Source organism: Dioscorea cayenensis, chromosome 14 (assembly GCF_009730915.1).
Source record: "Dioscorea cayenensis subsp. rotundata cultivar TDr96_F1 chromosome 14, TDr96_F1_v2_PseudoChromosome.rev07_lg8_w22 25.fasta, whole genome shotgun sequence".
In the NCBI taxonomy this organism is placed as follows: Eukaryota; Viridiplantae; Streptophyta; class Magnoliopsida; order Dioscoreales; family Dioscoreaceae; genus Dioscorea; species Dioscorea cayenensis.
Genome location: NC_052484.1, coordinates 15,252,470 through 15,319,626, shown reverse-complemented (window position 1 = coordinate 15,319,626; position 67,157 = coordinate 15,252,470). Strand labels below are relative to the sequence as shown.

General features: G+C 31.2%; 4 protein-coding genes across 7 annotated transcripts; 3 read left to right on the top strand and 1 right to left on the bottom strand.

Annotated features, from left to right (window-relative positions):
• Positions 1–3,467: 3,467 nt before the first annotated feature.
• LOC120276503 (receptor homology region, transmembrane domain- and RING domain-containing protein 1) lies at positions 3,468–6,609 on the top strand. 2 transcript variants are annotated; one of them, XM_039283261.1, is made up of 4 exons: positions 3,468–3,678; positions 3,768–4,013; positions 5,321–5,716; positions 6,361–6,609. In XM_039283261.1, the coding sequence occupies exons 1-4, from the start codon at positions 3,492–3,494 to the stop codon at positions 6,447–6,449; spliced, it is 918 nt and encodes a 305-aa protein (XP_039139195.1). In that variant the 5' UTR covers positions 3,468–3,491; the 3' UTR covers positions 6,450–6,609. The 2 variants fall into 2 exon arrangements, with proteins under 2 accessions (XP_039139195.1, XP_039139194.1); XM_039283260.1 differs by having other exon boundaries at positions 3,759–4,013.
• Positions 6,610–12,507: 5,898 nt separating this feature from the next.
• Positions 12,508–28,578, top strand: LOC120275908 (26S proteasome non-ATPase regulatory subunit 4 homolog). 2 transcript variants are annotated; one of them, XM_039282640.1, is made up of 11 exons: positions 12,508–12,641; positions 12,724–12,837; positions 12,963–13,068; positions 24,072–24,186; positions 24,275–24,484; positions 24,582–24,894; positions 25,321–25,447; positions 27,341–27,444; positions 27,552–27,620; positions 27,842–27,908; positions 28,342–28,578. In XM_039282640.1, exons 1-10 carry the CDS (start codon positions 12,630–12,632, stop codon positions 27,890–27,892), a joined length of 1,221 nt encoding a protein of 406 aa, XP_039138574.1. In that variant the 5' UTR covers positions 12,508–12,629; the 3' UTR covers positions 27,893–27,908; positions 28,342–28,578. The 2 variants fall into 2 exon arrangements, with proteins under 2 accessions (XP_039138574.1, XP_039138573.1); XM_039282639.1 differs by having other exon boundaries at positions 12,630–12,641; positions 27,842–27,913.
• An 11,028-nt stretch (positions 28,579–39,606) lies between these two features.
• Positions 39,607–42,614, top strand: LOC120275942 (actin-depolymerizing factor 5-like). Of its 2 annotated transcripts, none has more exons than XM_039282675.1 (3): positions 39,607–39,741; positions 40,221–40,480; positions 42,179–42,614. In XM_039282675.1, the coding sequence occupies exons 1-3, from the start codon at positions 39,721–39,723 to the stop codon at positions 42,327–42,329; spliced, it is 432 nt and encodes a 143-aa protein (XP_039138609.1). In that variant the 5' UTR covers positions 39,607–39,720; the 3' UTR covers positions 42,330–42,614. The 2 variants fall into 2 exon arrangements, with proteins under 2 accessions (XP_039138609.1, XP_039138610.1); XM_039282676.1 differs by having other exon boundaries at positions 39,623–39,741; positions 40,240–40,480.
• Positions 42,615–44,356: 1,742 nt separating this feature from the next.
• LOC120275061 (signal peptidase complex catalytic subunit SEC11A-like) lies at positions 44,357–50,333 on the bottom strand. Its single transcript, XM_039281548.1, has 8 exons — positions 50,177–50,333; positions 49,443–49,555; positions 48,551–48,622; positions 47,189–47,224; positions 46,320–46,365; positions 45,970–46,057; positions 45,828–45,885; positions 44,357–44,589 (listed from the first exon to the last, which is right to left on the bottom strand). Exons 1-8 carry the CDS (start codon positions 50,253–50,255, stop codon positions 44,539–44,541), a joined length of 543 nt encoding a protein of 180 aa, XP_039137482.1. The 5' UTR covers positions 50,256–50,333; the 3' UTR covers positions 44,357–44,538.
• Positions 50,334–67,157: the final 16,824 nt, after the last annotated feature.

The following is a 67,157-nucleotide window of genomic DNA, read 5'->3' as shown; positions in this document are numbered from 1 at the left end:
AAAATAGAAAACCAATCAACAAACAAAATTTAAAATAATGAACTAAAAATAGAAAACCAATCAACAAACAAAATTTAAAATAATGTACAACAAAATTTAAAATAATCAACAAACAAAATTTAAAATAATGTACAACAAAATTTAAATAGAAAACCAATCAACAAACAAAATTTAAAATAAATAAATAAATAAATACAATTATAAATTAAGTTTAAAATTTAAATCAATGCCGAAATTTAAATAAAAAAACAAATCAACAAACAAAACCAAAAAATAAAAATAAAAATAAAAAATTCAAATATAACACATTCTTCCCACATACATGAAAGGGTAAGCTCACCATATACTGAAATGGTGATTGGATCTCCACTTCTGTGCAAACCAAGCACCATGAACTCCCGAAGTGACCAGTTTCGAACTTTCACTTCCTTTGTCCAAACATCAGAACTGATCATTGTTGTCACACTTCCCACTGCAACCAAACACACTGAACTGGGGACTTCACCTGAACTCTTTACTTCCACTGAAGTGCCACTTCTGGACTTCAGACACTTCGGTGGAACACTTCCGAACCAAACACGCCCTAAGTATCTATTACTAGTATTGCTTGTTGTGCACATACCCCAAATTATTGTTAAGTATCTATGGCTAATATTACCTGTTATGCACATACCCCAAATTATTGGCAACACTTGTCGCTATTTTAAAAAAAATTAAATAGACTTATCTATGGCTGGTATCCCCAACCAAATCCATGCATGTATTTCATAGTAATAAAATAAAATGAAGGCAAGTTTTAAAAGTTTAGAATATTTAAAAAAAAAAAAAAACCCCACTAATAAAAACTCAGCATATAATTAATATCTAGTACAAGCTATAGACATTAGTCATTTTTTAAAAAAAAATTACTTTTAAAGGGGGCTTTCAGTTCCTTTAGAAATTACCTAAGGCGATTAGATCTAGTAGCAGATTTAGGAATTTTGCACAGTTGGATCATACATGTAATACAAGTTTTAAATATAAATATATGTAAATAAATTTTTGAGTATATAATATTAAAATAATTAAATAAAATTCTTTTATAACTGTACTATCACATTCTGAAATATTTTGAAAGTAATATATAATTGCATCATCATAATTACTATCAAATATATCATTTTCAATATATGTTATCCAACAATAATTCAGACACTAATCACTCATTTTATTTCATAATCACTTTTTATCAATTTAGTTACAGAAAACCTTCACTCCACAACTATTGTGTCTACAGGTAAAGTTAATACAAACTGTAAAAAATAATTATACCAACATATAAATATAGCGTTTCTTATTCTCTACCACTCTTTGTGAAAACTCTCATATTCCATTCAAATTAGCAAACCTTTCATTCATATATATATATATATATATATACATCCACAATATAGTTTCCAAGTTATATTTGCGATATATAAGCTTAGCATGCTTTCATTCCTTGTCATAAATTATAACCACAAATATTCTTAGCTTGCTTTTAGGATTTCAATATTATTTGATGAAATAACTATAAGAGTTTACTTTGTAGAATGCTAAAAAATAGCCTTATTTATATATGTAGTTTGAGATCGACATTTGTGAGGATTAGATAATAAATCCTTAACTTCTTTTCAAGAGGTTCCCTGAAAAACTATATTTGGTTTTGTATCGTTTTAATAAAATACTGAAATTTACATGATAAATATATATAAAAAAATCAATTAGTTATTTAAATATAAATAAATATTTTAAATTCTATATTATATAGTTTTGTTTATTTTGATTCATCTTATCTTTATGTACCCTTTAACACATAATATTTGGAACAAGTTAATCTCCATTTTTTTTTATGCATCTCTCTCATGGCATGTGGCATCTAGAAAATGTTTAAAGTGAGGTTGAAATGTTTCAATATTTGAGTTATCATAAAGGTATATTTGTTTTAAACCATACATTGTTGTTTGACAATGTATGGCTTTCGAATCAAAGAAAACCAAGCTTGAGTATATATATATATATATATACACTACTGTGAAGCAAGGGTAGCCCCTAGGTGCAAGCTACTAATGCTTATGCCTAGGGCCTAGGAGTTTCTGAGGTCCGCAATTCATGTTTTTTATTAATAAATAAATAAATTTTTTATTTACTATTATTTTATCTAATTTTAAAATTTTAGTTGTTTTTTAAATATAAAACTTATATTTTGTAATTGATTTATGATTTATTGCTTTTATAGTTACCTATATTAATGTTATGTTTGGATTGAGGGGAGAAAAGGAAAGAGAGGGTTATGAAGGATCAAAGTTAGTCATCTTCTCATTTAGATAAAATTTTTTAATTTAATGAAGGAAGAGGAATAGTTAATTCATTTAACAACAAATGAATTTACCTTTTTACTCATATAAGTTTATTATTTAAAAACATAATATCTGTTGTGAAAGATTTATTATTTAAACATATAAGAGGAAAAAAAGGTAAATTTATTTGTTTTTAAATGACATATTAGTAAAGATAAACTGGGTTAAGTGTTTTGCATCTTTTTCTAAACGGGTAAAACCATATGATACTAAAGTGTTAACAATCAAACCACAAGTACGGAATTGAGAAAGAAACAAAAATATTACTCAATTAAAAGTCCAACTGATCACCTCATCTATCTTGTAAATACGTAGTTACAAATAATCTTGCCAAAGTAATAAAATTATACCTAAGACAATTCCAAATAAAAAAACTTCAATCATTTCATTTCTTTAAGGAAATAAAAATAGAAGCAATAACTAACTCTATTGTTTCTTTTCTTTTCTTTTACTTTTCCCTTCATTTTTCTCCCATTTCTTTCTTTTCTCTTATTTTCTCTTCCTTTTTCTCCCATTCCTTTCATTTACTTTTTATTATACTCTTGGATCCAAACATTATGAAGTCTTCACAATTTTTTGCCACCACAATTTATGTTTATATTTTAAAAAAAATCATATTTAAAATTTTTATTAATGATAATATTAAACAACATCCTCTCACACGAGATTTAATAAATACTGAATAAACAACACTATTATTACATTATTCACATAATACAATAACAATATAACTATGCAACTTTACATAGTACTACAATACTACATCACTTTTACAATATTTGCAAAGTACTATAATAGTATTGTTAGTCTACAAATTAAACTCTAGATCTATTCATTCACTATTCAAGTAACAATCCACTGTACTTGATAAATAAATAAACCTAGCTCTGCTTATTCACTATTTAAATAATGATTTTCAGATGTAGTTTTATTATAACAATTGTACACATTTACCAATTTATTTATTTTTACATAATTAAAAATTAACCTAATTTTTTTTTTTAAAAAAAAACCACACACACATATATATATATATGAGTATTATTTAAAAATGCAAATAAATAAATAAATAAATCAATAAATCAAGAAGGTTCCTTCTCTTGCTCTGTCCGGATGAAGAAGGCAGGTGGGCGTCAGAGGTCACACCAATGCCCCGCCATGAATCCCTTCTCCTCCTTCTCCATTAAAGCCCTCCCTCTCCTTCTCCTCCTCCTCCTCCTCCTCCACTCCTCCTCTGCCCTCGTCCACCTCCGCGCCTCCTCCTTCTCCTTCTCCTTCCTTGACGCACCTGCCCGCTTCGGTACCTCACAGTCCCTGCAGCATCATCTCTCTTGGTACTTGGTATTGCCCCAATTTTTCCCTTTTCTTACTCTTTCTCAGTTTTCTCAGCTGTTCCTGTGGGTGATCGTGGGGTCTGTGGCGCTCTCCACATCGCTGATCCCATTGATGCGTGCTTGCCGATTGGGGATTTTCAATTGAGCGCTTCGGCGGAGTCTCAGTCGCGCTCTCACTCGAGGTTTGTTCTTATTGAGAGGGGTGCTTGTAGCTTTGAGGAGAAGGTTAGGAACGCGCAGAACGGTGGTTTTGGTGCTGCCATTGTTTACGATAACCAGGAAAAGAGCGGCCTTTATTCTAGTGAGCCTTTTCTCCTTCTTCTTCTTCCTTCTTTTTCTTCTTTGGATGGTCTAGCTTGAGAAGTCCACATTAAGGTATTTGACTGGGAACTGAAATTCTAGTAGTATAAATATTAGTCTTTGATGGATTTTAGGGCATTTACTGGTAGAGTTTGAGTAGTGTTTTATAAACTGCTGCTTAAATGAAGTCCTGGGTCAGTATAAATCTCCATTACAGTCTTGACAAAGGCAAGCGTACTTGTTCATTAACTGAGGCTTCTATGAGGGCTATTCATCAGTCTTTGTTTAATTTTGTTGCCATTTGCTGACAGAGTTTCAATATTGTTTTATCGATTGCTGCTTAAGTGAAATCCTTAGCCAGGGTAAATCTTAACACAGTCTCTACAGAGCTAAGCCTACTCATTTATTAGCTGAGGCTTTGCGTATAATATTAGGTATTGGCTAGCTAACCTTTACTTGGTCATCTAGGATATATTGAATCAGGATTTTTTTTGGTTTCACATGAATCTTGCATAAAAGATGATACCTTGAAGAGGTTTTTCATGTAAAACTTCATTGGTTGTGAAATACTGGTATCAAGAAGGAGGATCTCCATTGGTACATCTTAATAAAGGCTCGGAAATAGTTAAAATATGACCTGATTGTGAAGCTGTTCCTAATGAGGTTAAACTCATTCTAATGAGTATGGAATTTTCTGTATGCTATAAGACTCTTCAAATTGTGCTATTTTGTGAACATTATAGAGGGACAATGCTTCATGTGAGAACTCTCTTGTTCCAAATCCCTTGCCTTTGAGCTATGCCAAAGAAAATGTTGGTCCCTCGAAATTGTTTTGGCAGCATTTACCATAATCTCTGCCACTTGATGGATGTCTCTGTCCAGATGTGGTTATTCGAATACCTTCCAACCTTGCAGTTGTTTCTTGACCACTACAAAACTAATTGAGGAAGCTTATACTGTGGGAGTCACAGGGATGGGCACAATCTGAAGTTTATAGCACTGATATTGGTTGTAAAAGTAGTGTTGGTATCTCCCATTGAATTATTTGTGTGCATTGAATTCATTAGGAAATTTCACTCAACTTGGTAATTCAATCTGTGAAAGCTAGATGACATGTAAAGTAAGAACAACTTAGTTCTCAAATTAATTTTTACTGAACTAGCAACGATGAATTGGTTGTGTTGAGTTCCATCCCTGTGCAAGCCTTCTGCAGTTCCTCACTTCCTCTACTTGGAGTCATTAATATTTTTTTCCAAATGTGGGTGCTATTTTTCTTGTCTCATCACGCTGCTCATTGCTTTGCTTCAGTGATTGGAGATCCGACAGGCATACATGTTCATGCAGTATTTGTTTCAAAGATGGCTGGTGAGACCCTAAAAAGGTTTGCTCAAGGCGAGGAAGGAGAATGTTGTATAGGTTCTTCTATGAATGAAACTGCAGGAACAGTGCTGGTGATCTCCTTTGTGTCGCTTGTAGTCATAGTATCAGTTCTTGCAGCATTCCTGTTTGCTCGTAACTGTATTCTTTTGCGGCAAGTTGCACAACGCCGTCCTTCTAGTATGAACAAAGAGGCTGTTGAGGTATTTCCTTGTTTAACATTCAGTACTTCCTTCTTGAATAGCAAATGCACTGCAGAGACCTGTGCTATTTGCCTTGAAGATTACAAGGATGGAGAGAGACTAAGAGTTCTTCCTTGCAATCATGGTAAGTTTGTTTATATTATGCTAGTCATTGTAAAAAAAAAATTATCATATATATATGATGCAGTATTATTTGTGATTTGTTGAGTGTGGACAACAAAGCACATGAACGAAAAATTTAGAAAAACAAAGAATGGAACTAGAGAATAAATTAGACAATAAATTGATCACTAAATGTAATAAAATGAAGCAATGGGTTTGCTTGCTGTAATTATGTTGTAATATTTTGCTATCTTGTCATTTGAAAAGCATAAAAACTGTTTCTCTTTGTAATTTTGTATCATTAATTTATAAAATATTGTTGCAAAACACTGCACTGTTCATAGTGTATGCTCACTGAGCATTTTTCATCCCCTTTAACTAAAACAATCAATGACTCTCTGCATAGGGTTCTATGAAACACAAAGTTGCGGCATTACATAGTCAAGTGATTAATTTCCTTTGCTGAAACATCATAGCAGGAACTGTCTTTTTGTTTCTTTCCATCATGTAATCTCTGTTTCTAGGATGCTGTAAACTTCTGGAATTGCTTAATTGTACAAACATCGGAGAACCTGGTTGTTGAACTACAGAACAAAATTCGGCAGACAAAACCAAAATTACTGCTTGCTCTTCATATTAACTGATCTCTATTATTATGTCTTCCAGAATTTCATTCAGCATGCGTAGACTCGTGGCTGACGAAATGGGGCACTTTCTGCCCGGTTTGCAAACATGATTTGAGCTCTGGCGAATAACTTCATGGCCAGGAAAATAAGGATGTGTATCGAGAAAATAAGAGTCTGTATTCTCCAGTGAATTAGTTATTCTTCCGAGCATTGTCGGGAAATGGTTACTCATTCTGTATTATTAGCTTTGAGCTTAGCTCCATGAAAATCATTTTTCCGATTTCGGTTCCTTTGCTAGTTTTATGGTCTCATTGCATTCTGCAAACAAGTACCAGGGAGAGATGTATCTACTAGTTTTTGGCCTTCAAGTGGTCATGTTTATTTCTTGTAACAAATGTGTTAACTCTATGTTCAATCAAAAATTTGAATGTTGGTTATGGTTCTTTTGTCCTCTCTGTTTTGGTTTTATTTTTGGTGTATTTTGTTGGATGTAAATTTTTATTAAAATGAAAAAGTATATATATGAAAAAAATGTAAAGTTTCTTTAAAAAAATTATCCTTCACTTTCTTTAATATGAAAAAACACTTTGAGCTCTAAAATTGGTTCCTGTTCAAAATTTCTTTTATACAAAAATGGTGCACTAAATTGGATTAAAATGATTATTTTACCCTTTTTTGTTTATGTAAAGTTTTTAAATAAATTATATCATTAGATATTATACATAAAATCAGAGACTACCTTCTGGGTTTTTATAAAAATTCCAATGATTTATTTGTTAAAATAGGTTATTTACCCAAGTTCATTGATGGATTTTTTATCCAAAACCCCAATTTTTTTTTTTTTGGAAAAATACCAAATTATCCTTCAGTGTCACAAATAAATAAATAAATAAATAAAGGGGTTTTTAGTATTTATATTAAAATTGATTTTTTTTAAATTTTTTTTAAATTTTTTTAATAAATATGAACAAGTAAAGTTTTATACGCATACAAAAAGCACAAATACAAACTCTATAACGCATGTGCTTTTATTCAGTATGAACTGAAATTCGAATCTATCTCCTTAGTGAAATATGAATATTTTACACAAAAGATCTAACGTCAATAGACCAAATGATTATTTGTTTTTTTTTTAAATTAAAAAAATCAATTTGCATTCACTGTTTTAAAAGTTTAGTTTAAAAGAGGGGTGGAATGTAATTTTTGAAAAATAAAGGTATGGTAAGTAATTTCGTTATATATGTATACTAGTGTTATACCCGTGCGATGCACGGGGGATAAATAGTAAAAATAATACTAATAATAAATTATAAAAATTAATTAAATATAATGAAATTAAGTATTAAGGCACTAAATAAAAAATATTCCAATATAGATTGATACTCAAAGTTTAAAAAACAATATATTTAATCCAAATTTTGAAAAACTTCTTTGAAGACCACATTTATAGTTGAATTGGTTGGCTCTCCATCTTTACCACATATTAATATTTTCAATTATTTCCAATTTGTAACTCTAGAGACCGCAACATAAAGTTGTCCATGACTAAAAACAGGTTTTTTTAAATACATCCCAACTTGTGAAAGAGATTGACCTTGGCTCTTGTTGATGGTCATAGCATATGAGACATTCAAAAGATATTACCTTCGTTGAAACTTAAAAGGTAATCTTGTGTCTGAAGGAGTTAAAGTCATTCGTGGAATAAAAATTTTATGCCCTGCATTATTTCCTGAAATAACCTTCGCTTCTAGAACATGATTTCCAAGGTTTGTAATAACCAGTCTAGTACCATTATAGGAATACCGACCTTCAATTCCAATTTATGATTAGGCATCCTGAGCATTTATGTTTAAAAATTCTGGTGTATCAAAACCTTCTAGTAAATCAAAGTTTTGTCAATTTCCGAAATTATCTATAATTATTTTCAATTATAAATAATTTTAAAATTATAAATTTGGTTTTAAAATTTTAGTATTATTTCAGAGATTTTGAAAATATTATATGAAATCTTTATAGTTTAACAATAATTTTATTTATTCATCCACAAATTTATATATTTAAATATATATTAATATATTGATAATTGTTAACCTAAATTATTTCTTTTCAAAATCAATTAACTAATATGATAATGATAAGATAATATAATATAAGATTTTCTTTTTTCCTTTGGTCTAACAATGAAACCCTTTAATCCAAAATTCATATATATAGATAAATATATGATATTTATTAGATGGTTTAAATATATATATATATATATATATATATAACCCATCACATGTGTATATATGTTTACTAACATTTTCCCTATTTTATATGTTTTGAAACATTTAATATTTTATTTTATTTCTCAAAATAAATTAACTTTATTTTATTACATACATATTTCCAAGTCCAATACAATTTTTTTGGTGATCAAATTACATGTTTTGGTAGGCTTATTCAAGAAAAATATACTTTTTTGAAATATTTTTCATTATCATATATATATGCTTATTAATATCTTTCCTATTTTTATATATTCCGATTTTTGATATTTAAATATCATATATATATATATATATGATTATTAATATTTTTCATATTTTTATATATTCTGATTTTTTTATATATGAGTGTATATATTATAATATGTTATTATAAGATATCTTGATGAAATAAGACAACTAATTAGATTATGTTACGTACCTTGTAGTATTTTTGGAGAATGCCCACAAATAGCTTATGCAATTGCTATTAGCAATGAATTATGATAATCCAATCACTTACTCCAAAAACCATAATGTCTTATCTTGTTTTATTTTTATTTACTATTAAAATTTTTTAGTTTGTGTTTGAATAGGATTAGGTAAATCAAAGTTTTGTCAATTTTTAGAACTATCAATAATTTTTTTTGAATTATAAATATTTTTTAATTATAATTTAATTTTAAAGTTTTAGTAAAATATTAAAAATATCTTGTGTATAGTAAATCAAAGTTTTGTCAATTTCCGAAATTATCTATAATTCAATTATAAATACTTTTGAAATTATAAATTTGGTTTTAAAATTTTAGTATGATTTCAGAGATTTTGAAAATATTATATGAAATTTTTATATTTTAAAAATAATTTTATTTATTCATCCACAAATTTATATATTTATATATTGATATATATTGAAAATTCTTAACATAATCTATTCTTTTTCAAAATCAATTAACTAATATAATAATGATAAGATAATATAAGATAAGATTTTTTTTCTTTTGGTTGAACAATGAACCCCTTTAATAAAAAAAATGCATATATATATATATATATATATAACTTATTAATTTTTTTTTGTCGGTTATCATATATATGCTTACAAATATTCCTTTTTTTTTTATATATTTTCAAACATTTAATATTTTATTTTGTTTCTCAAAATAAATTAACTTAATTTTATTCCCTTCTCAATACAATTTTTTATTTTATAATTAAAAATTGTTTATAGGAATTGATTTTCGTTTTTAAATAAAAAATTAAATATAAAAAATCTTTAATTACCCCACTAAATAAGAAAAGTAAATTATTAATATAATAAATTCATTATTTATTTACACATTTTATGCTTGATAAAATCATTGTTATGCATATAAATGGTACATGTTAATATTAATATTCATAATAAATGATATAAATAAACTATATTGCCTTCAATAAAATTAAATAATAATCATAAATTTAACAAAGTTAAAATGACATAAAACACAAATAAAATCATCCTATAAGGGACTACATTGCTAAAATCATTTATTACAAATTAGTTTTTTTTTTTGCTTCAATATTATTACTTTGTTGCTTGATATCTGAGTAATTAGAGCGCTATTTACTATAACTGAAGTGTCATCTTCAACAGTGAATGGATTAGATCTCTTTATAATGGTTTTATTTATTGTATTAGCTTCACTTTCAAATATACAGTCCTACAAATCTATCAAAATTTATTAAGTCATAAATTTAATAAAAAAATTATCATAAAAATAAAGGTGATATTATAAAAATTACCTTCAGTTCAACAACATCAACATAGTTAAGTTGAGAAAGAGCATCAGAGTCATGAAATATTATTTGTTCAAATAAAATCAATTATCAAAATATTAAATATGAAAAATTATTATTAAATAACCAAAACTAATTTGCTTCAAACAAACCTTATTTTTCAAATAAGGACTTGAAATATACTTTGATATTAACTCATTATTTTCAGCTAATCTCGTAACAGTATAGACTTTACAATGTTGCATGATATTCTGAGTTTTTATTTGAACCTTAAATAGTATTTTTCTTTTACCAAAGTGTCAATCTCAGCAGGATAAGATCCATACATAGAAATCTGCAGATAATTGAAAAATTATTATATAATAAAATGTTCATGCTTGTTAGGTTTAATGTTGTACAATTGAATTTAAATTATAACATTACCTTTGTCAAATCATGTCTCAAATCATTAGCTATTTTACCAAGTAATTGCAAGCACTCACGATCCCACAAAGGAAAAGAAGCATTACCAATCTCATTAATAACCCTTACTTGGACCTTAAACCTAATCAATTCAAACGATCACACAATTAATAAAAATAAACAAACTTTAATTACCCCACTAAATAAGAAAAGTAAATTATTAGTATAATAAATTCATAATCTATTTACACATTTTATGCTTAATGAAATCATTGATATGCATATAAATAGTGCATGGTAATATTAATATACATAACAAATGATATAAATAAACTATATTGCCTTCATTAAAATAAAATGATAATCATAAATTTAACAGAGTTAAAATGGCATAAAACACAAACAAAATCATCATATAGGGAACTCCATTGCTAAAATCATTTATTACAAATTAGTTTTATCTTATTTCAATTTTTTTCATCTTGTTGATCGCTCTATAACAATTTTGCCTCATTGTCAGATACAGTTATGCACATCAATCAAAGTTTATTAAGTCATAAATTTAATACAAAATTATCATAAAAAAAGTGATATCATAAAAAGTACCTTCAGATCAACAACATCACCATAGTCCTAAAATATTATATATTGGAATAAAATCAATTATAAAAATGTTAAATATGAAAAATTATTATTTAATAACCAAAACTAATTTGCTTTACAGAAATCTTATTTTTCAAATAAGGGGTTCCAATTCTTCAGCTTCTAGATAACCATTAATCTCATCCACAAAGTCACCCAATAAAGTATATGAAAGCTTGTTTTTTTCCTGTAAAAACAAAGAAAAAAAATACACATCAAAAGTTATATATAATAGTATAAGCAAATAAAAATATACTCTAACATATATAAAAACTTCTTGACATAATAAATATGATTATGAGACTATAATGATGCATATAAATTTTTTTTTAAACAAAAATATATAAGTAAAGCATACTCTAGATCTTGAAGCACAACATCCCTAAGTTTGCTTGTCTTTCCACAAGATTTTTGAATTTTAGGATTATCTTTTGCCAACGACTTCTCCTATTACATCTTCAACAAAGTTGCATCGTAAAGCATCAATTTTAAAGGCATAATAATTACATAAATAATTACATAAAAATTGTAAAATACTTACCAAATAATTTTTTTGTCGAGTTCGCGTGAAACCAAAATATCAGCGAATGACCAAAACTTAAAACATTGCCTTGAAAAATTTTCATCTATAGCATCTATAAATAATAGTTTTATATCAAGAAAAAAAAACCTATTCATCACAAGAACCATCTCAATGGTATTAATTTCTGATTTATCTTGGAAGCGAATCTCTCAAAGTCTAACAACCGAAACTTATAAATAATATTATAATTTGATAAACAAAAAACTTTAATAATATTATAATTTGATAAACAAAAAACTTTAATTTATCATGATATAAATTAACAAATTTCATATTTTAAAATTTAAAAATCTATTTTAAAAATATTAATTATATAAGAGAGATAGGTTCTATTATCATGAAAAAATAATATAGTTTTATTTTTAAATTAAATGGTAAGATAATTATAATTATTAAATTATTAAATATTATTGTAATATTTTATTTAGGTTTTGATGAGAGTTTGACATGTCATATTTTTGTTTTCTATATATTTCCACGTTTCGTCCATTTATGGGTCATTACGATGCTTTGTGTTTGAAACCAAACACCAGATATACTCTTCTGTGTCTCCAAGTTTCTCTTGTTTAAAGCCCAAGCAAACCCAGGGAAAAAAAATTTTCATCTTTTTCTCCGTCTCGGTCTCTCTCTCTCTCTCTCGCTCCGATCTTCGCCATGGTTCTCGAAGTCCGGTTCCGATCCCTCTCCTTTCTTGTTTTTCTTGATTTCTAGGGTTTCGATTGTTTGTTTGATGCTCTGATTCTTGCAGGCTACTATGATTTGCATCGATAATTCCGAATGGATGCGGAATGGGGACTACGCTCCCAATCGGTTCCAGGCCCAGGCCGACGCCGTCAATCTTATCTGTGGTGCTAAGACGCAGGTTCGTTTTCGATTGTTGTTCTTTGATTGCTGGAAAATTTTAGGTTTTGCGATGTTTTTGATTTTGTATGAAAAGCTTGGTGGATTTTAGGGTTTGCATTCACTTGGGGTTTGTTGTTTTTGCAGTCGAATCCGGAGAACACTGTGGGTGTGCTGACGATGGCTGGGAAAGGTGTTCGTGTTCTGGTTACTCCTACTAGTGATCTTGGCAAGATCCTAGCTTGTATGCATGGTAGGGTATTGCTTCTAGAAATCTTATTTTTATGTGTTTTCAAGAATTTTTTTTAGTTTCATTTTGTTTGTTCGTGTGGCATTTTCCTCTTTCAACCTAAGTGATATTTGATGAATTTTTTACAAGTTCAGTTTGTTCTCGAAAATGCATCTATAATATTGAATTGGAGATCAAAGTGTTGAATTTTATGCCTTTGTGTTCAGTTGTGTGGAAATTTGATTAGGTAAAAGGTAAACAAGGATTATGTGTGATGCACATGGTTTAGAATAATGCCCTTGAATTGCTGCTTGAGCGCCATGTATCTGCTTTGTGGAGTGAGGAGATAATTAGACTTGCAGCATCAATAATTTTTTAAGAAGCTTGGAACCAATATCTTCTCTCAAGCTTAATATAGGAATCCAATTTCCATCATGAGATCTAAATTTTGATGATACTGTTCACCAATTAGCCTTTAAGCGAAGTCATTATATGCTAACACATTAGTGCACAAACTTCTGATAAATTTTTTCTTGAAGCATGTTTTTTCATACTAGATTCGAATGCTAACACATTGGGATGGCATGAGTTTTTCTTTCTTTGATCTTTCAATCAGAAATGCAATAAGACTTTTGATCATGGTGCTTAAACCACATATTTGGGTTGATGTTGTTTTAAATTAAAGCTGCTTTGTGGGACAAGCTTCTTCATCTAACATTTTTTCTGTGGGGTGCACTGCTTAATTTGCCACTTCTTGGCGAATGGCATCCCTGTGTAGTCCTTCTGGTTCTTTAGTTTTCAGAAAATTAGTTTTGTCTGAGTGGTGATACGTATGATAAAGTCTCAGATTGATCCTTAGTGTTCCTTTTTCTTTTGAAATTAAATTTTCAATTGGTGGTAAGATTATCTATTTCTTGTGGGGGAATAAGCAGCCACTATGCAAACTGGGTTTGCTCAAGGGGCACTGAAGAGTATAGTTTGCATTTGACATGCAAATACTGGGAAATATGCAAACACTTTAGTCTACAAGGAATTCTGAGGACATGGAATTTGATTTTACATCAAAATCTCAAATTATTTTGTAGACGAGCAAAATAGTGGAGAAAAGTAAGTTGTATATTTCTCAATATATCAAGATATATATATGTGTACATGTATACAACAGTCCTAATAGGTAGGAATATCTAATAATATGGAAATAGCTACAAGTTAGCCAATGAATCAATCATCAATCAATTAATCCTTAATCTAGGTAAATATTAGAATAGAAAGACAACTATGATTGACAGCTAACACTCTCCTCAAGCTGGAGCATAGATGTCTATCATGCACAGCTTGTTACTCAATTTGAGGAAGTCTTCCTTCTTAAGTGCTTTAGTAAATATATCAGCAATTTGATCTCTTGAAGGTGTAAAAGGAGTGCAAATCTTCTTGTCATTAACTGCATTTCTCACAAAATGACAATCGATTTCGATGTGCTTAGCCCGTTCATGAAAAACAGGATTACTTGCAATATGAATTGCAGCTTGATTATCACAATACATAGGAATAGGATTTGAATAAATGATATTGAAATATTTAAGGAGAGCTTTTAACCAAATCAGCTCACATGTGGTGTGAGCCTTGGCACGATATTCTGCTTCAGCACTAGATCTGGATACAATTGTCTGCTTTTTACTTTTCCAAGTTACTAGATTCCCACCTACAAAGGTACAAAACCTGATGTAAATTTAGTTCACTCTTATCACCAGCATAGTTAGCATCAGAATAGCCAACTAATTTCACATGCTTGTTCTTTCTGAACCATAATCCTTTTCCTGGAGATTTCTTGATATATCTCAGAATGTTGCAGGCAACCTCCCAATGACCCTTCTTAAGTTTATCCATAAATTGACTAATCAAGCCTATGGCATGCATAATGTCTAGTCTAGTAACTATTAAGTAGATAAGCTTCCCAACTAATCTTCTGTATTGTAAATAGTCTGCAAAGTCATCATCCTCCTTCCATAAGTCTAGATTAGGTTCCATTGGAGTATCCAATGGTTTTGCACCTAGTAAACCTGCTTCTTGTAATAGATTAGTTGCATACTTTCGTTGAGACAGTAGTACATCTTCTTTACCACGGCCAACTTCAATACCAAGAAAGTATCTTAACTGACCAAGATCTTTGGTGACAAATTGTTGCTGCAGGTGCTTCTTGACTGCTTCAATGCCATTTACATCACTACCTGACAAGAGTATATCATCAACATAAACAATAAGTACTACAATCCCTGATGATCTGTGTTTCACAAATACCGAATGATCAGCTTGACTTCGCTTGAATCTTGCTGCAAAAACAACTTGATTGAATTTTTCAAACCAAGCTCTAGGGCTTTGCTTTAATCCATAAATAGCTTTGTTGAGCTTACATACTAAGTGAGTCTCCCCCTGAGCAACAAAGCCAGGTGGTTGCTCCATATAAACTTCTTCATTTAAGTCTCCATAAAGAAACACATTCTTGACATCTAGTTGATACAATGGCCAATCATGATGGGCTGCAATAGAGATGAGCACACGTATAGAATTCAATCAAGCAACAGGAGAAAGTTTCAAAGAAGCCGATGCCTGGTGTCTGTGTGTATCCTTTGGCAACCAATCGGGCTTTATATCGGTCAATAGCGCCATTAGGGTTGTATTTGACAGTAAAGACCCAACGACAGGCAACAGGTGAAATTCCTTCAAGTAAAGGTGCCAAGTCCCATGTGTGTTTGTTGAGAAGAGTGGACATTTCCTCATTCATGGCCTCTTTCCAATGAGGATCCTGAACTGCCTCTAGATAATTCTTAGGAATAGATATAGATGACACGGATATAGCTAAATGATGAAAAAAGGACCAATGTAAGTAAAGGAAACAACCGAAAGAATAGAATGCTGGGTACAAGAATGTTTACCTTTTCGGAGAGCAATTGGCAAATCATCAAGATCATCAGCAAAATGCAATGTAGGTGATGGCTGTGAGACAAGAGGAGTTCGCAAATTATTTCGTCTGGTGTAAACTTGTAAAGGTTTTGAAAGAGGAATGTTTACAGGGGATGGTGTTACTATGGTAGGAAGAGGAACTGATTCTGACTTTAGAGTTTTTAAAAAATGATTCGGACTCAAAAAACGTGACATTAGCTGAAACAAATTTTTTTTGTTGACATTGGATCAAAACACTTACAACCTTTTTGAGTTCGAGAATACCCTAAGAAAACACAACGGACAGCTCTAGGAGACAACTTATCCATACCAATTTCAAATAAATGAACGAAGCAAACACACCCAAAAATTCGAGAAGTCAAAGAAAATAATGGAGAATTTGGAAAAAGATATTTGAAAGGAATGTGATGGCATTCGATTAATGAGAAATCTTGTAGGGAGAACAGCATCACTCTAAAGATATTTGGGTACATTCATTTGAATCATAATAGTAAGGGCAACATCGAGAAAGTGTCTATTTTTACGTTTTACCATGCCATTTTGTTATGGAGTATGAGCACATGATGTTTGGTGAATAATGCCATTTGTAGAACAAAAATGAGAGAAGTCGGTTTTCATATATTTCAAAGCATTATCAGTTCGTAAAACACGAATACTAGTAGAAAATTGAGCCTTTATTTCATTATAAAATGTTTGAAATACATCAAAAACAATGGACCTGTCTTTTAACAAATAAATCCAAATCATACGAGAATAATCATCTACAAAAGTAATGAAACACTTATGATTAGACAAGGTAGGATAACGACAAGGACCCCATACATTGGAGTGAACTAGATCAAAAAGATGTAAACTACGACTCTCTTTAGAAGGAAAAGATGCTTTGTGATGTTTTCCTAACTAACATGCACCACAATTATTTAGAGAAACATACTCAATTAAAGGTACTAATTTTTTAAGTTTAGAAAAACTAGGATGACCTAAACGACAATGCCAATCATAAGGAGACACTTCACCAGCAACAGCAGAAACAAAAGAATTAAGTAGTGTAATTAAAAGTGCTAGGGGCCTGAAGGCGCTAAAGACATTTTATTGCCCGATGCAAGAGGCGCCATGAAAGGCGCACGCCTGAGCAAAGTAAAGTGTTAGTTAATAAATAACTAATATATATATATATATATAATTTTTGAAATAATTAAAGTCAAGCAAAGTAAAGCTTTAAGTCAAACAAAGCATAACATAAAGTCAAGAAAACATTTCTTAGATGCCTCAGTGTTGTGCCTAGGCCTCCAGGCGCAGCGCTAAACCTCCTTAGCGCCTCTAAGGGTCTAAGGCGATGTGCTTTAAGTCAGGCAAGGCTTTTTTTTGCGCCTTTTTTTTTTGAAGCCCAAGGCGCAAGAAAAATGCACGCTTGATTGAAAAACTGTTAGTTTTCTATTATTTAAAAAGATCCACAGTTTAGTAGGCATTGGTAATTGAAAAATCACTAAGTCTATGAAAAGAATAGAATCTAATAACTAAGCAATAAATATTTCACTATTTTATACAGATCCTCATAGATGGCTATGATTCTGAACAAGGAAAAGAAGATGAAAACATGAATTTAGGGTTTGACATTAATGATGATGATTATTAGCTTCTTATGATTTTACAAATAGAATTTTGACTTTAAGATAAGACAAGTTTGTTAATATTAGAGTTTAAGGCTTTAAGATTTCTATTTGTCTGTGACTCTATCATATATCATATATATATATATTCTTTGTGTGTGCGCCTTACTTCGATCAGGCGCTCGTTTTTTTTGCGCCTTGCACCTCGGGCGATAGAAGGGTCCTAGCGCCTCGGATGCGCCTTGCGCCCTTAACAACATTGAGATGCGTAGAACTAAAGCTTTTAGAGTGTAAATTCTATCTTCATGAGTCATTTAATTCTAAGCATCATCATCCTCATCATCTAAGCTAGCTTCAACTCTAGCACTAGATTTAGAGTTGTTGCCTCTTCAATTTTCTCCAATTAATAAGTTAATCCCTTAATTCACTCATTATTTTTTTTAGAATACTACTTAAATCATCTAGTTTTTCTCTCCTAAATTTATTAAGTGTGCCTTTTTTTTAAAATCACCTATTTTTTATATTGTATATTTATTTCCTTCCATATAAGTATGTGTGCCTTTTTTAAATTCACCTAGTTTTTCTCCCCTAAATTTATTTCTTCCTTATTAGTAATTGTGCCTTATTTAAAATTACCTAGTTTTTCTCCCTTAAATTTATTTTTTTCCTTAATAGTAAATGTGTCTTTTGTAAAGTCACCTAATTTTTCCCCTCTAAATTTATTTTCTTATTAGTAAATGTGCCTTTTTAAAATCCTAATTAACACTAATTGAAAGCATTAAATATAGAGCTAATAGGAAAAAATAGGACAAGCGCGCCTTTCTTATGCCTGGCGCTTGGCAAAAAGCTCTCGCCTCGGCTTGCCTCATTGAAGGCTCCTTGCCCAGTTGGTGTTGAGGCATTGGAGTCTTGCCTCGCCTTGCCTCGCCTGAGCGCCTAGGTGAGCACTTTTCTCGCTTTTAATAACATTGGAATTAAGATAGTAAACACCTCATGATTCAGAGCCGTGCCCAATCAATGTATTCATTTGTAGATCTTGAAAAATACAATGAGTAGGAAAGAAGGCTATAGAACAATTTAAAGCTTATGTGATTTGATTCACTGAAAGAAGATTGAATGATAATTTGGGAACATGTAAGACTTGGTTAAGTGTAAGAGAAGGGGTATGAACAGTACCAAAACCAGAGACAGTAGAAACAGACTCTTCAGCAACAGTAATAGGTGACAACGATTGACAAGGAGTAAAATTATGAAATTGGCGCTGGTCATCAATCATATATTTTGATGCACCTGAATCTATTAACCAAGAATTACTAGAGAGAGTTGCAAGTGCAGCGGTACCTGTCTGTGAAGTATGAGTGGCAACATAATTAGGTTGTGAGTGAATTAACCGTTCATACTCCACTTTAGAAATCTGAATAACATTCTCAAGTCGAACTGAAGAAGCTGATTCATTAGAAGTGAAAGTAACAGCAGCTGCCTTAGGAGTGTTGTGCCTTTTGGTACGTTTAGGAGCCCAATCAGGTTTACCATGTTTGTCCCAACATGCTTCTTCAGTATGATTTTTTTTTGCCACAAAAATCACATTGTCTATCACGTCCTTTACCCTTGCCATTATTGTACCCACATCCTTCTGCAACCATAGCAGAATGTTCAATAGTAACAACTAGAGATGACAGTTAAAGTGGCTGATTGCAAGCGAGAGAAAGCTGATTGAAGAGTAGGCATAGTGCAATCTCCAAGTAATTGACTTCTAAGGGTTTTATATTGATCATTCAGATTCATAAGAAATCTGCAAACAAAGAGATTTATCCATTGATGTTTTTGAGTTTCTAAATCTGTAGAGAGGGGCTGCAATTCACAGAATTCATTGATAATTCTTTTATAGGCAGCAAAAAATTCAGGAAGGGATTTTTCACCTTGTTTATTATCAACAAGTTGAATCAAGGAGAAAATACGAGAATTATTACCATCATTAGAGAACATCTCTTTGATAGAGTCCCACATCTCCTTAGCAGTTGATATCAATCCAACGGAGGCAGCAATCTCAGGTTCCAAGGAATTCAGCAGCCATGTTTTCACTGATTGATTTGACGCTAGGCTGCATATTTGGAATCCTTAGTGTCTGCCATTGTTTGAACTAGATGATGATCACGGCCTTGAGAACCAATTAAGGTACGAAACGCTTGAGACCAAAGGGCATAATTTCTGCCATTAAACTTTACGATAGTTCCAACAGAAGCACACAAATCAGAGTTGGCCCTACTATCTGTCATCTTGAATTACAAATGCAAGTACCATTACACAACCTCAAACAGAGGTACAACCTTAAACACGGAGGTACAAGAAATGAACGCTCACAAGAGGAAAAAAATCTAAGATCAGAATAAACCTGCTCTTATACCATGTAGATGAGTAAAATAGTGGAGAAAAGTAAGTTGTATATTTCTCAATATATCAATTACACTTTTAGATATATATATATATATATATACATACACACATGTATACAACAGTCCTAATAGGGATGTCTGGTAATATGGAAATAGCTATAAGTTAGCCAATGAATCAATCATCAATCAATCAATCCTTAATTTATGTAAATACTATAATAGAATGACAGCTATGATTGACAGCTAACATATTTTTTGAGGATATTATTCATTCATTAATATTTTTAAGGTCAGGTTGAAGCTTTAAAGTTTTCTATCACTAGTTGTTCCTACCCAGTTTGTGAGTTTATTACTAATGGTCCATATCATTAGGTTGATTCAATTTGAAATTTTGATGAATGATGACTGTATCCTTGAGTTGCTTCTGCTTGGTTTTTAAGCAATCTGTCTTGGGTGTTGACATCTCATTTAGATGCAAGGTCAAAACACTTTTGATTCTGAATTAAATTTTGATGGATGACCTCTTACTTGGTTTTAATCTTCTTGTTTTGTATCTTTCCAATTTTATTAGATGTCTCTGAAGGGACCTTCTTGTTTTGTAAATATCTTCCTAGTTTTCTCCTTTTCCATTTTCTCAAATTAACCTTGATTATATGGCTAAATACTAAAAAAAAAAAGTAGTAGAGAAAGTGAAGGCAAGCATGTCACATAGTATGGACTTGCTTATCTATAAGTCTTATAAGTACCTGCCCAATTTTTTTCTTGAAACAAGCCATAGTGGCTGTGGTGCATGGCTCCCTAGGCTGTAGCCTTGGAGCCTTGAAGGCATGTGACATTAAAAAGTTGCCCTAAGGTGCACCTGCCTCAGGGATCGAGGCGATTTGGGGCACGTCTTAGTAAGTGCAGTTTTTTTTTTCAAAAAAAGTTTTAGGAGTTGGATAAATATGATCAATTATATGATCATCGAATTAAATCTCATCTCTTAAAAACGAAGGCTTTTTATTTTGAGAAATGCTACTTAGGCCGAAGTCACATGCCTAATGACATGAATGTTAATGTGGCATCCACATCATTAATTATCTCTCTCCTAATCGGATCCCTAAAATAAAAGTCCTTAATTGAAAAAAAAACATAAATCTTTTCAAATCCTCTGTGTCTTGAATCAAATTACTTCATAATAAGATAAATTCAAAGCCTTAAAACTTGCAAAGATCACTCCACTCCTCGGTATTGAAGGAGCTCTTGAAGGCCTTTGCAATAAGATCTTTGCTCACAAGAGCCATGTACCACAAACAAGGATGAAGGTGAAGGCATGTCTACTGCTTACTAGAACCTTCATCGCCATCACTATCCGTGAAGTCCTAATTCCCAAATAAAAAAAAAAAATTCAAGTATTAGAAAGAATGAAAAAAAATGGAAACCTTTTCAGGCTTCCTCAGATACGAGAGAGAAGACTTCATCGGAATGTGAGGAGTTGGAGCTGGAGTTTCTCAAACTCGAAAGAGAAGACCTTGTCAGAATGTGGGAGGATTTTGAGGGAGTGGGAGAGGATTTCTTTTTTCTTTTTTTTCGATCATGGTCTTTTATTTTAAGAAATCTGATTGGGAGAGAGATTTAATGGCGTGGCATCCACGCCATTCGGTCTGTGAGTTCCTAGATACCATTTCTCTTTTAATTTTTTTTTTTCCTTTTTTAAGAGTTGGACAAATATGAGCTATTAGATGATCATCAAATTAAATCTCAAATAAAAATAAAAGGGCTTTTTATTTTTATTTTTATTTTTCAGTTTTTAAGAACTTGATAGTGATTAGGATTTCCTAGTGGTTTAGCATTTCTTAGGAGCAGTAGAGTAGTAACAGCATAATGGTTTTTTTTTGCTACATTGATAGTATTTTGTTCTATACATGTTTTATCCAATTGTGAACTTTAACTTTGATTTTTCTTATTTTATGAAATTTTAGTATGTATTATGAATTTTATAAACTTTTTTTGCGCCTTGCTTAGGAAAAGAGTGCGCTTGAGCCTTGCGCCTGGGCAATTTGACCCCTAGTGCCTTGATGTGTCTTTCACTTGTAATAATTATGAAACAAGCTTTTATTTTATTTTTTTCTTTTCCCTTGCACATTTTGTGCCTATAAAGTTTTTGTGCAGAAGAAAGCACTAAGTGACCTTGTACTTGACAATGGCATGATAAAAATACAATTTACTCATTTCCTTACCTCTTTTAACCTGCCTTTTTTTTTAAACATCTCCATAAAGCCAAATATTGAGGCCATTGACCTTGTTAAATCTTTTATTTCATGCCTATGATAAGCAAAATTATGGTAGGTTGAAAATCGAGTCTGTGTATGCAGATCTTAGAGAGAACAAGTTGGGAGGATCCATAATAAATTCATTGTCATTTATTTTCAGGAGTTGATGTTGTATAAATGGAGTAAATTGTAAGTTGGACTTGTGGAGTTATGGAAAGTCATAAGAATATCAAGGTTTTGAGTTAAGTAGAAGCTCAACTGAATATAAGGTGTTAGATTCAGAAGACATAGAAACACATTCGAAGCTTGTTTGCCTAAATATACAGTGATAAGATATGCTCAAAAGTGATTGTTTTATGTTGGATGGATGAAGTCAAGAACTGTAAGTGTAGTTTTCTCTGATCATATGTCTTATCTTATTGATGAGCGGTTACTTATAAATGAGTGTTACACAGATGAAATAGTTAAACTGGTACATTGAATTCGATAAGGGTGTTTAAGATGGTTTCACTGTGCATATTATGGGCCAACTGACTCACTAGTATTAAATGATGAAATGATCGAAGTTGGTGCAGGCTAGATGATAAAAGAAAAATATAGAAGGTATTAATGGAGATGATAAGAATTAAATATGAGTGTGAAGTATGTAAAAGAGAAGATAATGTTGAACATGAATGTATAGAGGACAACTGTTGTACTTGACTGTGAATATGGTATTTTCGTATAGATTTCTATTTCTCTCGTTCATTCCAGAACTAACCAATTTTGAGGTAGGGGTATTGCGTGAGTTGAGGTCTGCATATTTTAGTTTCTAAGGAAGATCACAGCCTTTCTTGATGATACTGATGACGTGAACTGTAACTATTATTTATAAAAGTTTTAATTTGCTTTTCCTTTTGGATGAGATATTCGATAGAATAATAATATGTTCAGTTTTAGCCATCAATGTTCAAAATTTGTTTTCTTGCTGTTTAACAATTGAGTTAATAAACTGTCATTAGGTTGTGCATATTTTATACTATGAGATAGACTATTATCAATTTTCTTTTTTCTTCTTCCTCTTATTCATTCATTCATTTATTATTTATTTTTGTCATTCTTAAAATTGGTGTTTAACAATCAAGTAGGTGGCTGTACACCTTTTTTTTTTGGTGCAATACTATGATTGTGGGTGATACTGGAGTTGAAAATTTACTTTTAGCTATTCTCAGCATAAACCTGGTCGCTTTTTCCCTCCCTTTCTTATTGCATTTACCTTTAATAGCATTCTCATGAACTCATTGCACTTTGAAGCTAATTAGTGGTTCCCCAAAAATTTGGTTTAGGTTGCACTGCTGCAAAATTGTAAGTGCTTCAACTATATTGGGAAGTATATTGGGGCGATTGGCAACTAATATTGTGGCCTGAATTTTTAATTTTTTCCTGTGTGTGGGTTGAATAATTGTTATTTAACAAAACATGAGACAGCGACAAGAACTGAGGCTATGCCCTTAGTACACAATATTTTAAAATATGAGATATCTAAACTAACACACACACAGACACATTTTTCTAGTTTATATATGTTTAAATATGGGCTTGTGCGCAATGCTGAGATGTAGGTTAATTTACATTATTACCATGATTCTGATAGTTGATAGTTGCTCAGCTTTAGTTGAGCTGATCTTAATACAGTTCTATTTGCAGTATTCAAAATCTATTTGTTTTAATCTATGTTGGATCTTTTCATATCACATTGATTCTTCCTAAATTGGTTCTACAAATTAACCATGTATATTGTGGCGTATTATGCTATTGTTTTCTGTATGCAGGGCTCGAAATAGGAGGTGAGATGAACTTGACTGCGGGGATCCAGGTTGCTCAGTTGGCTCTCAAACACCGTCAGAACAAAAAACAGCAACAAAGGATTATAGTTTTTGTTGGGAGGTATTACCTAAACAATTCTTTAGTTTATTTTAATGTGCATTTATTCTTGACTTTGGTTTTTTTTCTTATATTTTTTGTCATTTACTAGCCCAATAAAACATGATAAGAGTTTGTTGGAAGCAATTGGGAAGAAATTAAAAAAGAACAATGTCGCTCTAGATATTGTTGACTTTGGAGAATCTGATGATGACAAACCTGAAAAACTGGAGGCTCTTCTTGCTGCTGTAAACAATAATAACACAAGTCACATAGTGCACGTACCTCCTGGTCCTAATGCCCTTTCAGATGTACTCATAAGGTACACATTAGTAATTTCTAAATTTTGATATTGTTCACCCCTATATGTTGCTCAGAAATGTAATTTATGTTTAATTTAATTTACCTTAAATTGGCAGCACTCCCATATTTACTGGAGATGGGGAAGGCGGAAGTGGATTTGCTGCAGCAGCAGCTGCAGCCGCTGCAGGTGGCATGGGTGGATTTGATTTTGGTGTGGATCCAAACATAGATCCTGAGCTGGCTCTTGCTCTTCGAGTTTCAATGGAAGAGGAGCGGGCAAGGCAGGAAGCTGCTGCTAAAAAGGCTGCAGAAGATGCTGCAAACCAAGAAAAAGGAGTTGAACAGGCATCAAGTTCTCAGGATGCAACTATGGCTGAAACAACTAGCAGTTCAAGAGCTGCAGCTGATGATAAGCGGCAGGATTTGACGGTCTGTTTTTCTCTTTCACCTCAATTTTCTAATATTTTGGTTTGTTTTCCTATGTTGTATATGCTTTTTTATAGAATGATGTAATGATTCTTGGAGTATTTGTGTGACCAGTCCACATTCGTATCTTATATTGCTCTGTATTAAGAAGGTGGTTGGTGCCTGGGTGTTCAGGGTCTTTAACCTATGCATATTGCCAAGTGACTAGTGACTAGTGACTAGGCAGTACATTTGTTGCTTTTGGGATTGTAATCCTTTGAGATGGGTCATGTTACATGTTTCTTTTATAATCATCTCTATCTACCATAGCAGAAGTGATTTTTTATTGTTTAATATTATTAAAAAGGACCTAGGTATGCTGCCTTAGACTACCATCTGTGTCAGATGAATAGGAATTTGATTAACTCTTTTGCATATTGATGGGGACAGGATGATGACACTGCATTGCTGGAGCAAGCCCTTGCAATGTCAATGGATGACACTAGGTCTGGCGGTGCTGCTATGGCTGATACTGATATGTCAGATGCAACTACAGACGACCAGGAGCTGGCTTATGGTTAGTATTTTATAGATCTTATGGAATTATACTGTAATTTCTATCTATGATCCATGAGATGGGAGGGTGGTTATAGTAGTGTGTCTGCATATGATATACTGCTAAGGCCATATCCTACTATAGATGATGATTGAATTTTCTTCAATCTCATGGGAAACCCCAGATATGGTTACCAATTCATGGCTTTCACATAAAACAAAGTTATCATTATACGACAATAAGTGATAGAATCCATTTCTATTTGTTTTGAACTCTGAAAAATTGCAGTAGCTTTGTATAGTAGTGGCTCAGTTTTCATTTATATTATGTTATTGTAGTAAGCTTATTTTCTGTGCTTCCTTTTCATCATGCTAAATTTCTTGTACGTGTTTTTTGTTTAGAAAATTTATTGGAGGATAAATTATTTATAAATCATCTTGAGAATGCATGTTTTTGTGTTAAGGATTCCTGTGAAGCAGTAAGAATTGATTATTTACACTTTTTAGCAAACCTTTAAACATCATATCATCTAGTAGTTCATAATTATTATTTGAATTTGTAAATGAATGTTATATAGATAACGCCTTTAGGAAACATTAGTGAAGTCATCATTGGCCCTCAAATCACATCCCTATCTTCATACCCCATGTCTCAAAGCAGCCCACATTAGCTATCCTACAAAAATGACATGTCGGATCAAATTGAATAATATCAACCCCATGTCTCTAGAGTTGATGATATTGGCCATGTACCATGGCATATATTAAATTGAATTTAAATATTTTGTTCATGCTGATCTGGTTGGGGGAGATGGTACTTGTATCTGATGTGGAAAAAGTTAATTAAAAAATCATTGGCTGCCATGTAGCATCTCATATGGCATTATGAGAGACATGTAAATGTCATATCTAATTAATTGTGCTATCCATGTTAGCATAAACTAAATTATTTTAATCCAACTCAGCATATGTTTTGCTGTGTGAACAATGTTGTTAGTCTTGAGGATAGGTTTGATCATGTAGTTTTTGTTGGAGCGCCAATTTGAATTGTTTACGGGATCAAGAACCCAGAGCAGCATTGGGATCTGGTTTGAGATCCAATAATGCACTTCACAAAAGTAGTTATGTATATATATTTAACTTGCCATCCCCTGAAAAATAGTGAAACTGCTTGCTATCCCTCACTGTTATGAATACCTAATAACCCCCTCCAATTTTACTTTATTTTCCTGCCCCTGGGAGCAAGTTTTGATGTTTTAGCTTGGGTTATCATATATGGAAATAATTTTTTTACCCTTTTTATTATATAAACTCTCTCTTGATATTGCATGTCATTAGATATTTTCCCATGATTTCTTGAATTTTTCCATTAAACCTAATTATGGATTTATCTATTTATAATAAAAAAGCCCATAATTTCTCCATTAAAACGAATTATGATACACATTATGAATGAGATCTTGTATTAAAGGGGGTAAAAAGAGTCATTTATATCTGTTGTTGTAACCTAAGTTAATACCTTAAAGTTGCTCCAATGGACTGCAAGTAAAATAATATTTAAAGGAGGGGCTTATGAAGTACTTCTGAAAAGTGAGGGGGTGGCAAATAAAAAATAAGAAAAAACAAATACCCATTATATAATGGCATGGCACCTATACCATGTTCCTAATTTGCAACTCTAAGCACTGTCATGATCAGATGACCAGTAGGTATAGTTTGGTGAGTTCATTGTCAAGCCACAAAAATGACACGGTTATGTTATGTGTTTGTATATTTCTTGTTTCTTTCCATAAAGTAGGATTATTCTATATTGACAAGTTTTGTTCTAGTTGCTCACCTTTAATAGGTTGGATGGTGTTTATAATAAGTCTGTATGGTCTTACTGATTATGCTACTGGTTACTTCTCATGTGCAGCCCTTCAAATGTCTGTCCAGGACAACGTGAAAGGCTCACCAAGCCAATCTGAAATGAGCAAAGCGCTGGAAGACCAAACATTTGTCACATCTATCCTTAGTTCGGTAATAGCATTTACCTAAACTGTTAAAATGTGAAGTTTCAAAACTACTAAATTTTGTTCTTTTTATATGCCAACATATTTTATTTACTTTAAATATCTCTTACCCAGCTTCCTGGTGTTGACCCTAATGATCCCTCTGTGAAAGATTTGCTGGCATCTTTGCAAGGTCCATCCGAGGTATACTTTTGACTGATTTATTATTAATTTTGGTAGGGAATCGTGTCTTCAACCTTGCACGTACTAGTTGTTTTTTTCCCATATATATGTGAAGGGCTTGGTTTAACTTAGTAATCTTCTTATTTTGTCCTATCCAAAACTAGTAAGATGCTGCTTGTGATGTTCCACTTGCTCTAAGTATTTCGAAAAAATTATGATTTCTTTTTGTACTAATTTTTCAGTCCCAGCAAAAGCAAAATGAAGATAAGTCAGGAAATGAAGGTGGCAAGTGAATGTTCTGTTTACATGGTGAGGTTTGTCCCTCCACTTTATTTTGTAGCATTGGTTTTTATAATTTAGCCCACTTTGCGACGCCAATTAGAAACAAAGAAGAGAATTCGACAAATATTCTAAGAGTAGTGCCTCTTAAAAAATATTAAGCAGGCCATCTCACCAAAATGGGGGTTGCTTTGAGTATTCATTTATCCTTAAACTTTTTGTTCCCTCCTTTTTCTCCAAATTGTGAATTAAATTATACAATTATCATGTAATATCCATCTACCATCTACAGGAAGATGACTCTCTTGATATGTTTGAGAGAATCTCGTCCAATAGAATTTCGTCTGTGAAATTTGACCTCCCTCATGCTTGAATTAACTCATGTCATGTCTTCACCCTTTATTTTCTTTGACAATGTCAATGTTTAACACTTCCGCATTTTTATCTGTATCTTTCATTGCAGGCCTGCAAATTACGTTTCTTTCGCATTTAGATCTTTTGGTGGATGGCAAACCGGGGCCGGATTCTCTAGAAGAATATTTTTTTAAGAACTTTGATAAACAAAAACCTTGTTTGATTATCAACAGAAGCAAAGCATATTTCCTTCTCATCATCATTTGTTCTCTAAATAGAGTCATGTGATCACTGAAATATATGCTTTCCTTTGGCCACATGGTTTCATGAAACATATCAGGAATCAGGATCAGATGTTTGTGCTTGTATTTCAGGATCTCAAACCAGTGACTTTTATTGGATATTTTGAATTATTAAAAAAAAAAACTGATAAATTTAGGAAAAATTTGTACCAAGAAATGTTGTATTGTCCATGGCTACTTTCAGATGTGTTGCATGTGACAGACTATTTTATGATGACTGATTTATAATTTATGATTTTTTGTTAAGATTTGTTCTTTTATTCACTGAGGGAGTTGTTATATTTTTTAAGTCAGAATTTAGTAAAAGAATAGTTTTTATGATTGGATGTTTTTGGTTAACACAGTTGGGGAGCAATTGTATGTGTTCAGGTAAAATAATTAGTTGGTGTGATTATTTTTGTGAAATTTTTGTTATTTGGTTACTAATTGGTTACTAATGGACCTGAAATATAATTTTGAATTTTGATAATTGATTTTGATAACTGATAAAAATAAAAAGACCCATTCCAAGACCATTAAGAGAAACCAAATCAAGCAAGATACATGAAATATATAATATACTACAAGGAAAAATAGTGAATAAATTTTCAAGCCAAACAATTCATTTTTAATTCATATTGTAATTATTTTCATCATTCATAATATTGTCATTAAAAAAAAAATTTTACGTTTCATGATTTTTTTTAACAATTTCAAACTTAAGTATTAGTGGGCTAGCCCAACAGTAACTACTTATTGTTGTGATTGAAAGCTCTCGAGTTCGAACTATTTATAGTACAATTTATGTTTAGGGTCCCCTGTGACTGGTTCACTTCTGTATTCGCTTGTTTTTTTACTTTGTCAATAGTCGACTTTGTAAAAAAATAAATTTCTGACTTATACATTATGAATATAATATTACATTTTTTTCCCACAAGTAATCTTACCATAATCCCAATTCATGTCATAATTCAAGTCTAATACATTTAATAACAACCAATGAATAATTTTATTGTAATACCAATATATTATATTTAGGAAAACTTGATTATTATTATTAATCATTGACTCAAAGCTGGCCTATATATATTGGAATCCCTATAACAAAGACAATCTCAAATCATGTTGGTTATCAACCAAATCACCAATCCACTTCTTTGTATTCTGCAATTTACATAATTCTCACATGCTAGCACAACAACCCAAGTCATGGCCAACATACCGGCCCATAAATAGTAAGGTCAAAAGTGATTCTTCTCTGCACCATGTGTACAATGCACCAAACTAATGAAATATATATATCCACCACTACGGAACAAAAATAAATTTAAACCATTGATATATATATATATATATTGACAAATTTGGGTAAGTCAGTAACGTGTTGGGAACGGGAATCCGTGAGGAGCTGAGCTCTACAACATCTATACTTTCCACATACTCAAGCTAAGACTCAAACCTGTCTGTTTAGCGAAACATATATATTATACAAAGAATCCGATGACAATAGATCAAATAGTTGTTGGCTAAACCATTGATATATTATCTCAATAACATATAGCATATATCCAATAGTTTGATACTACAATGCATTAAGATTAAAATGTATAAGAATTTTTTTTTCATATTAGGGATTTCATCACTATTTATTTATTATTTATGTATTAAAATTTAAAATCGGATTTGAAACAGTTTTTATTTTGTTTGTGTTTTCAAAATTTAGAATCAAATTAAATTCTATTGCAAATCCAATTCTAAATTCTAAAACGGTCTACTAGGTAGACTGTTCTATTTATATAGATATGGTAGAGAGGCATATCTAATCTTTCATCACCCATTCTAGTTCTTTAGTGTGGAGTAAAGTAGTTTGGTAGCTCACAAGGATCATAACCTTGAGGTTACAGATTCAAATCCTGTCTCCACAATTGGATGGGAGGAAAAGAGGGGAAAGATAGAACTATGATACTATTGTAATAAACTATACCTAATTACGGACAAATTTGATTTCAAATTCATTTTAACCAAATCCATTTTTAAACTATACTAGCAATGGATTAAAAGCAAAAAGTGCTATTTTTTAAACTTGAATTTTATTCTAATATACTGTGCTTACACTATAATATATTGCCAGTAATTTATAATAATAATAAAAAAATAAAAATAAAATGACAAACAAGAGGATATTAAGGAGCGTAAATCTTAGTGGCATGACCTAATTTATTACAGGAAAAGACGAGGTTGAGAATTTAAAGTTGGAAAGCAACACAACAACCTAAGTGGTTGTTGGATGAACAGAAACCATGTCCTATCCTATCAACACTCATACTCAAATCTAACCACATGTAGACTTGTGGTTCCCTTCCAGCTATATATTAGAAGACAATGATGGATGAACAAAAGGATGGATGTGGATGTTTGAACATAGAGTGGAATTAATGATATGGTTGTATTCTAGGAAGAGATAAGTCTTCTTCTCCAAACTGCATGAAGGCAAGCATGCATGCATGGACTTTTGAGTTTGTTGATTGATGAGCACACATTCTTTTGGCAATTTAGTCTTTGTCACAACCTCTCCTCATATTTATTGTTGGGTGATGGCCATCATCTTTCTTTTGATTCTTTCTTATCAAGATAATAATCCTTCATGCTCTTGTCTTTTTGTCATTGACTGGTTTTTTTTTTTTGTGGCTTCTATATATATGTACATGTATTTTTATGAGGGGGAAAGCATAAGAGAACGCACCTATATGATTAATCTTGATTAATTTTATATTCATTTCTTTCTTAACTATCCTTTACTGAAGTGTTCCTATTAGGTAGAGATGTATATTGATCATTGTAATCTTTAATATAATTATACCAAATGATGTACTTTGTGTGTGCGCTTGTATATATATATATATATACTTGGCTACTGAATTCTTCGAGTTCCTCTAATTACCTTGATTACCTCCTGATTTTTCTTCAAGGTAAAGCAATTTGTCTTCAAAATTTTTTTTATTATTTTTTATTTTTAGAACAAGGTGGACAAGTTACTCACCTCAACCAATGTTATGAGAGGGAGTTGTTTCCTCTGTCAAAATTAGTGCAACTTACTGAATGTGATTTGAAAGCATTATGGCATTAAGATTTTCAAGGTTTAACCGAGACTTAGCTTAGGACCCCACTACATATTGTAGTTGGTTTGGTATTGCTACCGTACAAAAGATTTGAGTTTCTTTTTATTGAACATACATATCAATATGTGTGTATATTATAATATTTTTTTTCTTCCACTTCTAGTTACTATGTTAATAGGATTTGGACTTCTATTTGTTCTGGCAATGGTTTTTATGTATAGTGACAATTATATATCTCGCAATCAGGGATATTTGGGATTTTTTGCTTATGAGTTTTTCTAATGCTTCCATGTTTGGATTAGTTACTAGTTCCAATGTTATTCCTTTATAGCACCCAAAACTTCTTCGTAGTGGCTCTGTTACATGCCTCATTTCATAGTAAACCTCAAAGTGACTCTATTTCATTATATTCCATCTATATTCTTGAAATAACTCCAATGAAAAGAAAATTAAGGTGTAATGTGTAGAAATATTGACGTAATTTCATGGTCATTTAGTCTATCATATTATTCTCAGAGACTTCTAAAGTCTACTCTCGATCATTTCATTTAAAATTTGAAGTTTGATTTTTTTTCAGGGGTTGTTTGGTGCTTGCAATGAAAAACTTTCCTTGCAAAGTTTTTTTTTCCATGCAATCACTTTCCCTACAATGTAAGATTGCAATGTTTGTTCTTCCCAATAAAAGTTATAATTAAAATACATACAAAATTAATTTAACCATTTGGTATGAAGACACTTCCCTTCAAAGTTATTTTAATTTTCAAATTTCCCCTTTATCTAGGTTTTTAATATTGCATGTCTTTTGCTTCGTTTCTTATTTTGGTATTCACTTTCATTAGATGCTCTATCTTAATAATTTTTGACTTGTTATGCCGTAATGATGTTAGCATGACTTTTTCTCAAGAAAATAATGTTTAATAATCTAAGTAAATCAATGTGGACCTCAATTAAAATAAAACAACTTAAAGAGTAATATAGTTTCAAGTGCCTATAGTCTAAAAAAGGTTGCAATAACATTAAAGAACATTCACATTTTCAATAGTTCAATGTTAGGTAGAGAATTGTATTTCAAACTAAAAAGCCAAACAAAGTCTAGACAAGTATTTTTTCAAAGTCTAGATATGAAAAAAAAAGGATGAAAGCATGAAATGAAGGCAGAAATGAAAAAATGAAAAGTGAAAATCAGGAAGCGGACGGGACAAAGAAAAGAAGGCAAGAAGCATAAAAAAATTACCTCAAAGTATACAAGCTAGGGAAGAAAAGGGTAATGTGGAAATTTTGCATTGCCAAAACTTTCAGTCACCTTGCGATCTATTTTACACTTTCCCTTGCGAAGCACTTTCGCTTGTGAAAGAGAAAATGATTACAAAGGGAACACTCATTTTGCATAGATTTTGTAGACACCAAACATGTGAAAGTATTTCATGCCTTTTACTTCCCTTGCAAAGTAATTAAATTCACACATACCAAACGCCCTCTTAAGGGGATCTTCTATAATTTCACACACGAGGGGTTTTTCTTGGTTTTGCCCAATCCTTCACTATGATAGAACTTACCTATTACTTAGGAAAACAATTATGAAACAACTTTCGAAACGAGTGATACTATAAGAATAAGAGAAATCCACCGAGGAAGACCCATACCTTTGTTATGAAAGAAATGAGAATTCTTGATCTTTCTCTATGTCTCTCAATTCAAAGATCTAGGATTTAAATTGATATAGCTTCATTTTTTCAATAATCCATTATTGTAGCAATGAAACACTATTTTCCTCCAAGAAATAATATATCATCAATTATAAATATCTATGATTGGATAATCCGATCCACATTGTGATTGGAAATTGTTTGATTGTCTTTCTTTGAGAAGAAGCGAAATATAATCAACTTTAATTTGGTACAGTTATTCAAAATCTTAGTGGTCGTTCTTCGTTACATTATTTTCTAATCTTTTGTTTATTTGGTGTTTGTTTACCACGTCATACTTATATTGATTCGAGGCGTTATTTTGTTGTTTTATTTTAGTAGTGTCAAACATGGAGTTAATAGTGGAGAGATTTGCTAACGACCTTCGGGTCTATTGATACACGGGTCGCTGATAGAGCTCTCACCGAGTGGTGAGAGTTCGATTCTCGGCTGAGGGCACATTTCTGGGAGTTGTGAATAGTGGTTGTGTATGGATGGTTCTAGCGCCCACGTGAGCGCGGCCCCGTCCCCACTTGTTCCACCGAGGCTTGTGCATGTCCCTGGGTCTCTAGTGGGTTCGCTCCGCTCCTCTTCCCCAAAAAATAGTGGAGAGATTTGTGGGGAGTGGTTTAGTAGAACTAACTTTTTAAACTGAGGTTCAATAAGCTTATTATTGTACTCACTTCCATCTTTATAAGTTATGAAGAAATTGCTTTATTTTGCTCCAATTTTTCTCTCATTGTCCTTGGTTTTCCATATTTGTTTCTATATATATATTTTTTTGTTACACCTTCACCCTCTCACTTGACAAGGAAATAGTTAGATCCTTCTAATGTGAAAGTGGTTGTCTTCAAGTTTTGAAAATTTATAATAATAAAAAATAATAACATCGCCCTAAAGTGCAATCTATCATTTATATTCAATTCACTTAACAAGTTATAAATTACAAGCAAATTGAAGGACCAAATGGGTTTTCTCTCCATCATAACCTCTTGAATAAACATAATTGTGTTAAAAGCCTTTCTATCCATCTTTAATTTTCTTCCTCTTTCATTTTTTTTTAATTAAAGCTTTTTTTTTTTTTTGGTTCAACATAATTCTCAGTTTACATCCTAAACCTATGACATTTAAGAAAATATAACGTGTGATAATTTAAAAAAATAAATTGAACTTAAATTTTTGCAAATAAAAAGTATGATATCAATTTGTTATAAACAAATGATAAATATGATTTAGAACAAAAACTTTTGGTTACAACCCATGAAAGTGGTTTCTTCACTGAAGTGAATAAAAAAACCATTGAGATATAATCATGACATGAAACAAGCTGAAGAGCTTGTGTAGGATGTTGGCTTAAATTTTGGAAGAATACACTTGGCTATAATATACACCAATTAAGTACCAAATTATTAAAACTTATTTTTTTATTTTTTTATTTTTGGGGTTTTTATATTAAATTGAAAGCTTCTCTTAAGATTTTTCATAGAAGAGAAGAAGAGTTTTTTTGGGTGTATTTAGGACATAAGTTGATTGCTCTATATTTTTCTATTTCCATCTTGCTAGTAAAGAAATTTATAGTAAAAAAAAATCATAGTTTGTCTAACCACTATTAAATTCTGCATCTCACTATTATATAATTTTTTGTTGGCCGCTTGCTATTATCTTGCTATTGGTGAGGTTAATTAGCATACAACAACTGATACCAAAACTTATATTATTTGTTTGTGAGCAATCATCATGCCTGCTATTGTGAGCAATCATCATGACTATCCCCAATAGTTTAAGGTTATTGCAAGTCAAGATGCGTGTTATTTTGATGTAGCAAGGCCCGCAAGGGTTGTAAAAAGTACTATTTAGTAAAGCGTAGAATACCTGCAAAGATAACTAAAAAACAAAAGGAAGACATGAATTTGAAGGCTCTAATAGAAATACAGTTATGTTTGTTTGATGAGGTTAATTTGTGTGAGCTAGGCACTCAGTGAAAAAACCACTATAACTTTATAGCTCATGTTGGAGTTGTTGTGTATGAATAAATCTCTTACCAACATACCTTATATGAAGTATCACTTGTCTGTATTGTGCATGTTAGAAGATACATCCATAAAATCTCATCTTCATGAATATAATGCATAGTTATTGGATTTGAAATCAATTGATCTTAAAGTTGATAGATGATGCTTGATATTGTTAGGCCTTTTTATCATCATCCTGTAAGATTATGTACACTTAATTTTTGTAAGTATTATGTGTTTGGGAAGCAATGTAGAGTTAGCTTCAAGATATCATCTCAAGCTAATGAGGGTGTTTTTGATTATGCGCATACCGATATTTGAAGATGTGATTCAATGGCATCATGCAATGATTTATATTACTTTGTTTCTTTCATTATTGATTACTCTAGGAAAGTTTGGGGCTACTTCATGAAATGCAAATGGAAGGCTTTTGGGATTTTCAAATAGTAGAAAACAGAGGTTAAGAATCAAAAGTGCATAAAAGTAAAATATCTTTAAACTAATAGTGGGACATAATTTAAAAATCTGGAGGTTATGAAGTTTTTTGCAAGATTAATGAAGGCATTATCAAGCATTTTATGGTAAGGAAAATTCCTCAACAAAATCGAGTCATTAGAAAATCAACAAAACTTTATCAAATAAAGCCATATGTATATACTAGATGCAAAACTTCCCAAGAGTTTTTTTGGTTGATGAGGTAGTTAGCACTATATGCTTCATTATAAATCAATCTCCTTCCTCTACCATTGACTTCAAGATACTTGAAGAAGTTTGGTTAGGTAAACTTGATGTATTTTCTAAGTTAAGAATATTAATTTGGTTATCTACTTATATTCATGTGTAGAATGAGGAGAAATTGATCAAAACTAGATGCAAAAATAAGGAAGTGCATATTTTTCTTATTTACGCAAAGGATGCCAAAGGACACTGGTTATGGGATCTAATTGGCAAGAACATTAGCAGTAATAATTTTGTGTTTGACATAGCTTATATGCTAAAGAAAGATTAGTTAGAATTGCTTGCGGAAAACTAAGAAGGAATTGTAGAAATAGAACTGGGTAATTATAAATTGCAGTTGAAAGATGTTAGCAATCAACAACCCTTGATAGATCTAGAGCCACAACCAATAGAGCAATATAGTATAATTATAAGCACGGAAGTATACTAAGAAAGCTTTTGTGAGATACTGCTTTAAAGTAATAGTTTCCAATGCATTAGTAGAGGGCAGTGGTGGTCCATCTTGTTACCAATAAGCTATTTCCAATAGTGAAAGTCAAAATACAGTTAACATGTTGATCAAGGTAGTTTCTATTTACAAGTTCAAGCATTGCTTGGACTTGATGCAACTTATCTTACCCATAAAAGGATGCAATTGATACTAATGATAACTGAAGAGATGCCTTGATATGATTTGATGATATTTAAGCGAAAATATAGATTGTTGAATATTGGCTTCAATTTTGGAAGGTGCACTTGGTTATAATATACACTATATAAAGCCCCAAATTATTAAAGCTTCCTTTTTTATTTTTTGTGTTATGAGGTCTTTTTATGCAAAATTGAAGGTTTTTTTTCCCTGTCTATGGTTGGAAGAAATTAGGGTTTTTAGTGGGAAAGAAGAAAAGAGTTTTTAGGTGTACTTGGAAATTGGATTTGTGAAATTGTTCCATATTTTTGTATTTCCATCAAATTACTAGTGAAGAAATCTCTCAATAGTGCATATAAGTTATAGTTTGCCAACCCCCTATAAAATTCTATAGCTATTTATTGTTTTCTACATGCTGGTACTTATGTATATATGGGGGCCAGTCATCTAGGGGCGTCCCTAGATTTAAAATCTAGGTATGTCCCAACTGCAGCCGTTTAATTATAATCTAACTGCTGCGAGCCTTTCTGCTTGTTTCTATACATGGCATCTTCAACACCTGCAACTTGTCATGTTCCCTCCGTTCTCTATCCAACCTCCGAGCAAGAGCTTCTCATCGCGATCGCTATGGGCATCAACTCCAACCTCAGAATCAAGCTCATCAACATCAACATCAAAATCAATCCCTCTCAAAAAACAGTCAAAGTCGACGCCGGAGTTAGCCTTAAGGAGCTCATTGATCAGGTGAAGGCCGTCGAAATGAGTCTGGTTGAAGCGCCGTACTTGGAGGGGTGAGTATTGGAGGGCTTGTGAGCATAGGGTCTCAAGGCCTGGCAGTGCGGGGCAAGCTCCGGGGAAAGGCTTATTATGTGGAAACAAAAAAATGGTCAGAGAAAGGCTTGAAAAAGATCACAACCATTGGATAAGGATCCAATGGTTGTGATAGAAATGTCACTAGAGTTGATAACTAGGGACATCCCTAGAGTTAATATATATATATATATATATATTAATTTTAACATCCGAATTAGATGATTATGTTTGTTTTACCACTTAATTTTGTCCAATAACTATATGTGAGGCGTGTTTGACCACATCAGTTATCAAGGTTCAAAATGAATATTTTTATTTTAGGGCCCAAAAACAAATCATTCACAATTTAATAGCTTAATCTTGATAACATAAACAAACACCCAAAGATAATTTAAAAAAAAAAAACTAATAAAAGATTAGAATCAACCAATTGCCATGAGATCTTTAGTTCCCTAAACACACTACAAATTAGTGGCAAATCCATTGGAACTTGAATTGTTGGACTAAACTAATGTCCTTAACAAAAGGGTAAATCTACATTCACTCAACAGTGAATAAACATTTTCCTAGAAAACAAGGAATAAGAAACATATACTCTTGATCCAAAGTTCATTAAATCAATCAATCATGAAATATGAATAAATACTTATTTAGATATATTGTGCCACGTACCCCTGTAAATCACTTCTTTTCATGGTTGACATATGATAGTTGTTTAGAAAATCAAACTTCTTGGTGTTATATTGCATGTCTGTTTCTGGTAGTGAAGATTCATGTTCAAAGGATAGGGGACATGAGAACCTTTAACCTTTTATTTTACTCTTGTTTCTCTCCTCTCCACCCAAATGCCTACCTTTTCTTATAAGCAATTAACCAACCCATCAAAAGAGATGTCTATCTCACATGCTATTCTTTCTAGCATACTGCTCAAATTACTCCCATGAGGCAAGTGCGATGAACTTACCATCAAAAGGCTTTTTTCCCTTTTTTTGAAATACATTTGAAAAAAAAAGCAAATACTAAAAGCATGGGATGAAATGTTGTCCAAAATAAACCCCAACTGTAAAAGTGAATTTACAGCTTAATCTCTAAGTGAATTTATAGCTTAATCTCTAAGTTAATTGGGTGAGTGTGCACAAACTGAATGATCAAGTCATGGTAGCACGTATATTCTTAGTTGATGACTTGTTCACTTTATTAAATATATATAAAATATTAATTAAAAAAAAACATCTGACAGGTAATTTTAATTTGAAAAAAAATTGTAAAATATATATATAAATAAAATTTTGGGATATTGTTTTTCTTGTTTAATGGTCAAGACTCATGATTTGAACCGAAAACATGGTGTGGTAGAAAAAAAATATATTAATCAAGTAAATTTAAAAACATTGTGAAATCTTTCTTTCCTTTTGTATATCGATTTTATCCACTTCAATCAAATGTAAAATTATAATGTTTCATAAAAAATCATATAAATATATGTAGTTAAATTTTTTATTTAGATATTTCTCAAATTAATTGTCCAACCAAAAAATTCATAGCTTAGTGGCATTGGTCTCACTGTGAAAGATATTGGTATGAAATATTAAAAAAATCTCGAGTTCAAATTTTACCAAATGCAATGATGATAATAGGTCCTCAGTTATGAGGTAGACTTGCAACTTACATCCAATTTTATTGGGTGAGGTTGCACAGACTGAAAATTTAATTTTTAATCCATACTTGTTACTCTTATAGGATTTGTCACATTTGTCAAAATAGTAATAATAATAATGTTTTATTTTGGACCAGTTACTTATTTAGGATGAATTTCTATCATCATTGAGACAAGTTTTCGAATCACAAATTTTAAATTATATAAATTTAGAAACAGTGATTATGCGATGCATATAAACATTGACAACCTATAACTGTCAATAAAGAATTAACTAAGAAAATATTTATGACTTCCTAAATAACCTTTATTGACTTCCTTAACAGATTACTCTACATAATTAGATAATTAGCAATGTTTAATAATAAGCTTCCAAAATAAGCTAGCATACAAAGCATGTGGCTTCTCTATTAAAAACCCAAATTAATGTCCTCTCTCTCTCTCAAAAGCAAAAAAGCATAAGAACTTGGCCTATAAATAGCCATGCTTCTTCACTAGTCTCCCCATCCAAAATCCAAAGAGCGTCTCAAAGTACTGAAGGGAAGTTCACCAACCATGGCTATGGCTTTCAAGATGGTGAGTGTGTGTGTGTGTCTGTGAGTTCTACTTGTTCTTAAAGTAGATCTTGATATATATATATATATATATAAACACAAGTGTATATATATATATATATATATATACTTGGCTTACATTAACTATTGAAATACAACAAATGTTGTGTGTGCATATAGATCTACTAAGCTTACATTGTTGAAATACAAAAATGATGTTTGGTTTGTTTGTGTGTGTGTTTGTGAGTTCTACCTGCTCTTAAAGTAGATCTTGATAATAATAATATATAAACATATATATGTACACATAACAGTACACATAGATCAATTTGGCTTCCATTTTTGAAAGACAACAATAATATATGCATATATATATAGATCTACTTGGCTTACATTGTTGAAACACAAGAATGATGGCCACCATGCATGCATATATATTGTTAAAATTAATGGTTAATTTGATCTTAATACAAGTTAATTACTTTGTTTATAAATGAATAGGCAACCATTGGGTTTTCAGTGATGGAGGAGTGCAAGAGCTCATTCATGGACATGAAAAGGAGAAGGGTACACAGATACATTGTGTTCAAGATAGATGAGGATTCAAGGGCAGTCATGGTCGATAAGGTCGGCGGCCCCGGTGAAGGCTACGATGATCTCGCCGCCTCCCTCCCCGTCGACGATTGTCGTTATGCTGTATTTGATTTTGATTTTGTCACCGTCGACAATTGCCAGAAGAGCAAGATATTTTTCATCGCTTGGTATGTATGCATGTGTTCTAAGTATTAGTTCACTCTTTTGGTTTGGTTTTGAGATTAATAGCAAGCTTTCATGAATAACTTATTTAAAAGTATATTTTATTTCATATCTTTTTAACTTTTTTTTTTTTTTATAAAGTTGATAAATTATGTCAGTATTGTACACATAAGTTGATACTTCAACCCATTTATACTTTTATCCGGTAGTGAGCTCAAGTTTAATTTGAACAAATTTTTTTAAGTAAAAAACATCGTTGCCCTAACATAATAGATTCAAGATAAAATATTTTTAAAAAAATTAATTAAAAAACAGTAATTCTAAGTGAAAAATCATACTTTATCATAGTTGGGATGGTTTATCATAGTATATAATTGTATTTCAGTTTTATTGTTATTTTACTATTGTTTTTTATATGTTTGTAGTTATTTTTTATTAATATAATAAAGTTGTGATTTATTTATTTTTATTAAAAATTTAGATTTTAAAAATAAAATTTGTTTTTCAAAGTTTTTTCCCCACAAAAGCATAGGCCAAATTTGATCTTTGTCTTGCATATTATTAATTTGGTAGAACAAATTTCAAGACATATATATATATATAATTCGTCTTGCATATAAATGCATACATAATAAGTTAATTTGTTTTGCTCTTAGAACTTGTTTGGATCAGCTTTTGGAAAATCCAGAAGTGCTTTTTTATAAATTAAGCACTTCTGAATTCAAAAAAAGTTGTTTGTATTAGCTTTTCTGTAAAAACAGAAGCTGTAAAAAAAACTGAAAAACAGCTTTTTTCATAACCTAGTCATGAGCAGCTTTTGAAAAAAAGCTGTTTTTTAGCTTATTTTTACAGCTTTTGCTTTTACAGAAAAGCTAATACAAACACAAAATATAAAAAAGTTCTTAACTTACTCTAGAAAAGCACTTCTATTAAACTTAAAAAACGTACTTTTTTGATAAGCCAACCCAAACAAGGCTTTAATCTTGTAAAAAGTTTAAGCTTAAAAAAAAATAATAATAAATAAATAAAAAGAGGACCTTCCCCACAAAAGATGATAAGCTTTTGATGATGGCTTTTATAATTCTTGATACTATTACATGTACTATTATTCCAAAATTTCATTTGTCCTCTTGTTAAAAAGGCATATTGATGGTTGATGCATAGACCCTACTTCAAGTTTTCTAATGACCCTACATGTGATAACACTATTTAGGTTTCTATAATTTATTTTAATATCCTAATGATATAATTATGTTGTATATGTCATTAAAGAATTTTTTTATGCAAAAATTAAAAATTCATATGTTTGATTTGGTAGTAAAATCTTAATATTATCCTTTAATTTACTATAAAATACATAATACATTTTTATTAGTTATTATCATTAACAATTCATATATTTGGAAAATACAGCAATGAAACTAGTCAGATAATAAAAACTCATAATTATTTTAGTAAGTTACTATTAAATGTATCATATAGTTTTATTTATAAAAAATTGTAAATTTTGTATGGTTAATCTAGAAGTGTAAAAATCAACTTAATTCTCCACTGAAACATAATAGGTAGTATTTTATTTTTCTCCGCTCAAAAGTCGAGTGTCTAAATATATACTCGTTTGTCCATAATATTATTTTAAAAAATTATGATTTAGGAATAAAATAGAGTTGGCAATTGAACTTACATTTGCATAAATTATGTAGGTCACCAAGTGCATCAAGAATAAGATCAAAGATGTTATATGCAACATCAAAACAAGGATTGAGGAGAGTTCTTGATGGAGTACACTATGAAATGCAAGCTACAGACCCAACTGAGATGGGATTTGATCTCATTCTTGACAGAGCCAAATGACTTTACTTTTAATCTCTTCAACACTTGATCATCATCATCATCATCATCATCATCTTATCTTTTGCATCTTTTAGTTTTTATCTAAATCTGCTAATTATATTTATGATTGGCAGAAATAATAATGGATGAATTTTAACTGTTGTTGTTTAGATGGTTATAATTAGTTAACAAGTTTGGTTGGACTTGGCCATGTTTTGTGGCTTCATGTGCCAACAATGATCTGTTTTCTCTACTAATTGAGAAACTTATGTAACAAATGATTTGAATTAATGTACCATATCTTTCTTTTTATGTGCTTTAATTATCACAAAATAGAGTTTTTTTTTGCTAGGTTCTTAATTTATTTATGTTATGAAGAGATAAGAAAATTTATGATTGTTATGGAGAGAATTCATCACTTGATTGTTAGTATCCACAGATGCAGAATATTGAGATATATATATATATATATACATATATAAAACAAGTACCATGTATCATTAAGCTGTACCAAAGATTAAATGAGTGATTTGCATTCCTAACAAATAGGAAAATTATGATGAGACATAAGGAAAAAAAGACATCATTTATTACATAAGTTAGTATTTGGTTTCTTTCTGATGATGGAATGGAATCATTTGAACTTTTTTTTTAAAAATTGAATCTAGTTGTTCATGGCTAGATTGCTATTTTTTCATCCTAATTAAACTTGTGGTGGGTGTCTTGAATTTTGTGAGCTTATAGTCCCTGTTGTATAAAATATTTATCCCGGTGAGAAAAACCGTGCGAATTCCAACTCACACGGGTAAAAAGCACAAGTATTGTAAAGCTCAATTCCTTGTATGTGCCTTTGACACCTAATTAATTCATATTTATAAAAAAAATAAAAATAAATGTGAACTTATCTGATCAAATTGTATCATCTAAACTGGTTCAAAATTATTTCAAATCTCTCTTTTTGTTTTTTGTATATATATACTGTTATTTTTCCCATATGTTTAGGATTTTTGTGAAAATATTATTATTATTAATATTATATATATGTAAGTGAGTAAAGTTAATCCATGTGGGGTTACATACTGTTTAAAGTCTCCTACTATACTTCACCACTAATTACTTAATAAATTCACATAGCCTTTTCTGCATGCAGATGTTCCATATATATATCTTGTGTCCAATTCTTCTCCTTTCTTATTAAACTAGATGACAACATGAATTTTAGTGTCACAAGTTCAAATGCTTGCTCTCTACGCTGTTAACGAAGGCAGGCTCATGCACAATCCTCGTAGAGTAAATAAGAAGCAAAACCCGTGCACGGACATTGGGACAACCAGTAGACAACCAACATTCATCACTAGCAAAATGTTCTTGCGAAGACCTGAATACCAATAGACCACTCGGATGCTTGCTCTTTGGGTACAAAAACAGATTGAAGGTATTGTCAATGAAAAGATTGAATTCATCTTGGATTGATGAGAAGGTTGTTCCAATAATTGTGCCTCACTAATAATGTTTTACAGGAACCTCTCTGGTTTATGGGCAAAATTGAAGACTTTTTATATGACAGAATCCCTGGCCAACTATATTTTGAACCAGACCTACTCTATTTGATTATATATCAGTTGTGAACAAAATATCAAACCCTAATCATTCCTGCAACATCACAATATCGGTACATCTGAATCAAATCGGTTGCTCGAACAACCGTATTGTACACAAGTATGGCATTCAAATCGACAGCATAACAGAGTAAGAATATAACACCGGCGTTAAACATCGTAGTCGGAAATCACAATCATGGACATATGAACCGAAATAAATAAAATCATTCAACCAAAGGACCAAAACAAACAATTATAACTAATTTAGAGGCCAATAGTGGTTTCAAACCTAATAAATAGTAAGAACCAGGCTCTGCTTCACGCTTTATCCACGCTTCATGCCGGAGAAGTGTCCGTGCAAACTCACTGTATCAGCATGCAACCTTTACCAGTATAATCATCAGTGAATAACAAACTAAATACAATTACTAGAGAGAAGCAACGATAAACGAAAACAAGAAAATGAAAGGTGCAAAAACAGTTTAAAATTAACTCCATATTATCTATCCGACTACATTCTCGATCTGGTATGTTGGCAATTCAGGGGCCAAAATAGAACCTTACAACACGTAATTTAAAAGGAGAAGTACTCGAGTGGTTGGCCATGGGTAGTACTCCCAATTATATTCCTACTCCTTTGAGGTTATGACGAGTAATCCTAAAGCTCCGATGAGCAAGTACTGCAAGAAAGAAAACAAAACTATATTAGGGCAAATGCAAAGAATCAAATGGAATTTATCAATGTTGAAGAATGGTATTAAAAGATTGAAAGAAAAAAATGCTCTGAAAGATGACTTATTATTCACCCTTCTATTGTTTTGGTAACGGTTCTCAATGAATTGGAAAAATTAACAAGAAATTATGAACAGCAGGCTCGCATCAGAATTGATCAAGAAAAATCGAGGAGAAATAATTTCTAGTATAGAGAATTGAGTGCTCTTTATTTTCAAGAAACTAGTTCTTAACTGCGTATGACCCAAGAGAACATATTATGAGAAAGGAACAACATTATGAGATTGCAAAACAGTCCAAAAGAAATATCTTATTTGCCCTTCTGCTTTTTTGGCAAGGAGTTCTCAATTGATGGGAAAAATTAACAAGAGATTACATTCAGCAGGCTCACATTGAAATGAATTTATTTAAAAAAAAAACCAGAGCATATCAGAAAAAGTGTATCTAGGACAGAGAATTCAATACACTTTACTTCCAAGAAAACAATTACTGCATAAAGCCAAGGGAACATATTACAAGAAAGGAAAAGTGTTGAGAGATTGAAAAACAGTTCAAAAAATGTCTTGTTTTGGCAGCCATTCACAATGATTGGAAAGAAAAAATTTAACAAGAAATTATGTGTGACAGGCTCACATCAGATTGTATCAAGAAAAACAGAAGCAGAGGAATTTATCTAGTATATTATAGACTATATAGAATTGAGTGAACTAAGTCTTAACTGACTACCAGCAACTCCATTAATTAGGTACTAAACACAAGTTAAAGGACAAAAATAATGACAGTCAAATTGAAGATTTAATAAATCAAAATTTAATCCGGAAAGTAGGAATTTAACATTTTCAAGTTGTATTCAGGTTTTCTGTGTGGAACATATAAAATGAGAGAAAAAAAAGGTGTCGCAATAGCAAGTCAGAAATGAAGGTATTTTCATGCTTTCAACTTGAGAAAGGCAGTATCATCAAAAGCTTATGAATGGCTCTTAGCATAGGAAGAAAATGACTCATGAAATTAGTTATGAAACAAATTACTTGATTCCAAAAAATTTACCAGATACATGAGAGGAAACTAATTGGAACTACTGAATTGTATGAAGTTTATAAATTTTTCAAAAACCCCAGAAGTTCGATCTCATATTCTTGTTCAAATGCATGATAGATGTCCAATCATTTTAGGAGGAGACGTTTACCTTAATAATTGGCTTCTCAGTCATAATGATGGTAACCCAGCCAACATACGGTAGAAACCTATCAAAAATTGCAGTCTAAATGATGTAGCTATGTGAAGAATTCAGATATCAGAGAAATTTCAAACATCGAAATAAAGTTTACCCCACAGCCCGACCCATAATATGGTGCTGCTGAAGCCAGAGCTGACCACGGGCGTACAGAAGTCTGTCATCACCAAAGTTGTTGTCCCCTGACAGAAGCAATCAAGCAGTCAATAATCAAATTGCTTAAAATCTTGTTAAAGTATGAAAATAAAAAAAGGTAAACAATTTATATATTAAAAAAAATTCACAATTTCAAACTGAAGCATCATGCATTCTTTAGTATAAAATAATAAATAAATGGGAGCCTTACTATGCTTGTTTAGGGTATACCAAAATAACAAGGTTACAGCTACAGACCGGCAAATTTGCATGATTGAAAAACAAACCACCAAAAAAAAAAAATTTTACCTTTTGTTAGAACATCAACCTCTCCTGTTTCTTGTCGTTCATGCACCTTCAATTTAAAAAAAAAAAAAACGCCATCAGATCAAGTGGCAATTAATGTATCAAATCCTAATTCAAAATGCACCTTTGAGGAAAGCCCAAAAAATTCACATACAGGAAACTCAATGCAGGCTTATAAATGGTAACAATTTCTAATAGCAAGTAGATGAGTTATTATTTGTAATTATCCAAAAATAATAATAATAATTACAACTATGACTTGGTAGGTTAATATTTAACTCTAAACATGACAAATACAGGAAGGTTTTACATTACCAATGATTGAAGTGATTACACAATTATTTACTATGCATAGGCTATACATTCATGTCATCAATTTTCAGGAAAACAGAAAACATTCAATTGAAAAGTCAGATCCTAAAAGTATGAACAGTACTTTTAGAAGATTAAACATGGGCCATGATCACCAAATCCCCATTAAATATTAAAAATTTTTGAGTTTAATTAATCGTATAATTTGAAGTTTCATGGATTTCAACAGTTCAACATTATAATTTAGATCCTAATACATATTTTCACAAAATAAAACAACATAATTGCACAAGGGGAGTCCAAGGCTCTCTTATCATGGCTGCAAATGGGAACATATTACATCTACTTCCATGCTCATGCAGAAAGCTCACAATCAAGTTACAGTGGTTTAATAGTTGAGTCTACGGCATGAGAATATAATCAAAACTTGGAACTATAAGGAACAGAACCTTGCCATACTCAAATAGTAGATGATAACACCAAAGATCTTTGTCTTAAGGCAATTTATAACAAAACTTGAAAATAGATGACCAATAAATTAAGTCCAGAAATTAGCTTGCCTTAATTACACGATGAACAATAGGAATTTCACGTCCCTGCAAAAAGACATTCAAACACAAAATTATTACCAAAAATGAATTTATAAATTTTGCAAACACAATAGAAGAATCTTGGGTAAACCTGGAGTAACTTTTCAGAGCCTACTTCAACACTATCATGAACCACAGAAATTATGATAATATTAGTCTTCAATCCAATTAAGGAAAATAATGCTGCAGGTCAAATTCCAATAACAATTTCTGGAAACTTTTGCAAGAAGAACAAAAGATTTATTGCTTTCAATTCTTCCATAAATTTCTATAGATTTATTATGTTTTTTACTGAACTTTCAAAACCTAAATAGAGGGCACAATATGAGAAGGTAGGGCTATGGCCTAATGCCAAAAAACCAAAAGGGCAAGCACTGGAAACAAATAATAGGGCACATTGTAGGCAAGTGCTTAACAAATGCAGCAATTGATGATCAGTAAAAAAGTTACTGATCTCAAAGGAGTGAAGGGAACAAGTTATTTAGAAAAAGTATAATGCAAATTAAAGCCACAAATCTATCTTAGGTTATAGTATAATGTGATGGTGAGGATGGATTTGATCAAAAACAAAGGAAAAAAATGTAGATGTTCAACATGATAAAGACATAAATGTCATACTTCATACTTGAACGTACCTATCTAATGTACAAATGAAGTTAGTACAGGAAAACAATCAGGTTCCTTGTGTGGATGATCTTAGAGGATATAGTTTCCATCCAAATGATTGGAAAATGAATATACAGAACCATGCAATTACAAGAGCCCCCATGTCCGAAATCAGTAGAACTAAAAGGAATGCAAAGCAACAAAAAGTAAATAAAAAGGAGAAAAGACAAAAGACCAAAAATCTGTAACCAAAAGGTCACACTCTCATGCTCACTCTCTCATGTTAGTTGAAGTAGACAGTGAGAAGTTGATTTTTAAATAACCATTTACAAGAGTGCGTAGGGGTTATATCATGTTATTTGAGCATAACGTGATAAAAAAAGCAGGAAATGCATTGATCTATACGCAGATGAACTAGTACAGTTTGTACAAGGCACTTGGATGTCATGTTGACTATGACAACATATCAAGGAAAGCAAAGATAAGTGGCCACTGGTAAGGGTATGTGAACTGGTCTGTTTCAAAGTGAGGAAGAAAAGTCTATTGAGCATGTTACGCATGATAGCCCAAAAGAAATCCCAGTATAAAGATAAAATGTAGTTGTTAAATTTCCAAGTGAAAACTTGACATCACTTTAGGAAAGAACATGTGCCAAATATTCAAAGCATAAACATCATACATGTATAACAAAAACACCTTCATTTACAGAATGAAAATAAGGCTTACATCAACATTAAACACCACTATTTCACCAGCACGAATAGGATCCTTGCTCATGTGCAGGAAAAGGATATCCCCCTGCCAAAAAAAAACCTCTCATAAAACAGAGATATAAGAAAGCGAAGGAGATATAAAAAGTGAAACAAAGATGTCAGCTAAAACCTAGAACCATGGACAGATAAAATTCTCAGAGCCAATGTTTTTCTTCCAAAATTTGGTATGAATAGCATTAAAATCGCATAGATAAAGATAATCCAAGCTATGTAACAATTACTTTTTTGGATAAAAGAAAACAAAAAAGAACTAGCAGTAGGCACGAGCAAACTCCTTCCATATTGCCAAAACATATTTCCCAACATCCACCCTCATGAATGGTACACAAGTTATTATCCAAATTTCCAATATCTAAGCAGTATTTATACACCAAAAAGACCATAGCATTTTGAGTTGCAGACAATTCCTTTCACAGCTGATAAACTTTTATCCCTACATAGTGAAAGTAGAGTTGAACATAGAGGGGCAACAGAACTCTCCAATGGCCAAAAAGGTGAAAGTCAATGCAAAACAAGAAAGGAAAATGAGTTGCTCGCCTGAGGAAGAAAAAAGCAGTCATCATATAGGAAGTATCATGTCCACAGAAAACAAATTCACTTTTTAAATATTGCTGCCCAACAAATAGATATAATGGATTAATTTCAAACAAAACCTAATAGCAAAAAGTCCAACATTTGTTTATTTGTTCCTTTATTTGACACAAAATTTCAGTTTCTATGTGAACAATGATCTAAATTTAACAAATTTAGTAATTTTTTATGCTCGTAATTCTCAAATTTAACAAAATTAAATTCCAAAAACATAAAATCCAGATGCACAATAGGATGAAGGAAACAGAGCTCACCCTCTTAAACCCAGGCTCCATGCTTCCTGACAGCACAACCACAACCGGCGATTCACTCCCAGTAACGCACATCAAACCCTTCCAAATTATCAGCGCCGAGGTCACAATCATACCTGAATCACCCAAAACACCAAAAGAAAATATTGATTTACCAATCAAATAAAAACTAGTCACATAATGCAATTGATCCATCCATGTGACAATTTAGAAAAAAAAAAACAAAAAGCACACTGCTCCGAAACTGAGATATTAAAACTACTTTCAAATAAAAATTAGTCACATAAAGCAATTCATCCATCCAAAACCTCCTACGATCAACGTGAAATTAAAAAAATAAAAAATAAAAAAGCTTCAAAACTGAGATTTTGAAACTACTTCATAAACTGAGATTTTGAGTGACAAAGGTTACAATGATACCAGAATCACCCAAAACAGCCAAAATATATATATATATATATATATATATCACAATGCAATTGATCCATCGACAACTTCCTACATCCACGAGAAATTTAATAAAAAAAATCTTAAAACTGAGATTTTGGGTATAACACTAAAAAAACAATATCGATTTCACCAATCAAATAAAAATCAGTCACAGGATACATTTCACCCATCAAAAACCCTCCCACCATCAACTTGCGATTTAAAAAAGAAGAAAAAAATGGGAAAAAAAAAAAAAATTTTACATCAGTTTCAAACCGAAATTTTTGGGGAAAATCGAGAGCACGAACCGAGACTGACGACCTGGGTGAGGACTTGACGGATCTGGAGAGAGCGTATGGATTCCATTCCATCAGCGATCCAACCCATTCTCTCCTTCTCTCTTCCTCTTCCTCGCTTCCTCGCTTCCTCGCCTCCTCTCTCTCTCTCTCTCTCTCTGGGCGTGGAAAAGGAGAAGATTTGGGTTTGATGAATTTGGGTAATCTTCAACCGTTGGATTCTGATCGGATGGTGATCGTTGGAAGATGCCATTTCATTAAGATAGCTAAGTTAATGGTGATTTTTCATATAAACCCTTTGGCTTTGGGTATTATCACAAATATTTTAATTATTTAAAGTTTAATTGCCGTACAGGTCTCTATGTATTTTTTTTTTTTTTTAGTTTTTTTAATATTTTTAAATACAATTAAGTCTTTATATTTGATTGAGTTGGATTGTTCTAGTCCACATCAATATTTTTAAATACAATTAAGTCCTTAGAATTTAAGGATGTCCATCTACACCACGGAGTAGAATGACCTAACTCGACTACATATAAAGATTTAATTGTATCTAAAAATATTGTAAGGACTAAAAAAATAGAAAGTACATAATTATAAATAATTAAACTATTATTTAAATAATTATATCTTGGTAAAAAAGACTCGCAATTACATGTGGGTTTTTATATATAAAAAAATTACTTTAAAATTAATTAAATTATATAAATAATGTTTTTAATATTTCTTCTAAATCACTTTCACTTAGTATTATGAAATTTTCAGATATTTTAAAAATTATTTATTTGTTTATAAGATAGAATTATGAAAAAGCAATAAATCCCCTCAAAATTATAACTAAATATTCAATACAAACATAGAATTTAATTCAGTATTTTTTTTAATTCTTTCAAACGTTTTGAAAAAAATTATAAGTAATAATTATGTTATATTTCAAAATTTTCTAAGCAACGCACTTTCAAGCTCAAATAAAACATTAAATAATAATATTTTAACCACTTCTAAAAAAAAAGTTTGTATTTCACTTCATTTTGTCCGAACTCAAAAATGACGGGTTACATCGCATAGCTTATAAAAAATAAATAAATAAATAAATAAATAAATAAATAACAATGTTTTTTATTTCAAAATAAACGTATTTTAAGTCATTCATATAAATTGAAATTTAAATTTTTTTAAATAAAAATCTTATCTTATATATATATAAACACACACATAATATTAAAGCTATCCTCAAAAATCTCTCATCCCTATCTTTTATTATGAGTGGCATTTATCTTTTTTTTTTTTATTGGGTAAAAAAATAATTATGTTGTTATCATTTTGAATTCATGTAATGCTATAGTGGAAGGATTCTTTAAAATGTAGTCCTCCATGTCGATCACAGTGGAGATGTAATGTTATTATCTTTGAAATCACTAAAATACATGTTGATCATTATTAGCATTTATTAATTTGTTTTATTAAAAATTTGATGTGATGATATAAATCAATGCTCATATTTGCATTAAAAATGGAAATCATTGATTGAATGCACATCACTTGAGCTAGACTTTCACAATACTTATAAAATCAAATATGTTGTTGGCATGTGAGAATATGTAACTCATATTGAATGCAAATTTATTTCGGTGATATCATTTTTTTTTTATTTTACTTTTTTACATTCTTACACAAGAAACCAAAATAAAAAAAAAATTATCCCCTCCATTGCTTATAAAAGGATGACATAACATATTGCATTATAACAAAGCATTGGTTGTTGATTTAGATTCAAGAATTTTCCAGCAAAACTAAGACTTTGTCTTAGAATTGCCAGATTAAGGATATCGTTCATTTGCAAAATCAGGTGAATTTTACACATACTATTTTTTTCCCCATTTGAACAAATACAAAGAGCAATCTAAGTCAAAGAGCATCATTTGTTTTCCTTATTAACTACTTCTACTATAGTACTCTTCCCAATCAATGCTCCGTTATCAATCTCCTACATCTAAGATGCTACATAGTTCCTCTTGTTGCATAAATTTCCAAAAAATAAAAATAAAGTAATAAAATATTTTTAAGGGTTGTTTTTAAACGTTTTCACGCATCTTCACTTCATAGCAGTTGTGATGCGAAGAGGGTTCTAAAATTTATAACTACCCATTCAATCCTTTAAAAATCTAATCTTGTACTTTTTAAAAGAAAAAACTAATTTTTCAGATAATTTTTTTGCGTATTGCTAACCCTCTTCAATCCTTCTGGTTCAAGTGAGTTCTTGAGAAAATAGAAAGTGCAAAATTTGTTTCTCAATTAGTAGGCATTGTATCCCAAGAATAGTATTACTCGAGACCATTTGCACCTAGTGGGAGAAATAATATTCAAGAGATAACTTCTTTCGAAGTTCCTTGCCTACACTTTTCAATTTTCTTGTCTTCTTCCATTCTTTTGTTATACCTAGATTTTTCATTAAGTTGTCATACCTAATGCATTTATATCCAACAATTCTTGAATATTAATATTCTTCCAATGGCAACTCCTTTAATCAAGCCATTCTCTTAGGAAGTGGAAATGCTAGAATGATTTAATGGCATGAATTACAAAGTGGTGGAGCATGAAGATTCACTACCAATTATCTTTGTTGAAAGTAGTATATGTTATCCATGAGTATTATCAATTCGAGGATAACACCACTACCACTAATGACAACAACAATAATGGAGAAGGAAGTTACTCATCTAACAACACTAGTGGAGAAGGATCAGATAGTGGAGGCAATAAAAGCATTACCAACAATTGAGGTTTAACCAAAAAGCAAGAGAAATGGTTAAAAGATGACTATATTTGTTGAATGTCGATCCTTCACTCATTATCCAATGATCCTTTCAACGTTTTCCATCACAACAAGATAGGGGTTGAGTTGTGGAATGCTATGGCAAAGAGATACGATAATGAGGATGCGGGCAATTAAGCTTTCTTAATAAACATGTATGTGGAATTTAAATTGGTGTATTCTAAGCCAATTATGGATCAGATTTATGCCCTTAATAATATTGCTAATGAGTGTTAAGAAGTGTGAGAGACCATTTCTGAAACTTTTCAAGTCTCTACCATCATTGGTAAACTCTCCCATATTCGTGGAAGGATTACCAAATGAAACTTAAACATAAAAAGAAGACACTTTTTTTGGATGAACTTTTAAAGCACATTCAAATAGAATGTGAAGCAAGGGCAAGGGTTGATTCTACCATAGAGAATAAAGAACATATTGTCCATAGTGTGGAGGGGTCTACTAATATCAATGTGGATAAGGCTCAAAAGAGGAAATTTAATGGCAAGTTTAAGGACAATGCCAAATTCAAGAAAATGACCAAGAAATTTAAGAAGAAGAAGAATTCTTGCTTTGTGTGTGACGAGATAAGTCATTATGCCAAGGAGTGTTGATTCTGAAAAACCAAAAAAGAAGAGTAGGGATGGCAATTTGTACCCTACCTGACGGGTATACCCGTACCCGTACTCGGTCAAAGAGGGTATTACCCTCTTTGACCGGGTATGGGAACGGGTAAGGGTATTACCTGTTATTTTTTAAACGGGTACGGGTCGGGTAAGAGTATGCGGCTACCCTACCCGTACCCTTACCCTTACCCTTACTTGTTGAAGGGGTACGGTAAAACCCGTACCCGTACCCTTACCCTCTCATATATATATATATATAAATTTTTTTTATTAAACTAAACATTTACCCACAATTTACCCAAGATTCATGGTGATTAATTTGAAAATAATACTTCAAATTTTCTCTTAATATATTATTTTAAATTTTATTTAATTTTTATATTTATTTTGATAAAGTATAATATTATCAAAATTGAATTTTGGATATATATTAATAATCATAATTAAATTAAAAAATAAACATTATAAAACAAATATAAAAAAATGATGTTGTAATAATTTATTCTATAAATTATAAGAACATCCTGAAAAATAAGATACTAATAAAAAATCAATTGGATATAACTTACAAGAATTACTTATATTGATTTTATATTCAAAATCTTACTGGACATTTATAAAATTTGAAGCTATATAAAATATAAATAGTAGATATATGAAAAACTTTAAAACAAAAACCAATATAGTTAAATATAAACAAAAAAAAGGGTAAAATTACCATTAAGTCCTAAATAAACGCCATTTTTATATGATTATATAATTTAAGATAAATAAATATATATCAACTTTTACTTTTGAATTTATGGACATGTGTTTAAAGATTCTAATGTAATGTATAATTAATTTATTATTATTATTATTTAAATTTATATTTAAATTTAATTCGATAATTTGAACAATGGGTAAGCGGGTACTCTGAGGGTATACCCGTACCCTGCGGGTAAAGGTAAGGGTATGTTTTTTTTTACCCTGAAGGGTACAGGTAAGGGTACGGGTATGGGATAGGGGTTTCGGGTAAGGGTAAGGGTTTTGGCATACCCTACCCATACCCTACTCGTTGCCATCCCTAAAAAAGAGGCAAACACCATCCAAGAGGAGGATCTTATAGGAATGGTAAGTGAGATCATGATGATTGAGAACCAACAAGATTGGTGGTTGGATTCCGGGGCAACATGCCATGTGACACCATTTCGTGGAGCCTTCACCAACTATGAGGTGTTTGAAGAAAAAAAAAAAATTGTCTACATGGGCAATTTCTCTTCTAGCAAAGTGGTTTGGAAAGGAACAGTCAAACTCCCTCTAACTAGTGGCAAGACTCTTGCATTCCAAAATGTATAACATATCACTAATTTTAGGAAAATTTTGAATTTTATTAAGAAACTTGATGACAATGATTTCAAGCTTGTATTTGAGTCCCACAAAGTCATATTGACTAAAAAAAGTGTATCTGTGAGAAAGGGATATGCAAAGGACAACATATATGTGTTCAATATTAATAAAATTTCTAGTGATTCTGCTTACTTCGTTGATTCATTTTCTAATTCTTTATGGCATTTTAGATTAGGACATATTCGCATAAATGCAGTAAATAGGCTTAGTTCTCATGACATAATTCCTAAATCCTCTAATGTTCTAAGTACTATAACATGTGAATATTGTGCATGAGTAAAAATCACAAAACCTCCTTATAAAAGAGTTTTCAAAACAAATGGTTTACTTGAATTAATTCATAATGACTTGTGTGATAACAAAGATATTTTAACAAGATGAGGTAAAAGATATTTCATAACTTTCATTGATGATTTTTCTAAATTTACTTATATTTATTTACTAAAATCAAAAGATGAGGTTTTTCAAAAGTTTAAAATTTTCATAGAAGAAATTGAAACTTTAACTAACAAATGAATTAATAGACTTAGAACCGATAGAGGAGGAGAATATATGTCATTAGGATTCAATGCATGTTATGAACAAAATGGAATAGTAAGAAAAATGTCTTCTCCAAACACTACACAACAAAATGGAGTAGCCGAAAGGAAGAATAGAACTTTATTAGAAATTGTAAGTACTATGTTAATATACTCTAATCCTCCATTAAGTTATTGGGGAGAAGCATTATTCACTTGTCACATCTATAATAGAATTTTGCATAAAGAATGTAAGAAATCACCATATGAGATGATGTTTGGAAGAAAACCTAATATCAATTATTTTAGATTTTTTGGGTGCATTTCCTATGTTCTAGATGCAGCTAACAAGAGGCCTAAATTGGGTAGTAAAGCTACCAAGTATATCTTTGTCGGTTGTTCTCAAAATAGTAAAGCATGTAGATTTTTGAATCTTAAAACAAATAGTAAAATTGAATCTGCTCATGCCATCTACTTTGAGAATTTAACCATAAAAGAGGCAAGTTTGCATGAACTTGATGAAAATTTGTCAAAAGAATTAATAAACCAAGGCCTTGGTGAAGAAAACACCAATGAAGAGGTTAGAGCATCAAAAGGTGAAACATCTAAAAGAAAGAAGTCTCCAACTCCCATCTTAAGAAGAAGCAAAAGAAAAAGAATAGAAAAGGACTTTAGACCAGATATGATGACCTATATGGTTGATGAGGATCCAAAGACTTTTAGTGAAGCCATGAGTAGGCAAGATTCACACTTGTGGAAACAAGCTATGGATGAAGAGATTAAGTGCATATATCAAAATAATACATGGACTCTGGTGGATCTTCCTCCTAACATTAAAAACATAGGCACTAAATGGGTTTTAAAGAGAAAACTCAAGACCAACGGTTCAATTGATAAACATAAAGCAATATTGGTAGCCAAAGGCTTCAATCAAAAGGAAGGACTAGTTTATTTTGAAACTTTTTCCCCCGTTTCTAAATTTACATCTATTAGAATAGTGTTTGCCATAGCTTTGATTTTCAAACTTGGAGTACATCAGATGGATGTGAAGATGGCTTTCTTGAATGAGGATCTTGAGCAGGAGATCTACATTGAGCAACCAAATGGCTACATGGTTCAAGGACAAGAGCACAAGGTGTGTAAACTCAACAAGTCTCTTTATGGTCTTAAACAAGCACCTCATAAGAAGTTTAAAAAGGAAATAAAGAGATTTGGGTTTAAGAGTAGTAAAGTAGAGTCATGTGTTTTTATTAAAGTAACAAAAAAATATAGAGTCATAATTACTTTACATGTAGATGACCTACTTATCTTTGGATCTAATATAGAGTGTATAAATGAGACTCAGCTATATCTTAGACAAGATTTTGATGTTAAGGATTTAGGTCCAGTAGATGTAATATTAGGTGTAAAGGTTTATAAAATTACTAATAAGTATGTGTTGTCACAACAACACTACATAGAGAAATTTCTAAAGTAGTTTGCCTATTGGGATTGCGAACCGAGTTACCTATTAGTACTTATGTAAAACTGGAACCTAATCAAGGTAAGAGTGAAGCTCAAAATCAACAAGTGGTTGGTTATTCACAATTGGAGGTTCTATTATAGCTTGGTCCTCCAAAAAGCAAAGTTGTGTGGCTTTGTCGTCCATGGAATTAGAGTTCATAGATTTGTCACAAGCCACAAAGGATTTACTTAGGTTAAGAAGGTTTTAAAAAGTATACCATTTTTAGAGAGAACCAAAGAGCCAATCACTATATACTATGATAACTAAGCTGCTATTAACAACACAAAGAATGAAACGTTGTCAAATAATAGCAAGCATATTGTAATGAGGTATAACCATGTGAGAAGTGTTGTGAAGAAGGGTAAGGTGAACTTGGAGTATTTAACCACTAATATTATGCTAGCGGATCTGCTCACCAAACCTATAAGTGGTGAACAAATCACCAAAACAATGAAAAGTATGGGATTGAGACCGGTTGCAATAAATAACCTGATGTGAGCCCAACTCTATCTTATTGGTGTTGTTTAAGAAGTTGATCTTTTATGTAGTAAAAGATACTTCTCTAATCAATGATCAATATGTATGAGAGTTCAATGACAAACTCAACTAGTTATCTAGGAGCCTGTATATGTGATGTAACAATGTTCACAATGCATCAATCATTTGGAATAGTAGGGGTAAATGATGACTATTCCATTAAAGTTTCATACTTATATGTGTTGATATTTCCACAACAAAGACAGGTTGGACTTCATGTCCTTAATAGACTTATAGCCTATATGGTAGGATGAAGTAAAAATGAGGCTGCGGAACACCCTAAATAAGTCTAACTTTGCAAGTATAGAAGTGAGAGGTCGCTTCAAAAAGGATAACCCACTGAAATCCTTGTAGTACTTGCTAGAGGATCAAAAGCGAAAGCCCATAAAAAATTGCGCTGCCTTTTGTGGAACTCATGAACTAGTCCAAAGGTTCAAGCCTTGGCCACCTTTGGAATCTTAAACCTTTGCATGTAGAATATATTTATGAAAATGTTTTCTCTTTTATGTTTTTGGAAAATTAGTAGGGAATTGTTGCATAAATTTTCCAAAAATAAAAATGAAGTAATAAAATATTTTTAAGGGTTGTTTTTGAACGTTTTCATGCCTCTTCACTTCATGGCAGTTGTGATGAGAAGAGGTTTCTCAAATTTATAAACACCCCTCCAATTTTTTAAAAATCTAATCTTGTACTTTTTAAAAGAAAAAAACTAACTTTTCAAGTAAATTTTTTCTAATATTGCTAACCCTCTTCAATCCTTCTGGTTCAAGTGAGTTCTTAAGAAAACAGAAAGTACAAAATTTGTTTCTCAATCAGTAGGCATTGTATCTCAAGAATATTATTCCTTGAGACCAATTGTACCTAGTGGGAGAAATAATATTCAAAAGACAACTTCTCTCGAAGTGCCTTGCCTACACCTTTCAATTTTCTTCTTGTCTTCTTCCATTCTTTTGTTATACCTAGATTTTTCATTAAGTTGCCATACCTAGTGCATTTATATTCAACACCTTTAGTTTGCATAAATATTAATTCTTCCTTATTATTATTTAATCTGCAAATATATATATATATATATATAGTGAAAATTGTATGAGATCTTTGCATTTTTATGTTGTTTATATAGTTCAAAAGCCAATAAAATCCTGGCTCTTTATTTGCTTTCAATTATTAATTTATTCTCTTCTCAATTAATATACGTTTTCTCCACTTGATTTATGATATATATTTACTTTAATTTGTAGTGTTTCAATCTATGCAGAACTTGAATTATATTTTCTGATGCTTAGACCCCATCGTAACAAAAAGCTTGCTTTTATACCTAGAGTTAATAAGGTAGAAGCTACAAGTAATAGAACAAGATGGATGAAAAATTTAAATTCTACAAAACTCCTACTTAAAGAAGAATATAAATTTTCTTCAACATCTACATCTATTGAAATCCCAAATGAACATAACGAAGGATAACATCCACTTTAATCCTCACCAACTTTTTTATTCAACTTATATGTCAAAAATATTCACTTTATCTATCTCCTTCCTAATAACATTAATTGCATTGTGATTCATATGTTAAATTGTCAAATAAAATTAATGGATAATGGATGAATTTTGACATATATTTATTCAGATCTAAAGAAATCCCAATTACTGAACTTTGAGCTATTAGATTAAAGTATAGAAGAAAGTGGATGGGCAACTAGAGGTAAGTGTTGTGATTTTATATATATAAAAAATCATATTAACAATTATATGTATTTAAATTTCCAAATGTTTAATATACATATAATACTTGCCGTTTTATTAATAAGTATAAAATAAAATGCAAAACAAATAATTTAATTTTATAGCTGCTTACAATTAAATCTAACACTAAATTAAGTTTAAATCAACAAGGAGAATTAAAGGCTACTAAATTAGGGGAAAAAATCTACATAAATAGTTTCAAAAGGTCTCACAACTCAGGTTTTTTTTCTTTGTAATATGGAAATAGTGCAGTAACCAAAACTCAAAATACTAAGTTAACTACAAATATTCCCTCCCTTGAGCAAGATGCAAGCGTAAAAAAAAATAAAATTATGTTGTAATTCTTTCAATTAAAAATAAATTTTATTAAATATGTAGCTTTCAAATTTTTATTCCAACTTATTATTATGTACTCTATATAATACAAATCATTAATAAATTGAATGTTCTATAAAAATATAAAACCAAATGATTTGTCTATTAAAAAAACATTTAATTTATTTACAAATATAAAATATTCTAATAAAAATAAAATAAAATATTTTCAATATATTTTAAAGCCAAATTTATTTTACATATTCAAACCCGCGGTGTAAACACGGGCTCTACACTAATTATAATATATATATATATATATATAGATATATAAGAAAGTGTAAAGACACGTGCCCAGTCAAGGCAAAAGATTTTCCTTCAAAAACCATATATTACTTATAATAATATTATAATATTTTCAATATATATGCATATATAAGATGAATTAAATTTCTTTATTTTGTATCTTTTTAAAATATAAATAATTATCTTATCCTCTTTTAAAATATAGAAATATATTAATTTAACTCAATATGTTATTAATCTTATATTATTTTCTATGATTAGAAAGCTCAAAATATAAATATAGATAAATTAAAAATTTGTATTTAACAAATTTAAAAATTAATAATGATAAATATCATATCTTATCTTAATTTTAATATTATGGGTAGTTCAAGTTTTAATTAATATATCAATATCGATCAATTATTTAGTTTATATTTTCTTAGTTACTATTTCATTTGTTATTTTTGTAAATTGTATAATAATTTTGACTGATTAGCTTTAAGGTATTTTAGTGTTATTGATGGAATTGGTAATGATTTAGAAATATTGTGGGTTCATCAGTGTTTGCAGTTACTTGGTAAAACTACTAATGATTTCGGACATAACGAACAAACATGACCATTTTATTGTATAATAATTTTTCATTTACTTTCAGTTTCAACGGATGGATATCTTATTTGGTTGTCGATAGGGTAAAAAAAAATACAAATAAAAACTCAGCATAATGAAAGCAGTTGCAAGGTGACAATAATGAGTTAATTTCAAAATACATTTCAAGTTCTTATATTGAAATCATGTTTGTGTAAAGTAAATTAGTTATAATTATCAAATAATTACTTTTCAGATCTTATTGCAAAAAATAATATTTTCATGAATCTAATGTGTATTCTAGACTTTATATACTAATGATGCTAAGTTGAAGGTACATTTATGTTATAACCCAGCTTTCCAAACCTATTACTGTAACACGTTTAGCCAGTATTGTAGCTTTTATGTGGTACTATTGCTTGAGCACTGTAGCAACCAGAGGATTTCTTTGCAACTTTAGTTTTTTCCGCTTAGTTTTCCATTCTCTTCTCTTACCTCTCATTTCCTTGGCTTTCCTCTTGATGAAGAAAAGAGCTTTGGATGACCTTCCTCTTCTTGGTGGATTGAAGCTTCATGATCCATCATCTTCTCTCTTTTTAATCCGAAGGTAAGCAGCCTCATCCATCTTGTTTCTTCCCTTGATGTTTTGGCTAAAATGATGGAGCTAGGGTTTGAGTTGTGAGTTTGAAAAAGATTAAAACTTATCCTCCCTTCTTTCTTGCTAGTTGTTAGAACTTGAGAGAATGTTTGGCATTGTTGTTCTTCCATAGTTGAATGCAACCTAGAACCAGATTTTTCTACAAGAAAACCATGGTTACTGTAGATTAGTAGTTGTAGCACCAGTGAACCTTGGTTGTTTTCTTTGTTTCTTTGGTTTAGAATGAAGCCAAGAACCCTAGAAACTCTTTGGGAACCCTAGAACCCAGCTTTGAGCTAACCCCAGACCTCAAGTAGGGTTGCATGGCATTTAGCCCTATGTTTGCTTATTTTATTCTTTTGATTAGTTGATTACTTTGTTTTGTGTGTGTGTGTGTGTTTGTGCTTGGTTAGGTGATGAGGGCTCGGCTTGAGGTAAGGAACTGGTGGGGGAATAGCTTACTCACGGTTCATGATCGCCTAAGTTATGAGTGGGTTAAGTTGATACACATTAGTAGAATATGATTCAAATGTCTTCATTATTTAATTTGAAATTGATTTATGGTTTTATCGTATTTAAATTGATATGTTGGTAGATTCAGAAGGAATTTCCTTGCTATTGATTTATATTGGAAAACTATTGATGTTTGAATGAAAAATGTTATGACTATGTCGTTTTATTGGAATTGAAATGAATTATGAAACTTGCATACATTATATTGCTTTTGGCCAATACATTTGTCAAAATGATTTTCACTTCTGATATGTGAATATTGGGATCATTTTTGAAATGTGGGTGCTTGTCTGGGATGTGAACATTTGAATTGTGTGAAACTTGATTTTCTCCAAATAAAATTGTGATACATGGTGTCGTTTATCTCCTACGAGTATGATGTGGGCTTTGGCCTTGTTCTATACTTATGTTTTGATTGATTTGAAATGGTGTTAATTTGGGCTATGCATAGACCTAGATGTGAGTGAATCATTAATATGATGATGCCGAGTTATTCCAATACTTAGAGGATTACATGTTAATTGTTTGGTTTAATGTTTAGAAGTTTCAATACTTTATAGCTTTAATAGAGAGAATTGTACAACAAAATGAGAAAATATTGTTAACAATGGAACCTTCAAGCATCGAAGATGTTTAATATTCATATATCTTAGAGTTGGAATTGATTTAAGAGTTGAATTAGGATGTATACTAGATTTATTTGTTAAAGTTGGAAATTTCTTGGAAGAGTAATGACAAACTACATGTGATGTATATGCTAAGAGTTAGATTGAATTTTGATTGTTAAATTGAAAATTCTTATGAATGTTAATGAATTGTTAGACTAACTATTTTAGAAAATGGAAAGTATTTTTTGGAGAGTTTTGGTAGTGAATTTGATTTTAATAAGGTTAATATGGGTGACTTGGGATTAACAATACTTTGTTGAGGATTTTGGACTTGAATGATTTTCATGACAAATTTGTTCAAACATAGGCTTGGGTAAATGACCACATGTAAGCCTTGTAGGTATATTGAAAATCTCGAATGAAAAGATTTGGTTGGTTTTCTTGGCGTGCAAGGATACATGTAATGAATTTAAGATATTTGCATACTCATTGTGGCATCCGTGTATGTAAATTGTGTAATTGGTAATCAGTTGCTTATGGGGGAGTTGAACTTGTTTTTAACAATTGAGATTGATAATGGCTTATGCATTGTTGAGGGTCTTTGATAACTGTTTCTTTATCAAATTGCGAGACGTTGTGTAGTGATATCAAGTTTGAGAAGAATGTAAGTAGGGTAACAATTTCATGTCTTTATGGAAGATTTGGATATTAGTCTTGAATTGTTCTTGGATTTACTTTTATATTTTGGATGTAGATCAATGGAACGTTTAAGAGGTGAAGCTAGAGCGATCATAGGTGTGGTTCGAGTGTTAATCAAGCCAATAACTATTTTTGTGTTAATGAATTTTATTATATTTTCAAAGATATGTGCGATGTATTCCAAAAGTATATTCATTGTTTCTTACAACATTGTTGTTTTACTTAGGGAAACAGTTTGTGAAACCTTTCATTTGTATAAATATATTTTTGGAAGCCCTTCTTACTTAGAATCCATTGGAACTAATTTTACTTCGGTTTGAGATCGTTTGGGTCCAAAATGATGTCGTTTTCCCCTAAAATCCTAGAGTTACATGTTAGACATGTAACAATGCATTCACATGCATTTTGTTTCCATTCTTGTGTTCATTGGTTCTTAGATTCCCTGTTTGATTCTAGGTGGTGAGGCATCCTCCAAGGGGAAAGAAATTGCCGACCAGTGAGTTTGTCTCAAGGCGAGACGACTGGTTTTGTGAATGGTTTAATTGTTAATTGCATAGATTTAATAAGAGTATTATAGTATTGCTTTATATGTTTTTTATCATAAATTTGATGTTAAATCAGATTTCATTTGATATATATATATGTATATAGATATTTTGTGCATGGAGTTATTTGGCAAAAATGATTCTAGTACGCTTATACATATGTATCTTGAAAGGAACATGTTTATATGTCTATATATTATGTTTACATGTATATATATTTGCATGCAAATGGAATATGGTTTGATGTACATTTCCGTATTTAGACATCATATGCTTGATTCCTCAAATTGGAATTGGAAATAATTGCATTGTGGCATTTGGATTTTAATGGTGACAGCGGACTTTAGCCCGACACTGCAGTGTGGGGTTCCACTATCTAGCTTGATGGGAGGCGGCGTGGTTAACCCTAAGTTTATTCTGGTCAAGAGGTGTGTGGAGCCATTGACAAGGGGTTTTTATATGTTAAAAACCCGGGGTCACCACATGGGGATCTCAATGGCCAACACCAAGGAAGGCAGCATTTTGAATTTTACAAGTCTTAAAACACCTTGATGGTCCCGTAGCTAGTCGCGGCCACGATTAGCTTGGGAATTGTTTGAGGCTAGCCTGTATTTTGAGCGGTGCTCAATGTGTTGGAAAGTGTTACTTGCCTGTACAATTTATTAATCATTTTGTTATCTATTAATCTCTTGAATACTTGGAATTCTTTTTATTTGTTATTATTATTATGGTAATTACTATTTGAAATGTTGTACTACTTTGTTATATTTATGCTGTCTCCACTCACTGGGTAACATATGTTACTTACTACTCTCCTTTCTCCATTCTCAGATTGCGACATTGGACTGGGTTGTGCTGGGTAAGCAGTAGAGTGACCTACCTTTTCCCTTTGTTTAGGTTAGTGTGCAGTGTGCATGTAAACTTTATGGATCCACTAAACTTGAGTTTTGTGTACTGTTTCTGTATTTGGAACCTTGGTTGGTCCTGTTGTGGACTTTGTATCTTTCTTTAGCAAATTGTGTTAGCAGGGTTGTTTTGAGCCTTACGGTGACTAGGAGATTGGACGCTGTAGGATTCGCTCCTTATTGTCGTGGCAATTGCCACGTGGCCGGCTATGGTCGGGGTGTGACAATTTTGATCTTGACCACGATATGCCAATGGAACATCCAACCCAAGGAATCGAAAGCAATCCACCACTATCATCACAATCACAATGGGAGGCAAGTGAGAGAGATTCAAATTCCGACATCTTCAAAATTTATTTCAAAAAAACACCGAAAGGAGATGACAAGTTCGATGTTTTTGCAATTATTGCAATAAAGTTTACAAATTTTTAAAAGGATGTGGCTATGGGATAAACTTAAGATTGGATTAAGCAAAAGACAATCTCAAACGACTGGGTTTGCTTTTTCTTCTAAGTCTACTCAATTATTTCATTATAATGAAATGGAATGTAGAACTAAATTAGCTTTAATGGTTTCTATTAATCAATTATCTTTTAGCTTTGATAAAAAAAAATGGGTTTTAACAATTCTTGTCAAAATTATGTAAATCCTAATTTTCAAAAGGTTCCTAGAAATACTTTGAAAGAAATATTTTGAAATTATATAAATAACACAAAAGTGAATTAATATAATATTTTCAAAACATCAATTTTAATGTTTCTCTTTGTAGTGGTATTTGGAGTGATCATTGGTGTGAACATTTTTATATGGGATTAAGTTGTCATTAGCTTGATGAAAATAATGTTTTACAAAAAAAGATTACTTGCATATAGATGTTTTAAAGATAGGCATCTGGTTGAAAATATATGTAAAATAATTTTAGATATTTTGCAAGATTATAGATCGGTTAATAGAGTTTTTTCAATTTCTTTTGATAATGCATCAGCTAATACGGCTTCAATTTTAGAGTTAAAATGAACTTGTCAACCGAATTTTGGTGGAAAATTTTTTCATATAAGTTTTGCATGTCATATTTTAAATTTATGTGAACAAGATTCTTTAGCTAATGAACTCAATCAACATATATCTCCGATAAGAAAAGTAATTTCATATATTTGGGAGCATCCACAAGTTATGCAAGAATGGGGAAAGTTTTGTAAACAAAATAGAATGATACCAAAATGTTTGTCAAAAGATGTTTCTACTCGTCGGAATTCAACATTTAAATTACTTGATCAATCATATAGTGTAAACATTTATTGTGTTCTTTTGCATCTACTTATATTGCACAGCATAATCTTTTGCCAACCCAATGGGAAATATGTTATATTATTCTAGATATTTTTCATGTTTTTAATGATGCTACTTATACATTTAGTAGTGTATACAAATCAACTTATCAATTTTTAATTAAAACAATAAATATGAGCTCGAAGTATATCTAACAACAGTTTTTGAGTTTGGTGATAACGCAAGTCCAAATTTTCCAATTTTGGAATGGTGGAGTAGACACACAGATATTTTTTCCTACTTTAGTCAAGATTACTAAAAACTCATTGCAATTCCTACCTCAATCGTCGCAGTTGAACAAACATTTAGTAATGGTGATAACATTTTGGACAAACAACGATCAAGGTGGGTCCAGAATCATTGGAAGCGCAAACTTGCCTTGCTGATTGGGAAAGAGCCAGACTATGATGTCAAGATGATCTTCTACATTCATCATCATCAAACGAGTAGGTACATGATGGCTCTGGTATGACAATGACAGCTTTCAATTCCAACTCCTCCGATAATAAAGCAGGTAATTAGCCAATTCAAAAATGTGGGGAAACATGTATTCTAAAAATAAAAGAACTACGTGGGCTTTGATTCCTCTATACCCGAGAGGATATGCAGACAACCTAATATAAATAAGTTCAAGCCTTTTACTTTTTGTTCATTTTTAATTTCTTATATTGTATTTTTATTTTCTATAAATTATTGCATTGAATTAATACTTTTATTTTTTTGTATAAAATATTATATTGAATTAATTCTTTCATTTTTGTAAAAAATATTGTACTTTTCCCTACTTATCTTAGGATTCATGGTCATTTTTAATTCAAAATATTGAATTATTTGGTTTAACAAAAAACTAAAATTCAAAAACCGTATGAACTATCAAACCAAAACCATTAAACCAAACGGCCAGAATCGGAACTAAACCGGAACCAGAACCAAACCACCAAGAACCTTGCTTAGGCGGTTAGGTTCAGGTTCATTATTTCCTTGAATCGAAACCGGCAGTTCCTCAATCGTGGCTACATCTAGGTGGCACAATTATTTGTATAAATTTCTATATATATTATCTTTTTTAACATGTACTTTAATAAATGTGTTCCTCTATAAAGACAAAACAATATAGTGTTGGGGGAGAGGGGGATGATGCCACTCCCTTGGACTGCATTTTTTTTTTTCCCAACTCTCACTTTGCTTCTCGGCTCTATTTTTTCTTCTTTCTCAAACTGGAACCAAGGTTGTGTTTTTTCATCCAATTCTTGTTTGTTGATAGTTCTCAAATCAGTCTTTCTTTCAAGTTTCATTTTATTTTCTTTTTCATTCTAAAATGGGGAAAAAAACGTTGCAATTTTTTTCATTGAGAGCATCTCTCAAGATATAATTGAAGAAATCATTACATCCATATCTTCAATCTCCTCCAAATCTCTTCATTACCTCAAAATTTTG

Coding starts and splice junctions, on each gene's coding strand:
- LOC120276503 (XM_039283260.1), top strand. CDS start 3,492: ATGAAGAAGGCAGGTGGGCGTCAGAGGTCACACCAATGCCCCGCCATG. Junction 3,679..3,758: donor TGACGCACCTGCCCGCTTCG/GTACCTCACAGT, acceptor ACTCTTTCTCAG/TTTTCTCAGCTGTTCCTGTG. Junction 5,717..6,360: donor AGTTCTTCCTTGCAATCATG/GTAAGTTTGTTT, acceptor TATGTCTTCCAG/AATTTCATTCAGCATGCGTA.
- LOC120275908 (XM_039282640.1), top strand. Junction 12,838..12,962: donor TCTGTGGTGCTAAGACGCAG/GTTCGTTTTCGA, acceptor TTGTTTTTGCAG/TCGAATCCGGAGAACACTGT. Junction 25,448..27,340: donor CGACCAGGAGCTGGCTTATG/GTTAGTATTTTA, acceptor TCTCATGTGCAG/CCCTTCAAATGTCTGTCCAG.
- LOC120275942 (XM_039282675.1), top strand. CDS start 39,721: ATGGCTATGGCTTTCAAGATG. Junction 39,742..40,220: donor TGGCTATGGCTTTCAAGATG/GTGAGTGTGTGT, acceptor ATAAATGAATAG/GCAACCATTGGGTTTTCAGT. Junction 40,481..42,178: donor AAGATATTTTTCATCGCTTG/GTATGTATGCAT, acceptor TAAATTATGTAG/GTCACCAAGTGCATCAAGAA.
- LOC120275061 (XM_039281548.1), bottom strand. CDS start 50,255: ATGGGTTGGATCGCTGATGGAATGGAATCCATACGCTCTCTCCAGATC. Junction 48,623..49,442: donor TGGAGCCTGGGTTTAAGAGG/GTGAGCTCTGTT, acceptor TTTTTTTGGCAG/GGGGATATCCTTTTCCTGCA. Junction 46,366..47,188: donor TTGTTCATCGTGTAATTAAG/GCAAGCTAATTT, acceptor TTTAAATTGAAG/GTGCATGAACGACAAGAAAC.